Source organism: Podarcis cretensis, assembly GCF_951804945.1.
Source record: "Podarcis cretensis genome assembly, chromosome: 16".
NCBI classification, from domain to species: Eukaryota; Metazoa; Chordata; class Lepidosauria; order Squamata; family Lacertidae; genus Podarcis; species Podarcis cretensis.
Genome location: NC_137186.1, coordinates 5,721,729 through 5,790,344, shown reverse-complemented (window position 1 = coordinate 5,790,344; position 68,616 = coordinate 5,721,729). Strand labels below are relative to the sequence as shown.

General features: G+C 44.9%; 6 protein-coding genes and 2 long non-coding RNA genes across 11 annotated transcripts in view; 5 read left to right on the top strand and 3 right to left on the bottom strand.

The window, feature by feature from the left end:
* LOC307205688 (uncharacterized protein) overlaps positions 1 to 9,348 on the top strand; it is a 10,226-nt gene extending 878 nt beyond the window's left edge. Inside the window, exons 2-6 of one of the 2 annotated variants that reach the window (XM_079958418.1) lie at positions 1,760 to 2,080; positions 5,744 to 6,061; positions 8,203 to 8,301; positions 8,399 to 8,448; positions 9,157 to 9,348. In XM_079958418.1, the coding sequence (XP_079814544.1) occupies positions 1,760 to 2,080; positions 5,744 to 6,061; positions 8,203 to 8,301; positions 8,399 to 8,448; positions 9,157 to 9,189 (821 nt within the window). In that variant the 3' untranslated portion in view covers positions 9,190 to 9,348. The remainder of the gene's footprint in view (positions 1 to 1,759; positions 2,081 to 5,743; positions 6,062 to 8,202; positions 8,302 to 8,398; positions 8,449 to 9,156) is intronic. The other variant, XM_079958419.1, reaches the window with a different exon arrangement.
* A 9,993-nt stretch (positions 9,349 to 19,341) lies between these two features.
* LOC307205705 (uncharacterized protein) lies at positions 19,342 to 47,451 on the bottom strand. The gene is made up of 7 exons (XM_079958449.1): positions 47,356 to 47,451; positions 45,693 to 46,054; positions 25,887 to 26,225; positions 24,091 to 24,402; positions 21,351 to 21,476; positions 19,919 to 19,965; positions 19,342 to 19,494 (listed from the first exon to the last, which is right to left on the bottom strand). The coding sequence occupies exons 3-7, from the start codon at positions 26,074 to 26,076 to the stop codon at positions 19,387 to 19,389; spliced, it is 783 nt and encodes a 260-aa protein (XP_079814575.1). The 5' UTR covers positions 26,077 to 26,225; positions 45,693 to 46,054; positions 47,356 to 47,451; the 3' UTR covers positions 19,342 to 19,386.
* LOC307205906 lies at positions 27,418 to 33,067 on the top strand. Its single transcript, XR_013834179.1, has 3 exons — positions 27,418 to 27,461; positions 29,453 to 29,598; positions 32,494 to 33,067. It is a non-coding gene; the product is annotated as an uncharacterized lncRNA (long non-coding RNA).
* LOC307205756 (uncharacterized protein) lies at positions 33,761 to 36,641 on the top strand. Its single transcript, XM_079958535.1, has 4 exons — positions 33,761 to 34,108; positions 35,271 to 35,372; positions 35,526 to 35,575; positions 36,447 to 36,641. Exons 1-4 carry the CDS (start codon positions 33,865 to 33,867, stop codon positions 36,477 to 36,479), a joined length of 429 nt encoding a protein of 142 aa, XP_079814661.1. The 5' UTR covers positions 33,761 to 33,864; the 3' UTR covers positions 36,480 to 36,641.
* LOC307205393 lies at positions 41,617 to 41,893 on the bottom strand. Its single transcript, XR_013833996.1, has 2 exons — positions 41,766 to 41,893; positions 41,617 to 41,735 (listed from the first exon to the last, which is right to left on the bottom strand). It is a non-coding gene; the product is annotated as an uncharacterized lncRNA (long non-coding RNA).
* Positions 42,389 to 47,096, bottom strand: LOC307205698 (uncharacterized protein). Its single transcript, XM_079958439.1, has 4 exons — positions 46,055 to 47,096; positions 45,133 to 45,477; positions 44,122 to 44,430; positions 42,389 to 42,837 (listed from the first exon to the last, which is right to left on the bottom strand). Exons 1-4 carry the CDS (start codon positions 46,089 to 46,091, stop codon positions 42,725 to 42,727), a joined length of 804 nt encoding a protein of 267 aa, XP_079814565.1. The 5' UTR covers positions 46,092 to 47,096; the 3' UTR covers positions 42,389 to 42,724.
* LOC307205702 (uncharacterized protein) lies at positions 47,317 to 58,786 on the top strand. 3 transcript variants are annotated; one of them, XM_079958446.1, is made up of 5 exons: positions 47,317 to 47,451; positions 51,096 to 51,416; positions 53,153 to 53,464; positions 56,746 to 56,844; positions 58,553 to 58,753. In XM_079958446.1, exons 1-5 carry the CDS (start codon positions 47,409 to 47,411, stop codon positions 58,558 to 58,560), a joined length of 783 nt encoding a protein of 260 aa, XP_079814572.1. In that variant the 5' UTR covers positions 47,317 to 47,408; the 3' UTR covers positions 58,561 to 58,753. The 3 variants fall into 3 exon arrangements, with proteins under 3 accessions (XP_079814572.1, XP_079814570.1, XP_079814571.1); XM_079958444.1 differs by having other exon boundaries at positions 56,743 to 56,844; positions 58,553 to 58,752; XM_079958445.1 differs by lacking the exon at positions 51,096 to 51,416 and adding an exon at positions 49,804 to 50,124 and having other exon boundaries at positions 47,399 to 47,451; positions 56,743 to 56,844; positions 58,553 to 58,786.
* Positions 58,787 to 61,879: 3,093 nt separating this feature from the next.
* LOC307204616 (uncharacterized protein) lies at positions 61,880 to 65,605 on the top strand. The gene is made up of 6 exons (XM_079956224.1): positions 61,880 to 62,406; positions 62,665 to 63,000; positions 63,630 to 63,941; positions 64,039 to 64,155; positions 64,571 to 64,617; positions 65,258 to 65,605. The coding sequence occupies exons 1-6, from the start codon at positions 62,328 to 62,330 to the stop codon at positions 65,351 to 65,353; spliced, it is 987 nt and encodes a 328-aa protein (XP_079812350.1). The 5' UTR covers positions 61,880 to 62,327; the 3' UTR covers positions 65,354 to 65,605.
* Positions 65,606 to 68,616: the final 3,011 nt, after the last annotated feature.

The window sequence follows — 68,616 nt, the reverse complement described above, 5'->3', positions numbered from 1 at the left end:
GAATGTTATTTTATTTGCATATTGTATATTGTATTATGCATATTGTCTTATTTATATGATGTTAGCCACTTTGAGCCTGGCTTTGGCTGGGGAGAGCGGGATACAAATAATTATTATTATTATTATTATTATTATTATTATTATTATTATCACTTCTTAGGGAGTAAGCAGCGTTGAACACAGTGAGACTTATTTCTGAGCAGATATTTATAGAATTGTAGCGTGCATGGATTGTGCATTTTGCGCAGATTTTTTTTAAAAATAAAATTATTACCTGTCTTCACCAGCAATGGACAAACCATTCGGTTTTGCCTTCTTTCAGTTTGTCATCCCTTCCCAAAAAACCTGCTTTCCGCCACACCTCTGAATCAATTTGCAAATGTTTGTTAAAAGGCTGTATTGAAATATTTATCCATTTTCACAAGCATTTCCCATAATATATACCTCTTTGTATAACACATGCATATTTGTGAACAATTTTGCAAAATATGTGCCTTTTTGCAAGCAATTTCCCATAACATAATGTAGCTTTGTTTTCACTAATAGCTGCACACTTTTGGGTTGGAGAACTACCCTGAAATATTCAGAGTAATGTGAATTTTGTAGGAATGCTGTGTTTCAATCTGTTTATGTTTTCAGGAAGCACAAATTAGGTTGGTTCCCATTAAAATGAAAGCTGAACAAACTTCTCTCCCACCTCAAATCTTCAGCAGAGTCTTGACAAATAGCAAGATGCGCTTCAATTATAAGATGAGCGTATCTTATATTTCGTGATGTCATGTCTTCTAAATTGGCAAAAAGAAACACTTTAATTCTATATAGTACAATCTACTGATTCAGTTTCAGTAATCAGTAAAGTATATTTATTTTTGCGCACACTGAATAAATATTTGAAGTTTCTTATTTGGAACCTGGTTTAGGAACTTGACTGACATGTCTCCTTCCCTAAGGAGAAAAAAGGAGGTTGGTTTTCTTTTTGCAGCTCTCAGTATATAAAGTTGCTTAAGCACACTTGATTGGCAGGGTAATTGCTCCCCACAAGAAATCTGCTTGGAATTATAGTAGTTGCTAATTATGTAATTTAAAATTTGTGATGCTATGTGACACCCGCAGTGCATCTCATTCTAGGGGGTAAAACTTAATTTTTGCAAATTTCTTCAGTGAGGGGTTTTAAAGCTATGTTTTTGTTTGTGTGGAATTCAAATCTGCCATTCTTTTTGTGACCAGACAACATTTATCTTGGTAAAGCTATGTTTGACGAAGCAGCACATAAACTGCTTTCAGAAAACCAAATACTTTAAATTTTTCCTTCTGAAAATGTCAGGTGATGTTGAATTAACAGCAGCAGCAAATGATTAATAATAATAAATATAACTTCAAGTGCTTGGCAATTATTTTACTTACCAAGCAAAGCTAAATTATATTAATTTAACCTAAATATCTTTTGCATTCTCAAGTTACGTTACAACTTTTCAGCACCCCTCATTTTCGGAAGTTGAAAAATTCAACATGTCGGAGAGAAATCAATTTCTGAGTGTGCATCCTTTTATTGAGGTTTAATAATCCTTCTGTATCTTACCCTCCATCAAGTGACAATCCAGACAGGGGCAGGGAAAAGGGGAAGCAGCAAACAGGTCTGTCATATGTGCCCTATTTTAAAAGAAATGTTTTATAGTCATGGGGTGGCCATCTTGGTTTTCAGTTTAGTGGGACCAACTAAATAGGACCAACCACACACCCCTTTGCTTCCCTGCTGCAGCTGCTGGATCACAGGGGATCACCGAAATCCCGCAGACGCTGGCAAGGATCTCAGCACCTCCTGGCGCCACTGTCAACATCAGCTGCAACATTCCAGAAGGAACTTTTGTGTCGATAGTGAGCTGGTACAAAGAGGAACAGGAAGGGGGACTGCGTAAGATTACAGACATTTATACCACTCAAACACCAGGAACAAAAACCCCAAGCCAAGTGAATCTGACCCGACACAATGTCCAGGGAAGGGATTCTGGGGTGTATTACTGTACTGGTGCTATGGCTCCGAAATTCACCTTCCTGAGTGGGATGAGGCTGATCGTCTTAGGTGAGTGGCTCAGCAGATGTCAAATGCTCTTGTTGTTTATTTAATATACACCCAGTCCACTTGCAAAACCTGCCATAGGCCCCTAAAGGTAAAGGGACCCCTGACCGCTAGGTCCAGTCATGACCGACTCTGGGGTTGCAGCGCTCATCTCGCTTTACTCGCTGAGGGAGCCGGCATACAGCTTCCGGGTCATGTGGCCAGCAGGACTAACCCGCTTCTGGCAAACCAGAGCAGCGCACGGAAACGCTGTTTACCTTCCCGCCGGAGCGGTACCTATTTGCATGTGTAGGTCCCCAGGCCACCCCTCAAATAACTTCACACATAACACGTAATTTTAGTTTTGGTTTTTGGGCACTCTTTTGGCCACAACTTTATTAAAATACAAAATCAGTGAGTGGTTGTTTAGACATTGGTTATGACTATCTGTCCCCCCGCCTGGGACAGAACTGACATCCCGAGGTCCGATTGGTAGCCAGTAGAAGGGAAAGTCAAACTTGGGGGTCATTTGAGCTAAGCATCGGACCCACGCCGCTCACCCCAGCAGCTCCCCGAAAGCTTGCCGGCCCTGATCCCATGACAGGGATTCCCATGACGGGGATTGGGCGGCCCTTGTCCCATGACAGGGATTGGACGAAATCGTGGCAAGCCCCAGGATTCCTTTAACGGAATTCCCTTCAGCGCAATAGGAGGGGCAGGCCCAGCCTATCCTGACCCCTCCACCACCAGCATATTATAACCAATGCCTAACCGCAACCTTACAAGTTGTGATGAATTGCTGAGTAGTAGGCAAAAACCAAATGGCACAGCCAATCACCAAATGGCAAAATTCCTACTAGGCCCCTGCTCCAAAGCAGATGACACCATGACGGGCAAAGCAAGGTCAACCGGAAAGAGGGCGGGCGGGCGGGTGATCCGATGCACTCTGCAAAGAGAAAGAGAAACCAGAGTGCACCAATATTTAAAGACTATGGTCCCACCCACCCAATTTGCAACATACAATTTGCCCCAGCAACCCGGTTACCCAATCATAATGCCAGGCAACAACTATTAACCTGCCTGGCAACAAGAGGCCTGGCCTGGCGGCCCACACCGCAACACGTGCTCTCATTTATTGGAGAACACTCTTTATCTACCTGCACTTTGACGTGCTTTCAAACTGCTAGGTTGGCAGGAGCACGGACCGAGGTTGGCAGGAGCACGGAGCTCACCCCATCGCGGGGATTTGAACCACCAACCTTCTGATCGGCAAGTCCTAGGCTCTGTGGTTTAACCCACAGTGCCACCCACGTCCCTGCCATAGGCCCCTAGCAAGTTTCAAACAACAGCACACAAATAACTGCCCAATATCTCCTCAAGTAAAGACCCACAAAATAATTGAGTTTCTCCCCAACACTTTTTAGTTAATCCTTTCACAGCCTTGTTATCCGCCACACCTGCCTGCCTGCCTGGTTTCCTGCCGCAGATATATTTAAAGACATTTCGTGACGCTGCTGTTCAACCACGCTAGCATCTTCTCTGGCGGGGATGGGAAATGTCAGGCCTGGGGTGTATGAATGTGGCCTCTAGGGTCCTCACTCTCAGGGCCTGGGCAGACCCCCACAGGCCATGTTCCCACATTGGCCATGCCCTGCCCCCTTCAGGTCAACACCCCTCACTGTGTCTGCTCCACCCCCCAGTTTAAATGCTTTTGCCTGGCTGAAATGTGCCATTGAACTGCGATAACGCCCCTTGCTGGGTGGAGGATGAAGACAGGGTTGCCATATTTCAGGAAGTGAAAATCCAGAGCCAAGAGTTGCTGACCTTTCCTTTCGCAAAGTTGCTGAGCTTTAAAACCACTTTCTGAGCCATCTTTTTACAAACTTCGGCAAAAAGCCCCACAACCAACCCACTTCCAAAATGGTTTTCCATACGCCTGGGTTTTCCCAAACATTTGAAACAGCTGCAGAAAATTGATGCTTTCTTGATCTGCGGAGTGCTTGTTTGATTTTATTTTGTGATCGTGGTGAGCAGCCAGAAGCGATCGTATCTTAAGTGACTCGGCCTTTCAACTTCCTTTCAAAAGACCCTCTCCATTGTGACCGGTTTCCTCTCTCTCGAAAGTAAAAGTGGCTGCGCTTGACTTTGCGAGGGGTTTTTTCCCACTGACCTCTGTCTCCGCAGAAGCACACAAACGTGTGGCACTTGTAGTCGACGCATTGTGCAATAAAACAAAAGGAAATAACTCCTTATAAACACAGCATCCGGTTTGAAAGTCCCGTTTAGCCCCCACACAGCCCAGTAGAAAACCAGATAAGCCTTTTGGGCCTGCTTAAAATTTGCAAGAGAGGGGGGCATGTGCCTGGTCTCAGTTGGCTTCCACAGTTGTGGGAGCCACCCACAATTGATGTTGCAGGTGGACATCTCAATGGAGCCTCTGAAATAGGTCTGAAACCGCTTGGAACCAGTGTGAAGCTCCCATTCTCATTTCTCCTGCTTTCACGGCCACCTGGGGCAAGAAAACAAGATGGCACCTTCTCCTTCCACATACAGAATCCAACTGGGTTGACACTGGAATTTCATTTAAGCCCCGGACCCAGAACTGGCTGTCCCCGTGTGCAAGGCAGTCTGCCTTAGGAGACGGGGTGAGGAGATGGCAGGGAGGGGGTTGCCCCCCCATATCTGCCATCTGAGGGTAGCTGTGCCTCACTCTGGCAAATTGTTAGCTCCATTCTGGGACCTGCTGGTGCAGGGCAAGAAATAAATGTATTAATATTACTATTACAGTCATACCTCATGTTACGTTTGCTTCAGGCTGAGCATTTTTAGGTTGCGTCCTGTGGCGACCCGGAAGTACCAGAAAGGGTTACTTCCGGGTTTCGCAGCTCGCGCATGCGCAGATGCTCGGAATGACGTCACGCGCATGCGCAGAACCAGCAAATTGCGACCTGTTCACGCGCAGACGTGGGTTGCGTTCTGCTCATGTTGCGAACGGGGCTCCGGAATGGATCCCGTTCGCAGCCAGAGGTACTACTGTAAGACCAATGCAGTCATACCTTGGAAGTCAAACAGGATCCATTCCAGAAATTCATTCGACTTCCACAACATTCGGAAACCAAAGCGCAGCTTCTGATTGGCTGCAGGAAGCTCCTGCAGCCAATTGGAAGCCGCGGAAGACCCATCAGACGTTTGGGTTCCAAAGAGCGTTTGAAAACCGGAACAGTCACTTCTGGGTTTGTGGCGTTCAGGAGCTGTTCGAAAACCAAGTTTCAACTGTACTACTAATAGATATTGGTAGGGCTAGGCTTAAGCAACTATGGCTTAGATTTAGATTAGGGTCTGTAGCATTTGCTTTATTTATTTATTTATTATTGCATTTACACCTCCACTTTTTTCTCTAAGGAGCTCCAGGTATTGCACTTGGTTCAGCTGCTCCTCACTGATCCCCACAACAACCTGTGAGGGAGGCTAGGCTGAGACCAGCCCAAAGCGAGCTTCCTGAGTGGAGATTTGAACCCAGGTCTCTTCCAGGCCCTAGTCCAACACTCTAACTCCTGCAACGGTCACTGGGATGGCTGTTTATTGGGTCTAGTTTGTTGAGGAGCCATGTCACCCCCATGAAACCTACGAGAGGGATTAATTAAAGATCTGAGGAGCCATTCTCATGCGATTCTCCTTCTCTCCTAGGGACTTCTGGGCCAAGACTTGCTCTCCTTGCTCCTTCCGCTGCAGAAGACACGGAGCTCCCCCACCACCTTCCCCTCCTCTGCCTCCTGATTGACGCAAACCCTGATGAGGATACCTTCTCCTGGGATATTGGTGGGGAAACCTTTCAGGACCGGAAGGATGGTGACGTGATCGATGGGGAAGGAGCCTTCATCATTTGGAGTCTGAAGCTGATTCCTCAAGAGAGATGGAGCCAAGGGATGGCTTATTCCTGTTCAGACCAGGAGAAAAGAAACATCAGTGCAGAGGTCCCTTTGAACACAGTGTCTACAACCCAAGGTACCTTGTAACCAAATAGCTAGTTCAGCTTGTAGTTTTTCCATGGACCCCATTTCCCTAAGTGGTGAGAATTTGCAAGGGCACAGACCTTTTCTGTGGGGCCATCAGGACATGACTTTATTGGGGTGTTGCAGAAGCCTGGGCCCCCACCAGGCAGGCTTTCTAGAAGGGTCTCCAAACCCAAGGTGGCTGTCTTGCCCCGTTTTGAAGGAAGTAACTGCTCATCAAAAGATGGCGGTCTTGCACAACCCTTAATTCCAGAGTCTAAAATTACCCAGCTAACCTACTGAGTTTATCAAGATTCTGTCAGGAGCTCATCCTACACTTGAGTAGGACCCTTGCAGAGACACATGCCCGACTGGCATGCTCCCTCCCTCCTGGCCAATTGTTCAGGAGCTTCAAAAGCTTTCTTCTGCCCGAACATCACAGCAACCGACGCTAACAGACATCGGCACACTTAGGGATCCGCAGAGTCTTCGCAGCTTGCGTGACAGACCTCAGCATCTCAGCATTTTGGCTAATCTACTTTATTTACATATAAACACACACGTAAGAAGTGTCGGCTGCCTCAAGCCAAAGGGGGCCCATCTAGCCTAGCATTCGTCATCACAGTGGCCAAACAGATGCCCTAAGGGGAAACCAGTACAGTGGTACCTCGGGTTAAGTACTTAATTTGTTCCGGAGGTCCGTTCTTAACCTGAAACTGTTCTTAACCTGAAGCACCACTTTAGCTAATGGGGCCTCCTGCTGCCGCCGCGCCGCTGCTGCACGATTTCTGTTCTCATCCTGAAGCAAAGTTCTTAACCCGAGGTACTATTTCTGGGTTAGCGGAGTCTGTAACCTGAAGCGTCTGTAACCCGGGGTACCACTGTAGTTAGGAGCCGAACGTGAGAGCAACTCTCCCATCCTGTGGTTTCCAGCATCGCTGCTCCAATTGGGACGACAGAGCATAGCCACTGTGGCTAGTAGCCATCAATAGCCTTCTCCTCTGTGCATCTGCCTAGTCTTCTTCTTTCATCATCATCATCATCATCATCAGTTATTATTCATACCCTGGCTGGGTTTCCCCAGCTACTCTACGTGGCTCCCAACAGAATTTTAAAAACACGATAAAACATAAAACATTGAAAACTTCCCTAAATGGGGCTGCCTTCAGATGTCTTCTAAAAGTCAGATAGTTGTTTATTTCCTTGACGTCTGATGGGAGGGCGTTCCACAGGGCAGGTGCCACCACCGAGAAGGCCCTCTGCCTGGTTCCTTGTAATCTCACTTCTCACAGGGAGGGAATAATAATAATAATTTATTATTTATACACTGTCCATCTGGCTGGGTTTCTCCAGCTACTCTAGGTGGCTCCCAACAGAATAGTAAAAAAAACGATAAAACACCAAACATTAAAAGCTTCCCTAAACAGGGCTGCCTTCAGACGTCTTCTAAATGTCTGGTAGTTGTTCTTCTCTTTGACATCTGGTGGGAGGGCGTTCCACAGGGCGGGCGCCACTACCGAGAAGGCCCTCTGCCTGGCTCCCTGGAACTTGGCTTCTCGTAGTGAGGGAACCGCCAGAAGGCCCTCGGAGCTGGACCTCAGAATGATGGGGGTACAGACGAGGTATACTGGACCGAGGCCATTTAGGGCTTTAAAGGTCAGCACCAACACTTTGAATTGTGCTCGGAAATGTACTGGGAGCCAATGTAGGTCTTTCAGGACCAGTGTTATGTGGTCTCAGCAGCCGCTCCCAGTCACCAGTCCAGCTGCCACATTCTGGATTAGTTCTAGTTTCCGGGTCACCTTCAAAGGTAGCCCCACGTAGAGGGCAGTGCAGTAGTCCATGCGGGAGATAACCAGAGCATGCACCATTCTGGCGAGACAGTTGGCGGGGAGGGAGGGTCTCAGCCTGCGTATCAGGTGGAGCTGGTAGACAGCTGCCCTGGACACAGAATTGACCTGCGCCTCCATGGACAGCTGTGAGTCCAGAATGACTCCCCTTTTAAAGTGCTCCAAGTTGGTGGCCTTCCCTGCCTCTTGTGGAAGAGAGTTCCATAGATTAACTTGCTCTCCCCTTTGCCCTAGACTGGTCCTCCAGCCTCTGCAGTCGCTGACCACCTTTTTCTCCCTCTCTCTTCCACCTCACCTCTTGCAGAGGACTGCAGGAACATATTGCTGATTGGGATACCCTGTTTAGGCATCGTCCTGCTGATTCCTCCTTTGGTCCTGCTCTGCAGAAAACTTCAATCTGGAGGTAATGCCTTTGGGGAATGAACAGCATCACGGGGATCTGTTCCTCAGGTTTTCCTTCTGGTTAACGTTTCTTCTTCTTGTCCCTTTTCTCTTCCCAGGTAATGCAGAAGCACCAGCAAATCGACTGCCCATGAGGGAGATCCCACAGGTAATTCACCATCCCTGCATAGTGAAGTTTTTATTGATTGATTTATAAAAAATATCTGTACACCGCTGTGTCATAAAGAATATATAAAAGCGATAAAAGTATAGAACTGTACAATAAAAACCATAAACAGAAGTTGAAAACAGACATTGTGAAATGATGTGCTCTTAATTGCTGGTACAGACCTGTTTTGTTTTGTTTTGTTTTGTTTTGTTTTGTTTTGTTTTGTTTTGTTTTGTTTTGTTTTGTTTTGTTTTGTTTTGTTTTGTTTTATTATTTATTTTATTTTATTTTATTTTATTTTATTTTATTTTATTTTATTTTATTTTATTTTATTTTGGACCTTTAAATGTCATAAACTACTATTGGGCAGCTGAGAAAAAAAAATATTCTAGGGGAAACAACCTGAATTTAAAAACTCCTTTTTTGATCTAGTGAAAATGCTCCTTTTTTTAAAAAAATGCATTACTTTTCAATAGTCATAACTTTGTAATGTTGCTTTTGCAACGGAAAGTGCATAAGGCTCATGAGGTGAAACTGACTAATAACCACAGGAAAACAAGATCGCTTAAAAAAAAAAAAATCAAAATGTTAGATTGGTCCAAGAGAAGCGGGGGGGGGGGGGGGGAGGGAGGCGGTGCTTTGTTTTTGCAAATGTAGAAAATTAAAAAAACACTGAGTGGCCTCTGGCTTTTCCATTTCCCGTTCTAGACCGAATATGCAGAAGTCCGTTGCAAGAAATGAAAAGTCCTGTTCAAACCAATCGATACAGTCAAGTGGTTAAAAAAAGCATGGTTTATTAGAAGGAGAGACAGAAGGAAGACAATCAAATGCCAGAAGTTTAATATATTTTCCTCCCCACTTGCTGAATGTTGATGCTTGTATTAAACTTGATGTTTCCTCCATGAATGTCCTCATTCTCAAGAATAGCCTCATGCATTGTGGCTCAGATGTCAGGGAACTGCCATCGGCTCAGGGGCGAGAGGGGAAAAGCCGGATGGATTACAGAGAGCCCCCAAAGATCGTGGGAAGCAGCACCTCCTCAGCGGAGGAGAGTAACCACCCCTCCAGTGGAGAGGAGCTTCAGGGCTTGGAGGAGGCAGCAGTGGCGTAGCGTGGGGGGTGCAGGGGGGCTGGCCGCACCGGGCACAACATCGGGGGGGGGGGGGCGCTCGCACTCGCAGCTCTCTGCCCCTACCTGGCTCACTCACTCTCTCTCACTGCTGTGCGAATCCGATCCGAGCCGCCGGGTCGCCGCCCACTATGGAGGGGGGGGTGCCAGGCGTGCGGGTTAGGGGGCGCAAATTACTTGCCTTGCCCCGGGTGCTGACAACCCACGCAACGCCACTGGGAGGCAGTGCCAGGACTCCTTGCCTGGGCAAAGCGGGGAGGGGAGAGGTCCTCCGTTACCCACACCCTCCTTGCGCAGTAGGCTTCCACGCCAAGAGGGGAGGCGCAGATTGGGCGTCAAGAAACTTCTCTGCTGGGGAAGGTTTAAGGACCGCCCTCTCACAGATTCTGCCAGTGAATGAGCGAGCCATGGAACAGTTGTGCTCTGCACAGAGAAAGTTTATTTTGCATCAAAAGCAAGGCTTCACAGCCGAGCAGGGAGCCATTTGCCTACTTGCTCTTGAGCAACCCCTTGGTACCTTAACATCAGAGCATCGGAAGCAAAAGGCCCCAGGTTCATTCCCCAATGGCATTTCCAGGGAGAGACCCTCCAGAGCTGCTGCCAGCCCGTGTGGGCAATATGGAGCTATATGGACCAATGGCCTGACACAGCTTCCGAGAATCATAGAGGTGTAGAGTTGGAAGGCTCATCTGGTTCAACCCTTTGCAACCCTGTGCCATTTCCCTCTCTCTGAAGGACCTTGATATCTCCCCTACAACTGTTCAGTTTTTCTCAGACTTGCTGTTGGACTACAGCTCCCATCATCCCTAGCTAGCAGGACCAGCAGTCATGGATGATGGGAGTTGTAGTGCAACAGCAAGTTTGAGAAACACTGCTTTTCCTGCTCCATGTGTATTAGGGATGAAGAACGTCTGTTGCCTTCCAGACGCGGGTGAACTCCTGTTACAGAAATATCTGGGTGTGAGGCTGCTCAGTCACCCAACTGGTTGGGCAGAGCCCGTGGTCCCTGCGAAATAAAGGAAGGAGTCCAACCACCAACCAGAGCAAATAGCTGTAGACCAAAGTTTATTTTGAACCCCGAGGATGGGGTAACAAAGACTTTTAAAACTTTCCCACCATATCCCAGAATACAGCTCGTACAGCATCATTGCTTCATCACTGACATGTCACAAAAGGGGAGGGGTAGACAGGGGTTACACTAGTTTAACCTTGGCAAACATGTCCAGACAAGTCCTTGGTACAAGATTAGCATAAGCAGAGATGTCAGGGCAAGACTCAGGTATAAGATTGTTGTTGTTGTTCAGTCATTTAGTCGTGTCCGCCTCTTCGTGACCCCCTGGACCAGAGCACACCAGGCACTCCTGTCTTCCACTGCCTCCCGCAGTTTGGTCAGACTCATGTTGGTAGCTTCAAGAACACTGTCCAACCATCTCGTCCTCTGTCATCCCCTTCTCCTTGTGCCCTCCATCTTTCCCAACATCAGGGTCTTTTCCAGGGAGTCTTCGCTTCTCATGAGGTGGCCAAAGTATTGGAGCCTTAAGGTATAAGATTAGCATAGGCAAACACCTCTAAAGTCCCACCACCCAAAGTACAATAAAACTTCCTTTGCATGTCTGGACCCTTTGGCAAGTCTGGTGATGGGATTAGGCTTTCCTTGGCCAACAATCAGCTCAGCAATTGTCACCTCTGGCAACTTCCTGGAGTCCTTTTTCAAGGGGAAAATAGCTTTGGAATGGAGGAAACTGGCAAAGGAGTTGATTTTATATTATCTTTTATATTATTTTATATTATTTTTAAAGCTAGGTAACTTCCGTCAGCTATCAAGTTGAAAGGATACATTCAGGCATAATATTTGCAACATTTAACAACTTTAAAGATGTACCTCCCCCTGTAATTTCCGTAACAATTCCCAATTCCCAACGCCCATCATCGCCCCAGCTATCTCTCCCCTGGTGGTGCTGCTGCTTCTTCCTGCTCCTCTCCCAATATTTCCCAGCTTCTCCTCTCTGCAGCCTCTGAACTGTGACCTTCCTCAAACCACTGTTCTAAATCTATTCTGTTTCCCTCTTCTCAGAAAGTGCAGGAGAAGGAGGGGGTGTGGTCTCCATCATTCCTCCTCAGTCCAGCCCCTGATGTCCAGGAGGCTGAAGTTCCCAGCTGCTTTGCCGTAAGCCATCTCCCTTCGGCCATCCCTCGTAGCTGAGTAAGATTGTCTTCCATAAAGACGGTTTTAACAATGAGTCCATAAGTGACTGTGGAGGCCAATTATGGATCCACACGTCCTTCCACAGTGGGGACATTAGTTACTGGGCAGTAGTTGATCACAATAAGGGTTTGCCAAGCGTGCCTTCCTCTTAGCACGTTTCTCCCTTGCGTCCTGAGTTTGAGTGTCTTCAAAGCCTGTGACACCTTTGGTAAAGGCTGTTCTCCAATTTGAGCACTCGCGGGCAAGTGTTTCCCAATTGTTGGTGTTTATGCTACATTTTTTTAGTTTTGCCTTGAGACAGTCTTTAAACCTCTTTTGTTGACCACCAGCATTACGCTTTCCATTTTTAAGTTCAGAATAGAGTACAGTGGTACCTCGGGTTATGGTACATACGATTCAGGTTACAGACGCTTCAGGTTACAGACTCCACTAACCCAGAAATAGTACCTCAGGTTAAGAACTTTGCTTCAGGATGAGAACAGAAATCGTGCTCCGGCGGCGCGGCGACAACAGGAGGCCCTGTTAGCTAAAGTGGTGCTTCAGGTTAAGAACAGTTTCAGGCTAAGAACGGACCTCCGGAACAAATTAAGTACTTAACCCAAGGTACCACTGTAGTTGCTTTGGAAGACGATCATCAGGCTTCCGCAGAAGTCTGACCAGTCCAACGAAGTTGATGTTGAAGTAATCATTGCTTCAACACTGGTTATCTTTGCTTCTTCCAGTACACTGGTATTAGTTCCCCTGTCTTCCCAAGTGATGTGTAAATTTTTCCGGAGACACCATTGATGGAATCTTTCAAGGAGTTGAAGCTATTGCAATGTGCTGGAAAGAACATTACCAACATCTCCTTAACCGCAACTCCCCCGTGGCTGCTGAGGTCCTCTCCCAAATTCCGCAAAAACAAGTTAGAGATGAGCTTGCAGTATCTCCAAATCTGGGAGAGTTGTGTAAAGCCCTAAGCCGTAAAGAGATACTGGGACAGGATGCCCTGAATGTGTCCCTGAGGATGCTGTTACCTGGCCTGGAAAAGCCACAGGAGGAGGAGGAGAAGCAGCGCTATCACACCTGAGACAACCAGGTCTGCTTTGTAGTTTTGGCAGTCTGTGCTGGAAGCTGAACGAGGGAGAGAGACGGGAGAATCAGGGATTTTTCCCATAGGCAAGGAATCCAGGACTTCCATTGCTCTGTTGGTTTATTGCAGTTGTTTTTTATATATTGCAGACCACCACCTAGATATTTTATACAAGTGGGTGGTGTTTTCAATACAGTGGTACCTCAGGTTACATACGCTTCAGGTTACAGATTCCGCTAACCCAGAAATAGTAACTCGGGTTAAGAACTTTGCTTCAGGATGAGAACAGAAATCAGGCAGCGGTGGCGCAGTGGCAGCAGGAGGCCTCATTCGCTAAAGTGGTGCTTCAGGTTAAGAACAGTTTCAGGTTAAGAACGGACCTCCAGAACGAATTAAGTACTTAACCCGAGGTACCACTGTACGCTAGTTAACAAAATGAATGCAGTTAAGATCTCGCTCGCCATTTCTTTTTCAAGCAACATCAGAGAGTGGCAGGTTTAGGAGCAGGGCATCAGAAGAATGTAGGAAGATATTAGTTGCTGGAACATGCCAAAATAGCCTCCAACATTTCTCCGATGAAAATAGAAATGTTGTTGTTTTTCTTTGTTGGACTACAACTCTCATCATCCCTCGCTAGCAGGACAAGTGGTCCTGGATGATGGAAGTTGTAGTGCAAGTTGGACCAAGTTGGAAAGTCCATGGAACAAACAATCGAAGGTGGATCTTTCTTCGCCGTTTGCAAAAGCATCACCCATGAACTGTAGGACTGTGAAAAGAGGGAACTAAATAAGACATTTTGCGCAACAGGCTGAGGTAACTCCTTGAGAGTTATGACGGCTGATGCAACAAAAGCCAAAAAAAGATAGGGAAATGCCCAAAGCATTCATGTGGTTAAAAGAGTTAAAGGAAGATACAGTGCAGAAGAACTTTATTACAGAAAAAAGCAATACCCAAAACCTGGACAGATGCTTGTTTTTAAAAGACATGACCGCAAAAAATTCTGAGGCTGTGCTTGCTTTTCAATGTTTTGAGCAAAGATCATTTCATGAATTTTCATGAGGAAAATTATTATTATTATTACTACTACTACATATTGATGTGGAAATGTGGAAAACTAAACTTATGACTGGGAAAACAAGACACAGAGAACTCAGCCACATTGCTAATGTTCTCTGTATTGTTCCAATTTTAGTATATGTGCAGCCGAAGTGAGCACATGACTCAGCTACCTTGGCAAAGAAAAGGTAAAGGTAAAGGTACCCCTGCCCGTACGGGCCAGTCTTGACAGACTCTGGGGTTGTGCGCCCATCTCACTTAAGAGGCCAGGGGCCAGCGCTGTTCGGAGACACTTCCGGGTCACGTGGCCAGCGTGACATCGCTGCTCTGGCGAGCCAGAGTCGCACACGGAAACGCCGTTTACCTTCCCGCTGGTAAGCGGTCCCTATTTATCTACTTGCACCCGGAGGTGCTTTCGAACTGCTAGGTTGGGAGGCGCTGGGACCGAGCAGCGGGAGCGCACCCCGCCGCAAGGATTCGAACCGCCGACCTTTCGATCGGCAAGCCCTAGGCGCTGAGGCTTTAACCCACAGCGCCACCTGCGTCCCTCCACCTTGGCAAAGAAAGGGCGCTTTATATTGTTGTAAACAAAATCTGCCCTTATTTCCTTACGTGGTACACAAGAGCCCTTATAGAGTCCTTTTGTATGTTCTCCATCGGTAGGAGAAAATAACAGAGGCCAGCCAGAGAATATTGAGAAGCAAAGCAGCTAGTAAGCCTGATCTTTATTAAATGTTGCAACAGGGTGCTCCCCGCCCCCCATACAGGAGAGAGGAGGAGGAGGACCCAGAACAAAGGTGTGCCCGCCCTTATATGTTGCTGTTGTTTAGTCGTTTAGTTGTGTCCGACTCTTCGTGACCCCCTGGACCAGAGCACACCAGGCACTCCTGTCTTCTACTTCCTCCCGCAGTTTGGTCAAACTCATCTTCGTAGCTTTGAGAACACTGTCCCACCATCTTGTCCTCTGCCGTCCCCTTCTCCTTGGGCCCTCCATCTTTCCCAACATCAGGGTCTTTTCCAGGGAGTCTTCTCTTCTCATGAGGTGGCCAAAGTCTTGGAGCCTCAGCTTCAGGATCTGTCCTTCCAGTGAGCACTCAGGGCTGATTTCCTGAAGAATGGAGAGGTTTGATCTTCTTGCAGTCCATGGGACTCTCAAGAGTCTCCTTCAACACCAGAATTCAAAAGCATCAATTCTTCGGCGATCAACCTTCTTTATGGTCCAGCTCTCACTTCCATACATCAGTACTGGGAAAACCATAGCTTTAACTATACGGACCTTTGTTGGCAAGGTGATGTCTCTGCTTTTTAAGATGCTGTGGAATTGCCCACCCTCAAACTCCAGTCCATCCCCAGAAACATCATACATACATCACAGGGGGTTGTCTAAAACAGAATCCTGAGTGTGTTGTTTATCTCCTGTCTGGCAAGTTACCTGATTGCATAATCTGGGCTTTGGCCACTCTTTTGTTATTATAACTACTTAATTCCTGAATATAGGTCACAGGCCCACCCTATTCACACCTTAAATGTGCTCTTAAGGCAGGATTTGTGAGCACAGAGACAGTGGGGAGTTTTTTCCCCCCAGTTCTTCCCTCCTTGCAGAGAAACATTTGGTCAGTTTGGGAGAGTCAAAATGGTTTCAGGACTGTCTTCCTGTACTGTTTCAGACATGTGGTTTATGTATTTATGTACGTGTTTGCATTGTACATTTAATTTATATATTTGAGACCTTAAATTCTTATAACAATACAGTGGTACCTCGGGTTAAATACTTAATTCGTTCCGGAGGTCCATTCTTAACCTGAAACTGTTCTTAACCTGAAGCACCACTTTAGCTAATGGGGCCTCCCGCTGCTGCCGCGCTGCCGGAGCACAATTTCTGTTCCCATCCTGAAGCAAAGTTCTTAACCCAAGGTACTATTTCTGGGTTAGTGGAGTCTGTAACCTGAAGCGTATGTAACCTGAAGCGTTTGTAACCCGAGGTACCACTGTATGCATTGTATATTATGCATTATAACACTGTGACACCAGGTGGCGCTGTGGAGTCCCGTTTTCCCCAACCTGATTTCTCATACAAAGTCTGCAACACATTTAACTGAATCGCCTCTTTGATGCATCTAGATCCAGCCGGAGTGAAGCCAAAAGGGCAGTTTCCTCTTATCCATAAGCCCGAGGGGTCTTTCCCTCCCTGCCCTGCCTTTCAGCTTTTATTTCAGGACGCCCAGCTGAATTTATTTGCTCATTGTGCTTACAATGCCGGGCCATCAGGAGCCTTGTCAGGCCTGGCTGCCGGAGGCGCGAGAGAGGTGATTCTCCTCACACCTGAAGTGTTGCAGCTATGAAGCGGGGCCCGGCCAAAGCCACACAAACTTTTGCTTCCTGTTTTTATTGTTCTTGCAAGTGAAGAACACGGGCTCGGGGGTGTCAAAACCAAGAAAGAAGGGCAGAAAACCAAAAGAGCAGAAAGACTGACTCAGGCGGCGCTTGGCTTTCTAAAAACCGAAGGCACCTCTAACCGAGGTTCGTAAGCAGGGACCCATGACGTCCCTGCGGTCAGCGTCACCCAGAGCTGGACCGCAAAGAGCCAGCTAGAACTCTGCGTTTCCGCTTTCTTTTCTCTGTGCTTCCATGAACAGGGCCAGCTAAAGGCTCTAGCATGCAGTGGCGTAGCGTGGGTTGTCAGCACCCGGGGCAAGGCAAGTAATTTGTGCCTGCTAACCCGTGGATTTGCGCCCCCTAACCCTAACCCCCAGATGTGCCCGGTGCGGCCGACCCCCCTTCACCCCCCACGCTACGCCACTGCTAGCATGATGGTGACTTTATGTTGATGCCAGAAGGACATCTAGTTCATCTAAACTTCTATCTTCTGGGTGGAATAGATGCTGGAATAGATGGGCCATTGGCTTGATCTAGCAGGCTCTTCTTGTGTTACTCTGCTTCCTAGCCTGGGAGAGACCAGGGTTCAAATCTTCCCACAGGGCCATGAAGCTCACTGGTTGTGATCTTGAGAGCCAGACACTCGCTCTCAAGCTAGCCTACCTCACAGGGTTGTTGTGAGGGATATGAAAGGGGAGGGAGGAGAAGAACGGTGTACACCACCTTGGAGCTCTTGAAGGAAAGAGGGGGTGTAAATGTAATCACCATCATTATCATCAGTGCTATTTTTCTAGAAAAAGAGGTGTCGGAGCTCACCACAAACTTCTCCCTTTTTCTCTTAGAACGGCAATGGTTCCCACTTGAGAGGCGGCAAAGCTGAGCTCCAGTGAGCTCTGGCTGAAGATGAAAAAAGCCCTGATGATTAACAACAACAATAATAATTCCCGAACACCTTCCATAAAGGGAGCGGCCACCGAGACCACATAACACCAGTCTTGAAAGACCTACATCGGCTCGCAGTATGTTTCCAAGCACAATTCAAAGTGTTGGTGCTGACCTTGAAAGCCCTAAGCAGCCTCGGTCCTGTATACCTGAAGGAGCGACTCCACCCCCATCATTCTGCTCTGACACTGAGGACCAGCTCTGAGGGCCTTCTGGCGGTTCCCTCACTGTGGGAAGCCAAGTTACAGGGAACCAGGCAGAGGGCCTTCTTGGTAGTGGCCCCCGCCCTGTGGAACGTCCTCCCATCAGATGTCAAGGAAATAAGCAGCTATCTTATCTTTAAAAGACATCTGGAGGCAGCCCTGTTTAGGGAAGATTTTAATATTTAATGCTGTATTGTTTTTCACACTTGACTGGGAGCCGCCCAGAGTGGCTGAGGAAACTCAGCCAGATGGGTGGGGTATAAATAATTTATTATTATTATTATTATTATTATTATTATTATTATTATTATTAACAGAAACACACAATAAATTATCATCTGAAGGCAATCCAGACGAATACCAAAAGCATCAAATAACCTCCAATCTATAAAATTGCATTCAATGTTGAATGCAGAGGGGATACCACCACCCTTGTCTTGTTTCCTGGGGGTGGCCCGATCGGTCATTTTTGAATTCTGTCCATTTCTCATTTTTCCAATCCGTTTTAAGCAATTTTATTTCTTGATAGGAGCTGCCCTGTGATAGGTCAGCCTATAAACACTGCGAAACTGGTAAAGAAACAGACTGCTGGCCAATTTGCAAGGTTTATTGTTTTCCATCCTGTTTGGTTACAGGGCTTGCCGTTGAGAGTGGCAGATATCTTTCCACCAACCCTCAAAAAATGTCTTTGCATGGGTCAGGCTGATGCCAGAATGAGCATCTGTTACAGGTACAGCTGTACCTGCCAAAATCCCCTATTTTGCCAGTCTGTTACATGCTCACCGGGGATGGAGGTGGCGCTGTGGGTTAACCCACAGAGCCTAGAACTTGCTGATCAGAAGATCGGCGGTTCAAATCCCTGCGACGGGGTGAGCTTCCATTGCTCGGTCCCTGCTCCTGCCAACCTAACACTTCAAAAGCACGTCAAAGTGCAAGTAGATAAATAGGTACCACTCTGGCGGGAAGCTAAACGGCGTTTCCGTGCGCTGCTCTGGTTTGCCAGAAGCGGCTTAGTCATGCTGGCCACATGACCCGGAAGCTGTACGCCGGCTCCCTCGGCCAATAAAGCGAGATGAGCGCCACAACCCCAGAGTCTGTCACGACTGGACCTAATGGTCAGGGGTCCCTTTATCTTTACTTTACATGCTCCCCAGTCCTGCTCTGTTTTACCCCAGGCCAGCTAAAGACTACATTTTCTCCTGCAGCCAGGGACGCCAACTATTTCCCTTGCAAGGCTCCAGGACAAGGAGAAGGCAGACACTCAGCCATCAGGAATGCGCCCCAGTGGGATTTCTGCTTCTGGCTATGCTGCTTAAGGCAGAGGAGCCTTGTAGGGCGGGGAATTGGCAGTGGCGTAGCGTGGGTTGTCAGCACCCGGGGCAAGGCAAGTAATTTGCACCCCTAACCCGTGGATTTGCGCCCCCTAACCCGTGGATTTGCGCCCCCTAACCCGTGGATTTGCGCCCCCTAACCCTAACCCCCAGATGTTGTGCCCGGTGCGGCCGGGCCCCCCTGCACCCCCCACGCTACGCCACTGGGAGTTGGCAACCCTAAAATGTGTTCCACCTCGATCGGGAGTGAGCAGTCAGATTCTGAAAGCTGGCGATTCCCCCATCTAAGCAAACCCGACTCTTCTCATCCTTCTCTTGTGTTATTTGTTCGATGCAAGACTTGTCTTACCTCCCTCTGACTCAGAACGGTTGAAAGACCTTGACCAGCCTTCCTGCCGCCACATGTACAATTCCCCTATCTGGTGTGAATAAGCCACAAACGCACAGCAGAGTTTTTGTCGCAAGCAATGTAGCCTTTCACGATTAAGGTGGAAAGTAAACACCGACTTCTCAAATCGGAGTCTAGCAACTAACGTTTAGCACATCGGAGGCAACAAATCCATTAAATAATGTTGTATTTTTTTTTTAATCCTCCCAAATCAGAGTCTAGCAACTGGTGCTTCTCAAAGGTCCTTCAAAGTTTTGGATTTCTTCCCTTGAACTCCTAGTCTTCTCTTCCTCTCATCTTGAGTCTTTGCTTGGAAGTCCAGTTGGGCGTAGCAAATCCCATCCTGTTATGAAATTTGGAGGAGAGGGCTGTTAGTTGATTGACGGCTTAAATTCAACACCTTTATATCCCATGTGAGAAGCAGCCAGAGCTCATGGGGACAAAACTCGTGCACATGTTTTTTGCAAGTATACAGTGTATTTCTGTGCATTATGTTCACAGATTCATTCATTTTCAGGCACACCTCCCGCTAATATATTCATTTTTGTGACTGTTGCATGGATGGAGGAGTGCAATGCAAAATTCAGATGAGTGCAAAATTTCAAAGGATTCAAAATGGGTGGATTTGACAGCATGCAAACTGAGCTGATTTTATCCCTCATTCTTATCAGTTGTGTGCCCAGATTGCACACCTGAGACTGTGTACGCCTCAAAACCCAGAGCATCTCAAAACCTATACATGTATATATATTTAAAAGAGTTCCTACCTCTATTATCCCTGAAGATGGGGGCTCGGAGATCTTCGTGTGGGAACCTTGAGGAGCAAAAAATGAATAATAAGACACATAGGAAATGCACCAATCCACAAATAAGAGGGCTGTCCACATCCTTCTGCATTCCATATTTGAGCCTGATGGGCAAATCTGTAAATTTCCGCTCTCTAAGTCCCTCATTTTCCCAACATTAAAGTCATTTCTCCACACTTCTGCAGCAATTTGCATTTTTTAAAATTATATTTTAAAAAAACATGAAGACTCATCAGCATTTTAGTGCAAATTTTTCCTAATAAACACTTTTGGGGATGCACTTTTTACTAATATACACTTCTTTGAAAACAATCTCCCCTCTCATAATGCATCTCTGTACGTTTTCTTTCACCGATATATGCATTTTTTAAATCAGGTTTGTTGATTTCAATGGGACTACTCTGAGTAGGACTTGGCCCAATGTTTTCTGATGAGGAAAATGGCTGATTTTGTCTAAATTTCTTTTGTTCAGTTTGTATGTCTGCTTGTTTTTAACGTTTGTGTAAAACCCTTTTTTGCTCATTAAGCAACATGCAAAAATCTTGCTAACTAAAATATAAAATAAATCGGGGGAGCAGAGGCTGCCTTGTCCACTTCAAGCGGAGAAATTCATTTTTGCCCTCTGCATAAGGAGAAACTGACATAGGGGATATGTTTTCAGAGTATCTGAAGAAGTGTGCATGCACACGAAGTGCTGGTGCTGACCTTGAAAGCCCTAAATGGCCTCGGCCCAGTATACCTGAAGGAGCGTCTCCACCCCCATCGTTCTGCCTGGACACTGAGGTCCAGCGCCGAGGGCCTTCTGGCGGTTCCCTCATTGCGAGAAGCAAAGCAAGAGGGAACCAGGCAGAGGGCCTTCTCGGTAGTGGCGCCCGCCCTGTGGAACGCCCCTCCATCAGATGTCAAAGAGATAAACAACTACCTGACATTCAGAAGACATCTGAAGGCAGCCCTGTTCAGGGAAGTTTTTAACGTGTGATATTTTAGTGTATTTTTGGTTTCTATGGAAGCCGCCCAGAGTGGCTGGGGAAACCCAGCCAGATGGGCGGGGTACAAATAAATTATTATTATTATTATTATTATTATTATTATTATTATTATTATTATTATTATTTTGAAAACAACTCAGTTGGTCTTTAGGGTGCGACTGTATAATTTTTAAATTCTTTTAGAAGGATTATTTTAAAGACTTTCTTAGATCCTATAACTTTTTTGAAGACTTGATTCTTTTAAGGGAGTTTTTCGGTTTTGAAGAAGAGTCTTTTCAACTATCTTTTTAAAGAATTGTTTTAATTTATTTTGACTATGACAGACCAACACGGCTACCTACTTGAATAGGGGATATTGTTCATGTTATTCCCCCTCTGGCCCGGGGTGCGTTCCCTCATATTACCTAGCTTGGAAAGGCCAAATCGGACCCAAAGGAAACTCAGGAAGATGAGCAGTGATGCCAATCCTGCTACGACAGCCAAGGACACTTTGTGGGTTAGGCACTTTGTGTCACCTTCCGTCAACGAAGCTTTAGAAAGAAGAGAGAGAGAGAGAGAGAGAGAGAAAAGATTTGCTTACTCAGGAACTGCTGTTTTTGGCAAAAGACTAGAGAAGGACATAAAGAGAGCATAGCCTGGTCTAGCAGGCCAGTGGCTCGGCGTAGTCCATCATTCTGTTCCCACAGTGGCCAAATGGCCCTAAGAACCTTGAAATCCAGATAGACTGCCCCTGGACCCGGAGGCTCCATAAGAACCTAAGGATAGTCTCGAAGTTGAATCAGGCCCACCTAGTCCAGCCTCCTCTTCTCAAAGGGGCTAACCAGATCCCCGATGGATGTCCAAAGGCAGAACCCGAGAACAACAGCACTTGCCCTACTTGTGATTCCTGGCATCTGGTGTTATTCAGAGATATTCTGCCTCCGACAGGGGGAGGAGATGCTATAAGAACACAAAACTGCTCCTTTCCCCTTATGGGGTATTCCAGAGTCCGTATAGCGTCCTTCTAAGGTTCCCTATCAGTAGGAGAAAAAAACAGAGGCCAACCAGAGTACAGTGGTACCTCGGGTTAAGTACCTAATTTGTTCTGGAGGTCCATTCTTAACCTGAAACTGTTCTTAACCTGAAGCGCCACTTTAGCTAATGGGGCCTCCTGCTGCCGCAGCGCGATTTCTGTTCTCATCCTGAAGCAAAGTTCTTAACCTGAGGTAATATTTCCGGGTTAGTGGAGTCTGTAACCTAAAGCATCTGTAACCTGAAGCGTATGTAACCCGAGGTACCACTGAATACAGTGGTGCCTCGCAAGACGAAAAGAATCCGTTCCGCGAGTCTCTTCGTCTTGCGGTTTTTTCGTCTTGCGAAGCAAGCCCTTTGACAGCTTAGCGGCTTAGCGGATCAGCTGATAAGCGGCTTAGCGGCTTAGCGGATCAGCTGATAAGCGGCTTAGCGGCTTAGCAGATCAGCTGATAAGCGGCTTAGCGGCTTAGCGGATCAGCTTCTAAGCCGCTTAACGGCTTAGAAAAAGGGGGGAAGGGGGAAAAACCCGCAGGAACTCGCAAGACATTTTCGTCTTGCGAAGCAAGCCCATAGGAAATTCATTTTGCGAAGCATCTCCAAAACGGAAAACCCTTTCGTCTAGCGGGTTTTCCGTCTTGCGAGGCGTTCGTCTTGTGGGGCGCCACTGTATTGAGAAGCAAAGCGGCTAGTAAGCCTGATCTTTGTTCAAGGAACTGTTGCAACAGGGTCCCCACTAACCACACACAGGAGGGAGGAGAACCCTGAACAACGGTGTGCAAGCCCTTATATAGACTCTTGAAATTGCCCACCCTGGAGCTCAAGACCACCCCCCTAAAACATCATACATACATCACAGAAGGAGGCGGTCTACAGCAGAAATCCTGTCTGCCAGGATACCTGATAATGGTCACTGGTTGCATTACCCGGGCAGCCTGGCCATTCTTATGTGATGGTTAATACTTTCGTTCCTGAATCCAGGTCACAGGCTCACCCTATCCATACACAAATGCGCCCTTAAGACAGGATTTGCAAGCAAAAAGACCATGGGAAGGCTTTCCCCATTTGCCTCCCTTACAGCAGAGGAATATTTGAGGTCACTGGGAGAGTCAAAATGGCTTCAGGGTTGCTCTCCCTTACTATTTAAGACACATGGTTCATCTATTTAGATATGTGTGCATTTATGAATGTTTATTCTGTATTTGAGACCTTAAAATTCTTCTGACAAAGAGCACAGGCATTGTCACCACTGACAACATGGCAATTTCAGTCTTTTAAATTCAGTTCACATTTCCACATCAGATTGCAATTATTTCCCCCCCTTAAAGCCCACATGTATATCCAGCACCGTTTTAGAACAAATCTCTCCTAACGTAACTCAGTCTGTATGTTACTTTTCACTAATACAGGAGCAACCAAACTATTGTCCACGGACCATCCTTCAGGTGGTTTTTCGCATTTACAGTTTGACATGTGCAATTTGAATCTTTTGGAATTCAGATTGTCATGCAATAAAATGCAACATATGCGAAATAAAAAAGCAACAAAAATACAAGCACAAATCACACAGACTCTAGCCCTGTGTGGGCTAGCCCAGTCAGGAAAAAGCAAGCGTTTTGGGGCATGAATATTCAAGAGCCTTTGAGTAATTAATAATAATAATTTTTTATTTATAACCAGCCCTCCCCAGCCGAAGCTGGGCTCAGGGCAGCTAACAACAATAAAATAAGACAACATTTTAAAATCATTTCATTAAAAAATTACTTCAAATCAAATTGATGGCAACCATTGGGTAGAGTTCTGTGAAGATTGCCGAAGGAGGGAGTCAGGCTGTGCCATGGCCAAAGGCTTGGCGGAACAGCTCTGTCTTGCAGGCCCTGCGGAAATATGTCAAGTCTAATCTTTGGTGGCAGAACGTTCCACCAGATCGGAGCCACAGCTGAAAAAGCCCTGGCTCTGGTTGAGCAATTTTTGTAAAACTCTGGGCATCGCAGAAAAAGGCTGTCAGCGGTATTATCAATGTAGGGGGGTTTTTTTGGTTAAAATTCAGGATGGAAACAAGACCTTCCATAAGCGACGTTGGTGAAAAAGGCCAGCTGATATTCTTATGGCAGGATAAAAAGATTCACTCACCTGCGTTGAATACAGCAGTTTTCTTCACGCTGGCGCTGGAAGAATTAAACCTGACTGCACAGGTGATGTTTCCCCCAGTGTTTTGTAATTCCACAGGGAGGTAAAGGACACTGACGAAGGTTAACGACCCACTGCTGTTTTTCACCAAAAGGGTCTGGCCCTCTTGCTGGAGACCTCCCGGGCCGTCCCAGGACACCTGGACGAAGTTGGACATGCCATGGACCACACAGACAAGTTGGTTCTTGAACCGGGAAGCTGGGTCTTGGTTAGAGGGCTGCAAAAGCATCACTCGGGTGCTCAGAGTATAACTGTCTGAAGAGGAAAACAAAGCAAGGGGCACAGTAAGAACAATCTCCAAAGAGAGGTCAGCAAGGAGGACCACCTATGGATAACAAAGGCTTCAGAATTTCACCCTGTGTTGGGCTTTTATGCCAGGAAATGATGGAGGTTTCAAGGGTATTGTGTGCAAGACTTCTCAGAAAAGATGCTTAGTAACTCCAGTTCATGGGACGTGGGTGGCGCTGTGGGTTAAACCACAGAGCCTAGGACTTGCCGATCAGAAGGTCGGCGGTTCGAATCCCCACGATGGAGTGAGCTCCCGTTGTTCGGTCCCTGCTCCTGCCCACCTAGCAGTTCGAAAGCACCTCAAAGTGCAAGTACAGTGGTACCTCGGGTTAAGTACTTAATTCGTTCTGGAGGTCCGTACTTAACCTGAAACTGTTCTTAACCTGAAGCACCACTTTAGCTAATGGGGCCTCCTGCTGCTGCTGCACCGCCAGAGCACGATTTCTGTTCTCATCCTGAAGCAAAGTTCTTAACCTGAAGCATTATTTCTGGGTTATTGGAGTCTGTAACCTGGCCACATGACCCGGAAGCTGTACGCCGGCTCCCTCATCCAATAAAGCGCGATGAGCGCAGCAACCCCAGAGTCGGCCACAACTGGACCTAATGGTCTGGGATGGAGAATGAAATTGACAGACTATGCGGAACTGGATAAATTGACTGGGAAAATAAGATATGCTCGAAACCAAAAGTTCATCGAAGATTGGGGAAAATTTGTAGATTATCTGAAAAATGAATGTGATGTGCAAACAACGCTGGTGGGGTTTCAAGAAGCACTGTAAAAGCTTAAGAGGTATTGTCAAAAGAAATATAAAAGGGAGGGAAGATAAATGGCAATGCAATTAAAGGAATGTGTATTGAAGAGTAATTACGGGTGATTACCAGAGAAGCTGAAGGAAGCCTAAAAAGAGTAATTTGTTAAAATTTGTTAAGATTTGGAAAATAATTGTATGATTGGAAAATTAATAAAAATTTATTACGCGTGGACCTAATGGTCAGGGGTCCCTTTACCTTTAACTCCAGATCAATGTGCTTAAAAGACAGATCGCTGTCACCAAAAACACACTTCCCATGCAGCGCTCATTTGGAGACAAGACTCAGGTGTTGGTTCATAAGGAATGCGCTCCGGAAACCCTGCAGCCTGGAATGTTTTACAATGCACAGGGGCGCATGCCTAGGAATCTCTCAGCCCACAAGGCAACATTTCAAAACTTGCTCTGGAGGGCAACATCAACTTACTGAACTCAATAAGCTATTGATCCACCCAAATGTGCAGCCTGGCAGGGGTGCCATGCCACCTCCTTACATGAAAGCAGGGGCTAAAATTCAGCAAGGGTCTTGCCTGCAGTGAATGGGATGATCCTGAGAACTGGCCCTTATTTGACTCTGCTTGAATTCAGACCCTGGTGCCTTTAACACACAGCAGCAAAGCTCACTCAGCCCTGATCTCTTACCTCCAACAATCAGTGCAGATGTTGCATTGCTGAAATGCAAGCCACTAGAACTTGCTTGGGCACAGAAATATTGGCCAGAATCAGACCTCTGCACATGAAGGATCTCCAGCACAGCGTTTCGACGGTTAGCTTTGCAAGCAAATCTGTCTCCTTTTTTTCTAACATTGCAGCTCTTGATTAAAATTGGCATTCCGTGTTCTCTTCTTTCGTACCAGCTGAATGATAATGCGTTGTCGTCAATATTTTCTGTAGAAGTGCACAAGATCTGTGCCGTCTCCCCAATATCCACGAACAGGAACCGCCGGGTCGGGTGCAGGATCTGTAAGTGGGATGGGAACACTGTGGAGGAGAAAGACCACAAGGACCGTTTACGGTTGCCGTTTCTCGCTCTGAATTTTCTTGCAAGAAGACGTTGAAGGAGACATCACGCTGTTTGAGAATCCCTACACTGTCCTGCTGGAGGAGACCCTTGAGAGTCCCATGGACTGCAAGAAGATCAAACCTCTCCATTCTTAAGGAAATCAGCCCTGAGTACTCACTGGAAGGACAGATCCTGAAGCTGAGGCTCCAATACTTGGGCCACCTCATGAGAAGAGAAGACTCCCTGGAAAAGACCCTGATGTTGGGAAAGATGGAGGGCACAAGGAGAAGGGGACGGCAGAGGACGAGATGGTTGGACAGTGTTCTCGAAGCTACCAGCATGAGTCTGACCAAACTGCAGGAGGCAGTGGAAGACAGGAGTGACTGGCGTGCTCTGGTCCAGGGGGTCATGAAGAGTCAAACACAACTAAACGACTAAACAACAACAACACTGTCTTGCAAATGAAGCCCTAGAAATAAGACACATGCTGAAGGAGAAAGTATTTGCCTGAACTGATTGTGGAGGAACTCTCAGAGCACATAAATATACAACCCACTGACTTTCTCATGCTTTAAGTGTTAAGAGTCTGGTAGAAGGAGCAGAAGAAAGGTTACCTGTGGAGGCCAGAACGATGTACGCAGCCCACAGCATTGTTGAAAGACGCAGCTGCCAGAAGCTCAAAACCCACATCGGATGTGCAGCAGCTACAGTGAGAAGGTCTAACTTGATGCCAGCTTCTTGCAGAGGACCCACCTCCTTGTGGGCGTGCCATCGAGGAAGCGGACTGGGGCAGAATCAGTCCTGGGCAGACCCAAATGTCCCTCTCAGTATTTGAGACCTCTAAGCACTAGCAAGGCTATGAAAGTTTTAAAATTATTATTTTATGATTTAGATGCACAACTCATAGAACCCCTTTTTAAAGGACAAATACAAATAAGGAATGGGAAAAGAAATGTGGAATAGTTCTTGGGAGTATTATAACATGACATTAACCTCATTAGCTTCTCTGTGATACCTGCATTGCAGGGGTTCGACTAGAGGATCACCGGGATCCCAACTCTAGAAATCTACGATTCTGCTATTCATGGGCATTTTTTTCTGTTTCTGTTTTATCCCCCAGTTATCGTATGGAGATAGCCAAAGGGAAATCAAAAGACTCTTGCAAGCATTGTTGACGCAGAAATTAAATCTCGTCACTGAGTATTTATCATGAGGTCTGTAACTTTGAAGTGCGCTGCTTTGATTTGTATGTGAAATAAAATGAGGCCAAATTGCAGGTAAAAGGTAAAGGTAAAGGTACCCCTGCCCGTACGGGCCAGTCTTGACAGACTCTGGGGTTGTGCGCCCATCTCACTTAAGAGGCCAGGGGCCAGCGCTGTCCGGAGACACTTCCGGGTCACGTGGCCAGCGTGACATTGCTGCTCTGGCGAGCCAGAGCCGCACACGGAAACGCCGTTTACCTTCCCGCCGGTAAGTGGTCCCTATTTATCTACTTGCACCCGGAGGTGCTTTCGAACTGCTAGGTTGGCAGGCGCTGGGACCGAGCAGCGGGAGCGCACCCCGCCGCAGGGATTCGAACCGCTGACCTTTCGTTCGGCAAGCCCTAGGCGCTGAGGCTTTAACCCACAGCGCCACCTGCGTCCCTTAAATTGCAGGTAGGCCTTTGCTTATTTCTGCTTCTGTCTTGGGAATTCTTATAGAATAGAATAGAATAGAATAGAATAGAATAGAATAGAATTTATTATTTATACCCTGCCCATCTGGTTGGGTTTCCCCAGCCACTCTGGGCGGCTTCCAACAAAATATTAAAATACAGTGGTCTGTACCTTATCGTACTACAAGTTTCAACTTGGATGATAATGAAGATGAAGATGATATTTTCCTTCTGAAGGAGCCTGGTGAGGTGACAATAGGCAGGTGTCTGAAGGAGCAGGTCTTCTGTGCCATCTAAGCCCAGCCCTGACATTAGACGTGATGAGGAATTGACCGTCAAGAGCAGCTTCTGGCTGCCTTGAAGCACAGTTAGGCATTCCTGGGTACCAATTTGTTCATTCATTATTGGCGTGTTGAGGATGAATCAGATGACTTTTGATGGATGTTATGAACTGCCACATGCAATGGTTTAAATCTGTTTTGTATTTCATCACATGGGACTTTCAAGAGTCTCCTCCAGCACCATAATTCAAAAGCATCAATTCTTTGGCTATCAGTCTTCTTTATGGTCCAGCTCTCACTTCCATACATCACTACTGGGAAAACCATAGCTTTTACTATACGTACCTTTGTTGGCAAGGTGATGTCTCTGCTTTTTAAGATACTGTCTAGGTTTGTCATTGCTTTTCTCCCAAGAAGCAGGCATCTTTTAATTTCGTGACTGCTGTCACCATCTGCAGTGATCATGGAGCCCAAGAAAGTAAAATCTCTCACTGCCTTCATTTCCTCCCCTTCTATTTGACTAAACAACTAAACAACAACAACAAAAATGTATTTTTCCTCTCAGAAAATTTGGCTTGTTTACCCCTTCATTTATCACATGTTGGTGTATGTTTGTGTAGGTAAACCACGTTGGGAGATTTATGCTTTAAATATGCCTGTGCAGATCAAAATCATTACCGTATTTTTCGCCCTATAAGACGCACCAGACCATAAGATGCACCTAGTTTTTGGAGGAGGAAAACAAGAAAAAAAATACTCAGAATCTCAGAAGCCAGAACAGCAAGAGGGATCACTGTGCAGTGAAAGCAGCAATCCCTCTTGCTGTTCTGGCTTCTGGGATAGCTGTGCAGCCTGCATTCGCTCCATAAGACGCACACACATTTCCCCTTACTTTTTAGGAGGGAAAAAGTGGGTCTTATAGAGCAAAAAATGCAGTAAATGGTATTCCTATGCTTTGTGGAAAATGGTGACCTCCCTCCCAATTTCCTTCCCTAAAATTTATGCATCACTTGAACCATTATGTGGTACTCTGTCCTGAGCTCATCTTCCTGCATGCTGAAAGCATATTTGCTGCATTTCTCTCAATCCCCCAGAAGTTGCAGGTGAAATAAGCTCTCCTCTTTTTTTCCCCAAAACCTCCCTGCCTCTGTGGCTTCAAAGCGAAGGTGCTGGAGTCTGCCCCTGTGAGTCTTGTGTGGGGGACCCCGTGCAAGTCAGAGGCGGCTTTCGTTTCCCAACCTTTGACTTTCTAACCCACGGAAATTGGCAGGAAATTGAGAGACGTATGTCACACACGCACTAGGCTGGAGGAGAGAGCCATTGAACCAGCAGGCCTGCTTTCAAGTTGCGCACCTGAAGAGGACCAGAAGATGTCTCTCTCACACTTCCTTGGGCTCCTTCTATTTTATCTGTTGAGTACGTATCTTCCTTATCTATAATATCATTCTTATTAAGAATAACATGAAACACTGGCCGAGATGACTGGTAGAATTCGAGACCTGGGAGAAGAGAGGGTTGAAGAAGACTGGAAGAAATTCAAGATTTATTTACAAAAGTATTGTAACTTGGCAGAAGACTAAGAAGGATGCTAGATCATAAATAACTGCCTACCATTGAATTAGATTTGAATTTGACGATAAGTGAGATTGAGGAAAATATAAAATTTTTGGAGAATTATTAGATTAAATTAATTGAACGAGATTTAAGAATGTAAACAAGATGATAAATTGCTGGAAAAAGGTTATAATGATGTAAGTGGGAGTGGGAGACGTGAGGGAGTCCAAAGAAGTTTTGAAAAAAAATGTGTTATGATCCATGTTATACTATTTATCATTTTTGCATTTTGTATTTAAAAAATTTCAATAAATATTTATATATATAAAAAAAGAATAACATGAAACAATGCAAACAACAAATAGTGGAGAAATTAAAAAATTGTACAATAGAACCTTAGAGACAAGTTTTTAATTTCTTCGTTTATTTCGACAGCGTCAGACCAACACGGCTACCTAGCTGAGCAAATAATGGGTATTGCTCATCAGCTACAAAGCAATGTCTGCAAGGATGTCTGCAAGGGAGAAAACAATTGCCTCATGTTAAGTCAAATAATTACGCCTAAATGATATCTGAGTTGAGGGTTTCTTTGTCTAGGTTCCTCCAGGTGACAGTTCATGAAACAACTAAATGTAAACCAATCAGCATTGAATGCATCTTTTTTGTTCCTCCATTCGTCACTCTGCAGTAAGCATCTTTGAAAGCTAAAAGACTTGATCTCAGCAGATTGTATCCTTATACTGGTTTTGGTTTTTGGGCTGAGAACTAAACACACTTGCTTGGCAGAATGCCCCACTGAACACAGTGAGCTTTATTTCTGGGTATCCACCATCAGTCTTACTCAGAGTAGGCCTGTTCAGAACACTGGATGCAGCCAATTTAGGTCCATCAAATTCAGTGAACATGGAAATTACAACCCTTAGATATTATTGTAAATATCTCGCCTGGTTGCCGTTGCCGACGTTGGATCCTTTTGGTCTGAGATTTTGCAGTTGAAGCAAGAAAAGCTGACTGATGAATAGTGTCTAAAATGCCGTGTTCGAAGGCACTCATTTTTAGAACTCTGTTCTGAGGAAATTCAGCTAGACTTTAGGCAACTAATATACATGTACGTGTACTTGTGAGGGGAATATGAATTACTGCTTTTGTTTGGTAAAGCTATACGGTGAAAACGTTTTGTAAGCTTCGGTGGCAAAACCTTAAACCTCCCCCCTCCCACCTCAGAGCAGCCCCACAGAGGTGGGTCTTTCATCATTCTATCACGCATGTAAAAGGTAAAGGTACCCCTGCCCGTACGGGCCAGTCTTGACAGACTCTGGGGTTGTGCGCCCATCTCACTTAAGAGGCCAGGGGCCAGCGCTGTCCGGAGACACTTCCGGGTCACGTGGCCAGCGTGACGAAGCTGCTCTGGCGAGCCAGCACCAGTGCAGCACAAGGAAACGCCGTTTACCTTCCCGCTATAAAGTGGTACCTATTTATCTACTTGCACTTAGGGGTGCTTTCGAACTGCTAGGTGGGCAGGAGCTGGGACCGAAAGACGGGAGCTCACCCCGCCGTGGGGATTCGAACCGCTGACCATGCGATCGGCAAGCCCTAGGCACTGAGGTTTTACCCACAGCGCCACCCACGTCCCACTATCACGCATGAGGTTGGAGCAAAAAGGTCTCCAGTAAAAATTAAGTTAAAACGAATGAAAGTAAAACAAAACAGCACTGGCTGCTCTCTTTCTCGTTTTCTTCATTTACACAGGTGCAAGAAAATGCACCCAATGCAATGGGACGAAAACGTAGGAGGTCTTTTAAAAAATAAAGAGTATAAGTCTGTCTTGTAAAATGCCACTGCATTTGTAGCTTAATTTTTTATAGCTTATTCAAATCAGAATATTTGTGTTCTTACATTCCCATTTTTGAAGCAAAAAAAGAAAAGTGTGCTACAAATATTCCACCTTAGCTAGGGCATTAAGTAAAGCTTTGTTTAGATGCCTCAAGTAATGGTTATAGAATAAGCACGCCTGCCATTAAAATGCATGAAACTGACCGTCGCCAAAGACCCACGGTCCAAAATTTGTGGTGTAAATTAATAATATCTTTTTTAAAAATATATAATTTTTTATTAGTTTTTTAAAACATATCCTTTTCAACAGTAATTAAACATACTTTTACATCTTATTCAAATTTTTGACTTACATCAATCCTGTCTGAAAATTTTCCAATCTAATCTCTCAGTATGCATTTAACTTCCCTATTACATTTCAAACTCATAATCAATATCTCTATCTTTTTCTACTTTGTAACACTTTGTATATTTCTCCTTACAAAACATCTTGTAGTCCTACTAGTGTAATTTGTTGATTACCATTGCTCTTCAAATAATACATATACCTGTTCCAATTTTCTGTAAATCTCTGGTCCCGCAGGTTTCGAATCCTTCCTGTCATTTTGTCCAATTCTGCACACTCCATTAATTTCGTCTGCCATTCTTCTTTCGTCCGAATTTCTTCTTGTTTCCATTTCTGGGCTAACAATACTCTTGCCGCAGTTGTTGCATATAAAAACAATTTAACATCTTGCCTATTAATGTCCTGACCTATAATACGAAGTAAAAATGCTTCTTTTTTTTTAAGAATGTATATTTCAATTAATAATATCAATGCCGGTTCCAAGAAAGGCTGTGGATAAATTCACAGTGACATGTCTGAATCTTTCCCCTTCTCTCATTTTACTACCAGCTCACCACACGTTTGCTTCCATTTTATAGCTGCTCAGTCACTGAGAAATTCTGAAATGCCGCAGGATCTGGCCCTGATCTGGGCATCTCCTGGACACATGGCTGACATCCACTGCCCCGTTGTAAATGAAACTTTCTTGTTGATGGTGTCCTGGTACAAGGAGGAAGAAGGAAAAAATCTGCGCAGGATTTACGAGAGTTCTCGATACACAAAACAGGTACAGGGCAGGTACTCAAGCCAAGGGCACAGTCTGAGGATCAGCGATGACTCTGGGGTTTATAACTGCGCCACAAGCAGGCTCATGAGAGGGGCTAGGCTGGTCATCTCAGGTGAGTGCCTTTGAAGATTTTGGGGGGAAATATCAGCATTTATTGAAAGTATGTTCTGCCTAGGGATCACCTGCAAGCGGAAGGCCTCAGGTTCCATCCCTGAAGGCACCTCCAGCAAACTTTGGAAAATCGGATCCTCCCTTAAAGAGGGCACGCATTGCAGTGAGACCTGGAAAACCGATACCCTGTGTTGTGGGTGGGTACAATTGGTCAGCCACAACACCCGATTGGTAGGTCCCTCAAAGCTGGGTGCAATCTGGCCAGTGGGACGCAGTCCAAACGATTCAAGGGACCTATTAATGCCCATGCACGTGACCCAGAGCTTCCTCGTTCGGCGCATGCATTCGGAATACCTGCCCACCTCTCCCTACTTTTAGGGCTTTGCGCTTGACCTTGCTATGCCGTCGTGTGTCATCTGTCGTTGGGACAGGGGCACGGCGGGAATTTCCCCCACTTGGCTGATTGGCTGTTTCCATTTGGGTTTCGCCTGCCGCGTAGCAAATCGTCACACCGTGGGGTGGAGCAAATAGTATTTCCTGTTCCTCTCGCCCTAACTTCCTGTCTCTCTTTTCATCCAGCCAAGTGCCTGTGTTATGTACTGAGTTGAATAGGAACCAAAATGCAGCAGTCTGATTGGTCCTAGAACAATAGGATTCAGAATGCAGCAGTCTGATTGGTCCTAAAACAATAGGGTCCAGAATGCAGCAGTCTGATTGGTCCTAGAACAATAGGGTCCAGAATGCAGCAGTTTGATTGGTCCACAGGAGCCACCCAATCCAGCTCCAGGTGGAAGTGAATCCGCAACCAGATTGGCCTACAGGTGAATCCCGGAATTAGCCAATCACGTGGGGCCCATTGTGTAAATAATATATATAAAGCAGACATTCTGGGGGAACTTCCATTCCTCCTCACCACTATGAGCTGAATAAAGAGCATGAAATCCACTCTCGACTCCGAGTATATTTCAGCCTGGAATGCCAGAAATCTCTGGCCACTCAGATTGGAGCAGCGTGTAACACTATTTTCCTCAACATTCTTTCCGGTGCTTTGAGGCAGAGTCTTTTTGTCGCCATGCCATCCTCCTCAGAGCAGGCTCAGTTGAACAACGCCGCCCCCCTTCCCTGTGTCTTCTCTGATGCTGACCCCAAGGGGCATTTCAACGCCTGGAATACGAGTGAGGAAACATCTCAGGACCAGAATTACATTACCATGGCAAACGGAAATGGAGACTTCAGTATCTGGAGTGTGAAGCTGATTCTTCCAACACAGGTGCCTGATACCTGTTCAGAGAAGACAAATGTTGGTTCTCCATCAGGTATAAACACAGTGTCAACCAGCCCAGGTAGATTTGCACTGAATAAGCTCTTCAATGGGGCAGGAGAGAGTGTCAGGCAAAAGCAACGAGGGGGAGAAGCAGGGAACAAATATGACCCCGACTTTTGTACGGGAATCTACATCCCACCCGGCAGAGGTTTCTCTTTCATCCAGGTGTGAGAAACCTTTGCCTCTCCAGATGTTGCTGAGCTCTCATCACCCCTGGCAAGCATGTGAAGGGCCAGGGAGATTGGGGATTCTGGTTGAGAAGCATTTGGAGGGCCAAAGATTCCCCATCCTTGACACAGATGCACGCTCACCCCTCTCCATCCTCGATCCAGGCAAGCAGGAGAAGGCAATGCCACTGGTCCCATATCCATTCTAGCTGCTGTAGATGTGTCTATCCGTCAGGAGTGGGCCAGCAATAAATCACACGGCGTTCAGTGAAGTTAACTCTTTAGTAGAAGTGGGCCAGCAATAAATCACACGGCGTTAAGTGAAGTTAACTCTTTAGTGGAAGTGGGCCAGCAATAAATCACACGGCGTTAAGTGAAGTTAACTCTTTAGTAGAAGTGGGCCAGCAATAAATCACACGGCGTTCAGTGAAGTTAACTCTTTAGTAGAAGTGGGCCAGCAATAAATCACACGGCGTTCAGTGAAGTTAACTCTTTAGTAGAAGTGGGCCAGCAATAAATCACATGTCATTCAGTGAAGTTAACTCTTTAGTAGAAGAGACAAGGTCTCCTCAGGAGCGCCAGACCTTGTGAGCACAGCAACGCTTCTCTGCAGGTCTTGCCCCTATGAGGCAGTTGCTGAGACTGAAGGTCCCTGCCTTCCTACGGCTGCCTAAGCTTCCTCCTCCTCCAAGTCCTCCCCAAGCAATCTGAGACTATGCCGGTGTGCCTGCCTTTGCTCTTCCCTCTTCATACCTCTCCTAGTCCTGGGAAACCAGTGGGGAGGGGAGCTTGTTGCAGCAGGAAGGGCAGATTTCTTCACCAGCCTGCCTCATCTCTGCCTTTTGGCCTCCCACATTCTGATTCTGGACTGCTGTCTGCCACAGCTTCTGAAATTTCCTCCTCCCAGTCTTCTCCCTCTTCTCCCTTTGACCACCCAATGGCCAGTCTAGTTGCTGACCCCCATTTCCCTCTCCTTCTCATTGACAGAGAACTGCATCTCCATACTATATTTTGGGGTACCCTGCGTTGTCGCCGTCGTCCTCCTGATCCCGCTCTCAGCCCTATTCTTCAGAAAACTTCTTCACACAGGTAATCCTTTTGTAAGATAAACTGTGGTCGTTATTCAAGGGGCCATGAAGTGCGTGAGACACACTGGGAGCTAGGAGGAAATCCCATGGAAATTGAAGGAACTTGCTTCTGAGTAGACCAATGAAATGTCCCTTCTTTTTTCCTTCCTCACAGGGAATGCAGAGAAACCAGGAAATCAAATACCCATGAGGGAGATCCCACAGGTAAACTCTGGCTTTGCGTACTGAAATTTCAGAAAGACGTGTGTTCCTGTATTTTGCAGGAGGGTTTGGAAGAAACAAGTCCTAATTTTGGACAACCCAGGAACCCAGGAGGCAGATAGGCAGACACACAGAGAGACCATACTGGTAGTGGCAATTTTAGCAATTTCTGGAAAAAAATAGCTCTAAAACCTCTTTTTTATTATTTTGCAAAAAAAAAAAAAGTGAACAATTCTGTCCAGATTTCTGAAATATGGCAACCCTAGGTAGTACAGAAGTGTGGGTTGCCTTTGAATGAGGATTTTTGGATGTGAAAAGGCTTGTGGATGATCGCCTATGGTGAGGGGAAATGGTATCCAGGTGACCAGGCATTGAAGCTTTCCTGAACTGAAAGAGTTTAAATGTGGTTTGCAAGCTGACCAGGAAATGTTTATTGATGATGGGTAGTGATTAAAGGTGGTGGTGGTTCAGACTACTCGGAGTAGAATTCTCTTGGATACAAATTATTATTAATTAACATAATCATCATTATTATTAGGCCTTTGATATTCAACAAATGCCAAAGTGGGGAACGGGACAGGTGGGCTGGCAAAAATGCTTATAGTCCTCCAGTGACCATAAACACTTTTACTAGGCTCTAATACTCTGCTTTGAATATATCCTTCTACTTTCTGGTAGAAACTGCCTAAGGTAACTAAAAAGTTTTTTGTTTTGTTTTTTCAAAAATCACCATTTTTTTCCAACACCCATTCATGCAAAAGAGATAAACATTCTAGTAAAAACAACAAAAGTTCGTTTGATTTTACAGATGTGGGAAATCAACTTTTACAACGTGTGAACAGCCTATAACTGCTCTGCTTCCTTCCCCTTCCAGACAGAGTACGCAGAGCTACGTCGCAGCAAATGAAATCCGGATCAAACTGGAGCGATGAAGAAAGAAAAGCAAAACTGAGACTTTCGTAGAGTTGCAGTGTTGCAATCCCAAAGGGCCACCTAGTAGAACCCAACTTTGTTATCTTTCAACTTGCTGAACATAGATGCTTGTTAAATATTTTTCCCCTTCTTTGGCGATCGCTTGTAGCCAAATAAGATTGTCTTCCATAAACACTGTTTTAACAATGAGTCCGTAAGTGACTGTGGAGGCCAATTCTAGACCCACACGTCCTTCCACAGTGAGGACATTGGTTTCCGGGCGGGAGTTGATCACGGTGTGGATTTGCCAAGCGTGTCTTCCTCTTAGCACATTTCTCCCTTGCGTCCTGAGTTTGAGTGTCTTCAAAGCCCATGACCCCTTTGGTAAAGGCTGTTCTCCAACTGGAGCGCTCGCAGGCCAGTGTTTCCCAGTTGTCAGTGTTTATACTACTTTTTTTTTAGATTTGCCTTGAGACAGTCTTTAAACCTCTTTTGTTGACCACCAGCATTACGCTTTCCATTTTTAAGTTCAGAATAGAGTAGTTGCTTTGGAAGACGATCATCAGGCATCCGCACAACATGACCAGTCCAACGAAGTTGATGTTGAAGAATCATTGCTTCAACACTGGTGATCTTTACTTCTTCCAGTACGCTGGTATTAGTTCGCCTGTCTTCTCAAGTGATGTGGAAAATTTTTCGGAGAGACCGTTGATGGAATCTTTCGAGGAGTTGGAGATGGTGCAGTGGCGTAGCGTGGGTTGTCAGCACCCGGGGCAAGGCAAGTAATTTGCGCCCCCTAACCCGTGGATTTGCGCCCCCTAACCCTAACCCCCAGAAGTTGCGCCCGGTGCGGCCGGCCCCCCCTGCACCCCCCACGCTACGCCACTGAGATGGTGTTTATAAGCGGTCCATGTTCCACAAGCCTACAGTAAGGTGGGCAGTACAATATTAGCTATACTGCTTATGTCCAGACCCTCATTTTTAAGCATCTCAAAATAATAATAATAATAATAATAATAATAATAATAATAATAATAATAATATATTATTTATACCCCGCCCATCTGGCTGGGTTTCCCCAGCCACTCCGGGCGGCTTCCAACAAAACACTAAAATACAATAACCTATTAAACATTAAAAGCTTCCCTAAATAGGGCCTTTAGATGTCTTCTAAAAGTTTGGTTGTTATTTTTCTCTTTGACATCTAGAGGGAGGGTATTCCACAGGGCGGGTGCCACTACCAAGAAGGCCCTCTGCCTGGTTCCCTGTAACTTGGCTTCTCGCAGCGAGGGAACCGCCAGAAGGCCCTCGGAGCTGGACCTCAGTGTCCGGGCAGAACGATGGAGGTGGAGACGCTCCTTCAGGTATACTGGACCGAGGCCGTTTAGGGCTTTAAAGGTCAGCACCAACACTTCGCCCAAGTTCCTTCTCTGTGTGTGTAGAGCTGCCTTTTCCTTAGAGCAAGACGGAAATCCTGGCTCTGTCAGGGAGGCTGTGACTCTGGAAGAGCAACTGCCTTTGCATGAGGATAGTCCAGATTTATCGCAAGAAACCTCCATTTAGGACTGAGAAAGACGCCTGTCTGAAGCATGGAAGAGCTGCTGGCATGCAGGAACTGCTTTCCAAAGCTCCTACTGGAACCAAGCTTAGCAGGAGCCGGTAGAAGCCGCGGATTCAGAGAGGACCCTTAACGGCTGCTGTTGGTCACAATAGCTGTGGAGCCTCTTTGGGCAGGGCCAGTATACCCCTGAATCTCATCTGCTGGGGTCAGACATTGGAGGGCTCTTCCCTTTGTGCCTAAGGAGCATCCTAGGAACACCTGTCCTGCCCGAAAAGTGGAGACAGGGACAAATTCCTGCATGGCAAAGGGTTAGACTAGATGGCCCTTGGGGTCCCTTCCAACTTTGAAATTCTCTGAAGACAGTACTGAGCTAGATGGACCTCAATGGACTGACTCAGTAGAAAGCATCCTTCTCTGCTCCTATCTAAATCAGCCATTTATTCAGACCAATGAGGGCTGGAATCTTAGTTTGTTACTATGGAAAAGCTGTAGATCAGGGATCAGCAAACTTTTCCAGCAGGGGGCCGGTACACTGTCCCTCAGACCTTGTGGGGACAGGACTATACTTTGGGGGGGGGGGGGATGAATGAATTCCTATGCCCCACAAATAACCCAGAGATGCATTTTAAATAAAAGGACACAATTTACTCATGCAAAAACACGCTGATTTCCGGACTGTCTGCGGGCTGGATTTAGAAGGCGATTGGGCCAGATCCAGCCCCTGGGCTTTAGTTTGCCTACCCATGCCGTAGATGATTGACAGGACACCTGCCTTACACACAGAAGGTCCCTGGGTGCCTGAAACTTTGGGAAGCTGGATGGACTATGCCGAAATGTCAAAGATGACTGCGAAGATCAGAGATCAGGCTGAGAAGTTTCAGCAGGACTGGAAGAAATGTACAGTGGTGCCTCGCAAGACGAAATTAATCCGTTCCGTGAGGCTCTTCGTATAGCGGTTTTTTCGTCTTGCGAAGCAAGCCCATTGAGAGCTTAGCGGATTAGCGCTATTAGCGGCTTTTAGCGGCTTATCAGCTTAGCAGATCAGCTGATAAGCGGATTAGCGGCTTAGGAAAAGGGGGGGAAAGGGGGGGAACCCGCAGGAACTCGCAAGACATTTTCGTCTTGCGAAGCAAGCTCATAGGGAAATTCGTTTTGCGAAGCGCCTCCAAAACGGAAAACCCTTTCGCCTAGCGGGTTTTCTGTCTTGCGAGGCGTTCGTCTTGCGGGGCACCACTGTATAGGCTATTCTTGGAACTGGCTGAGATGACTGGCAGAATCCGGGACCAAGGAGAAGAGTCGGTGGAAGAAGATTGGAAAAAATTCAAAGTTTATCTTCAAAAATATTGCAAAATTAAGGATTGCTAGAAAGATGTTGGGAAACGAAAATTATGTGGTTTTGGCAGAAATGACATAAAGGATTAAGTAAAAATGAATTGATGAAAGAGAGAACGTAAAATTATAGTATATTAAGACAAATTATTAAGATAAAAACAAGGTTGGAAGGATTTGCTGAAATAACAATTTGAATTAGAATACAAAAATGGGAGGTGTGAGGAGGTCAAGGAAATAAGTAAAGGAAAGAAAGCTATGTAAAGGTTCGATTTGTTCTTTTTTAATTGATTGTATTTTTTCTGTCTTTTTTATTTTTCTTTTTTCTCTTTTTTCTTTTTGTAACCTTTAAAACTTGAATAAATATTATTTTTTTTAAAAAAAGAAATGTATAGGCTATTCAAAAGACCACTATAAATACATTAAAACGTTAGCAGGTTTGATATAACATCTATATACAGTAGTTATATAATTGGAAATTAAGGCAAACAAGATGGAGAACAATGCGTTTTGAGATAAGATGAGATGCAATGAATTATGGGGGGGGGGAGATTGGAATCCAGGGCGGGGCAAGGGGGAGTCTATTTGGTGTTTTTTGGAAAGGTATTGAATTTATGAATGATTGCAATTATAAAATTTTAAAAATGAAATACTTTTTAAAAAAGAAACCCTGGGGAGCTGCTGCCAGTCAGTGTTGTTGACAACACTGAGCTTAATAATAATAATAATAATAATAATAATTATTATTATTATTATTATTATTATTATTATTTATTATTTATACCCTGCCCATCTGGCTGGGTTTCCCCAGCCACTCTGGGCGGCTTCCAACTGAATATTAAAAACAATACAGCATCAGACATTAAAAACTTCCCTAAACAGGGCCGCCTTCAGTCATCTTTTAAAAGTAAAATAGTTGTCTAAGGTAGAGTTACCAGACGTCCCCGGTTCCCGGGGACAGTCCTAAGATTTGCAAATCTGTCCCGGGAAACGTGGCAGCGGCAGTCTCAGCAGCCCGGAGCCAGGCTGGTATGATGTGTTGCACACAAACTAAATCATATGGGGACTTCCGGCGAGGAAAAATGGCGGGCGCCACAGCAGAGAGCAGCTCCTGAAGCCAGCCAGAGCCAACTGAGCTACCAGCCTGGCTCCGGGCTGCTGACTGACGCTGACGCTGACGCTGCCATTGCCGAAAGGGAACCAGGGACGTCCGGTGGTACTGATCAAAGGGGGAAGGGTGCTTGGGAGTTGCAGGCAGGCGGCCGTTGCTCGGTTTTTTAAAAACTCTGCGCATTTATGTTTCACAGGGTGCGAAAGAAGGGCTTTGCACCTTTATACAATATGCATGTGTGCCTGGGCCCAGGGTCTTTTGCCTAACCATCCCCACTACTGACTCCCTGTTGCTACTCAGCTTAAAAAGAAAAGAAAAGCGTTCCTGGATTCATTGGAAAAAAATCTGGTAATCATAGTTTAAGGCCGCTTCTTGTGAGCCTGAGCCAGGGAAGACTTTAGCAGCACAGAAAGCAACTCCACACCCTTTCCTGTGAGCAGAAAAGCCCCAAGTGCAGCAAGACTGGCTCAGACCCAAAGACCACAACGGTGTTTGGTCCCTGACCGTAACAAATGTGGTCAAACAGCCTCAGGCCCCTTCACCCTCTGACGTGCGTTAAGGCAATTATTGTGGCTTCTTCTGATACTGCTGTGCAAGTGATAGCATCTTTTGTTTGCTCATCTTGTTCACAGGCTGTTGAGAGGTAGAAAACGGTTGTCAGTTTGCTTTTGCCTCCTTCTGGTCCTCTCTGCCTGGGAACTGCTCTGCCCTGACGATTCGTATGGCCAAATCTGGGAGTAGTTCCAGCGCCAAGGGTGACCAGGGTTGGGCATTTGCTGAGAGCCCACAACCCAGCAGGGCCCCTGGGTTGAGGAGGCAGGCCCCAAGAAGGAGGCTGCCTCGGCCTAAACTTCCGGAGGAAGGATTCGAACTCGGGTCTCCGTTTCCGCCAGACTTTTGAATGCCGAAATCTGAGTGATAAATGAGCGGGGCAAGGTTTAAAGGCGCAGAAGGTGAATTGCACAGCGAAGCACAAATTGGGATGTTGATAGAATCACAGAGCCATAGAGTTTGAAAAGGACCCCTCCAAAGTAGGAAACACAGCAAAATCATCCCTGACAGGCACACCACCTTGGGCTCATTGGAAGAAAAAGTGAGATAAAAAAGATAATAAAGTAAAAACAATGAATGATAAAATTCTTTATTTTATTGTGAAAACGCAGTTTTCCTGAGAAACTTAAATGCAAAGAGGAAATACTCAGTTCCTGAATCCAGGTCACAGGCTCACCCTATTCATACACCAATGCACCCTTTAAGACAGGATTTGTGAGTAAAGAGACATGGGGAGGTTTTCCCATTTCCTTCATCAACTGCAGAGAAGAGTCAAAATGGCTTCAGGGTTGCTCTCCTGTACTATTTCAGACATGTGGTTTATATATTTACGTATGTGTTTGCCTTGTACATTTATGAATGTGATATATATATATATATATATATATATATATATATATGTCAGGGAACTGCCATCGGAGCCAGAGGGAGAGGGAGGGCTCCAGAGGGATTCCGGAGAGCGTCCCAGGAGGGAGAGAAGCAGCCCATCTTCTGGGGAAGGAAATCAGCGTAGCACCAGTGGAGAAGGGGGGCAGATGCGGGAATCGGCGAGGTGGCTCCATGACTCCTCGCCAGGGACCAGCGAAGAGAGCACGGGTCCTCCGCTGCCCACGCCCTCCCTGCGCAGGAGGCTTCCACGCAGGGAGAGTAGGCGGAGATTAGGCGTCAAAGAGCTTCTTTGCTGGAAGAAGTTCAAGAAACGCCCACTGACGGATTCTGCCAGCGATTGAGACAGCCACGGGTGAGTGGCTGTCCGGACAGAAAGGGTTCACTCAGGCAACCCAGCCAGGTGTGGAGCCGATTTACGCACGAGCAACCCCTAGAACCATCACAATATATATATGACCTTAGAATTCCTATAACACCACCTGAGGAACCCTTGTTATGCTAAGCCTCTCTTGCTGCAACCCTGGACACGCACGGATAAAATTCCTGACAGGGGGAACGATTCCATACCCGTCCTGCAGCATGTGAAAATGACGTTTATTTGTTTGCTTCAACTTCCAGCAGCCTGGGCAATCAAGATACAGACAACGTGTAAATATATTCAGTTATACAGCGGTCTAACTTCTGCCCACCTCCTAGGATATTATAAAAACCCTCCTAATAATCCTGTGGATTTCCTTCCGCATGAAGCGACATGTTGTCCTCCTTTAGGTTTTTCCTCGGATGTGGTTCCTGATGCCGTTTAGGAGTCGGAAGGGTAGAATCGAATCCAAAGGAAGTTTAGGGGAAGCAGCAGCAACGTCAGTGTATCTAGGACCAATGTATGTCTGAAGTGGCACTGAGGAATCTCTGCATCTACAGGGGAAAGTTTACAAAAATAAGAAACATCAGATCAGTTGTGTACTGAGGTCCCCCAAAACACCCCTACCCCAATAACTCACACATCACTGACTCCCGAATTCCAGCAAAAGCCAGTGTGGAGGAACAAGATCAGGGATAACTGGAGCTGCGGCACAGACCCTCAGCTTCTCCCCGCATGCTCCCAGGGGCTTACGCGGCCCAAACCCGATTCCAGGGGTTTGGACGAAAGGATGGTAAGCCCCTGAATTCCTTTAACGGAATTCCTGTGCAGCAGCAGCATTGGAGGGGCAGGCACAGCCGAATCCATACCCCTCCACCAACCAATTTAAACCAATGCCTAACCGCCAACCTTACAAGTTGTGATGATTTGCTACGCAGTAGGCAAAAACCAAATGGCACACACTAATCAGCCAAATGGAAAAATTCCTACCAGGCCCCCACACTAAGCATAGCATAGCAGGCATAGCAAGGTCAAAGCACAAGCCCAAAACAAGGGAGGGCGGGCGGCTGATTCGGTGCCCCCAGCAAAAGAGAAAGCAGATTGCTGTGAGCATTGCTTAAATAACCTCTGTTCCCACCTCCAAATTGGCAACATCAGTTTCACCAGAGCAACACCCATCCACCAATCCGAGCCGGGCCTCTTCAACCTATCCTGCCTGGCAACTACGGGGTGTCTTGCCTGGCCCTATCCACAACACGCACTCTCCTTTAATTGAGAACACGCTTGCTCTAAGGACTTCCTTCCCAGGACAGAGAAGTCTTAACAGTTTCTCTAGCTCCTTGTTTATACCACCAGCCTCGGAGACAGTGATGGATACTCAAACGTTTTTCTGCAGCCCTGGCACCGGTGGTGTTTGACACAGCTGTGGCATGATGCTGTTCTGTATATTTATTTATATTGTACTAATGGGGGCTGCACCCTTGTCCGCCCTGCTTGCCAGTCCCCCACCATTCCAACTCCCTACAGCTTCCCCTTCTCGCCCCATTCTGCCACTAAACTGGTAGCTCAGCTGGCTAGAGCACGGTGCTGATAATGCCAAGGTTTCGGGTTCAATCCCTGTATGAGACAGCAGAATATTCCTGCATTGCAGAGGGTTGGGATAGATGATCGACAGGGTCCCTTCCGACTCTACAAGTCTATGAAATCACATTTCCCCCTTCAGATGTCTCCTTCTCCCACCTGAGCTAGGTGGACCAAGGGTCTGATTCAGAACAAGGCAAGATCCTCTGCTCCTGTGTCTTATTGTAGCAAAGTCAATGGCTTGCAGAATTACTCACATGCATTGAATACAGAACTCTTCACGCTGGTTCTGGAAGAGTTGAATCTGACTTCACATGTAACATTTCCTCCACGGCTGTGTAATTCCACAGGGAAGCGAAGGAGACTGACAAAGGTTAAGGACCCACTGTTGGTTTTGGCTAAAAGGGTCTGGGCTTCAGGCAGGTGATATCCCGGGACGTCCCAGGACACCTGGACTAAGTTGGACACACCATGGACCACACAGACAAGTTGGTTCTTGAACTGGGAATCTGGGTCTTGGTTAGAGGGCTGCAAAAGCATCACCTGGGTCCTCAGAGTATAACTGTCTGATGAAGAAAACAAAGCAAGGGGCACGGTAAGAACAATCTCGGAGGAAGAGGCGCGTTTCAGATTTCTGCCCTGGCACTGCACTTTTGAAAATTACGAAGATCAACGGAAAGGTCTAGTTCAGCATCAATGGCTATGATCTGCCTCCATGGTCTGGATGTCATGGACTGGTTTGAGGCAGTGGAATGGGGGGGGGCAGCTGGGGAACCCCCAAGGGGGAAAATAGCTCAGAGCTCAGGGACTGGTGGTGGGACAGCGATGGGTGGCCAGAGGGAGAAATCTGGGAAGAGGAGCTGATTTACAGGCTGCCAGGGGGTAGTATACAGTCATACCTTGGAAGCTGAATGGAATCTGTTCCAGAAGTCCATTCGACTTCCAACACGTTTGGAAACCAAGGTGTAGCTTCCGATTGGCTGCAGGAAGCTCCTGCAGCTAATCAGAAGACACGGAAGCCCCGTCAGACGTTCAGGTTCCAAAGAACGTTTGAAAACCGGAACACTCACTTCCGGGTTTGCGGCATAATAAAATGCAATTGCACCTTTTTTCGTTCTTCCTGACTCCCTCTCTTGGTCGGAAATTGGGCTCTGCCTATCCGGGGAACGAACGAAGGGCTTAGTTATTGCCCCAGTGGCTTTAAAATTAACAAACTGAAATCTGCCATTGACATGAGTAGCAAAGCTCAGTCAGCCCTGATTTCTTACCTCCAACAATCAGTGAAGATGTTGCATTGCTGAAATGCAAGCCACTAGAACTTGCTTGGGCACAGAAATATTGGCCAGAATCAGACCTCTGCACATGAAGGATCTCCAGTACGGCATTTCGACGGTTAGGATTAACTTTGCAAGCAAATCTGTCTCCTTTTTTTCTAACATCGCAGCTCTTGATTAAAATTGGCATTCCGTGTTCTCTTCTTTCATACCAGCTGAATGATAATGCGTTGTCTTCAATATTTTCTGTAGAAGTGCACGAGATCTGTGCCGTCTCCCCAATATCCACGAACAGGAACCGCCGGGTCGGGTGCAGGATCTGCAAGTGTGCTGGAAACACTGTGGAGGAGAAAGACCACAAGGACCGTTTACGGTTGCCGTTTCTCGCTCTGGCTTTTCTTGCAAGAAGACGCTGAAGGAGACATCACGCTGTTTGAGAATCCCTACACTCTCCTGCAACTGAAGTCTGGAACAAGACACTTGCTAAAGGAGAAGGTGGAAAATATTTTACCTAAACTGCAGAAAGTTTCGGAGATCATAAATATTCAACCCACCAAGTTTCTCAGGTGCTCAGACCGCTTCCAGAATCTCCTTGATTTGTGGGTGGGATTCAGTCCCATCCTGGTAAAATCTAGGCTACAATTAGAGCAGATTTTGCATTACTGCACAACGACACCGCCAGCCCCCCTCAAAGACCCATAAAACATATTACAGTAAGGAAAGTGATGAGAAGCATAGGGAAACTATTGCTTGGAGTGGTATTGGAGACAAATCAGAACTGAAACACAAAAAGTAGCCAACGTAGTCTAACCTCCCTTTTGTGCAAACAAATCGGGATGAATGCTCAACAAACAGGGTTCGTCTGGAAGCAACCCAAGACTTAAGAGTCAGATAGAAGCATCAGAAGAAATTTTACCTGCGGAGAATAAAAAGAGGTACGCGGTCAGTGGCATTGCAGCAGCTGGAAGCCCAAAGCCCACATCGAATGTGCAGCAGCTTTAGTGGGAAAAAATCTAATGTGGCGCTGGCTTCTTGCAAAGAAACCACTTCCATGTGGGCGTTGAAATATCTTGATGGGCAGCACAGAGAAAAGTCAATGGTGGGGGCTGTCTCACTAATTCACCTTTGAATCCTTTGCTGGTCAACAGATCACTGGCCTTATTCCAGAACAGTTTTAGGTTTTCCAAATCTCTTGCTTCTCTGCTCCTTTCCAGATATTTGTGTAAGCATGTGTGTTCTGCTTCAGGTTTATTCAGCAGTCAAGTCAAATCACCCTGCTGGTTTCAGAATTTGGGTGCCTAGTCTGGAGGCAAGATTGCCTGTCAGCTGTTTGGGGACACCAGTTTGTTAGCGACTGATTGCCATATTTTCACAATGAGTTGGCAAGGGATCTGGTTTCCCACCTATTGATTCCTGGGCAAATTCACATCCTGTATGGCATTCACTGTGTCTCTGAGTCCCAGAACTTGCAAAGTTCCTGGTGGAGTATAGGGTCAGGTTCAAGGTGCTGGTCTTGACCTTTAAAGCCCTTTGTGGCCCCCGTATTTTCAGGACCTCCTCTCCTGGTCTGCCCCGCAGAGGACCTTAAGGTCCATGAATAACCATAGCTTAGAGGTCCCGGGCCCTAAGGAAGTCAGACTATCCTCCACCAGGGCCAGGGCCTTCTCAGTGATGGCTCCGACTTGGTGGAATGCTCTGTCCCAGGAGACCAGGGCCCTGCAGGATTTAACCTCCTTCCGTCGGGCCTGTAAGACAGAGCTATTCCGCCTGGCCTTTAATTTTAATTCAGCCTGATCTTTTATTTCCCTTCTCTTCCCTCCCCCTCCCCTTTTATGAAGATCACCCGCTCTGAGACCCACAGCTAATTCTCCCCTGGCCTCCTCACTGGCCCAAGTAGGACCAATTCAGCCAGCTAGCCCTGGGGATTATCTAATTGAATTTTGAATTTTATTGTTATGTTTTTATATCGTATTTTATACTGCTTTTATAATTGTTTTAAATTTGTTGTTAGCTGCCTTGAGCCCAGTTTTTGAACTGGGAAGGGTGAGGTATAAATAAAAAAATATTATTATTGTTACAGGAAAGCAGCCGGTGGGAGTTGCTCGTGCCTTTATAAGCAACCTCTGCTTGTTTGTGTTTTTGAAAAGGAGCTTCTGTAGAGCCTCTGTCAGCAGGAAATGAAAAAGGCATCAGAAGCACCAGGAACCAGGAACCCACCCCGATAATGACCAGATCTGCTTCACTGTTCAGAAGCTGAAGGAGCCTCTGAGATGCTCTTGCATTTTGCAGCGATGATTCTGTCCCTTCTGCATAGTATGTACAATTTTTGCTTTTTAAATAGGATCTCTTTAAAAGTTTATTCTCACATCAGTTGCTTATGTTCAGGGAAACCTCAAGAAACAGCTGGCATTTTATGTGATTTACATAAAAACAAGTAGGATTAGTTTTTAAAACAGTACACACAATAAAATTAGGTTTAAAAACAAGACAGAATAACCCCTAAGGCAGGGAGAGGCTTTTACCCAGGCAGGAAAACATGTAAAAACAAAAATGTCTTCAATAGTTTTCAGAAAAATCATTTAAATATTCATAGTATCTTATATCTAATACAGCTTGAGTAAATGTATATTTTTTGAAGATGTTATATCTATCTATCTAATCTATCTATCTATCTATCTATCTATCATCTATCTATCATGATATGTTATTAACAAAAAAAGTGCAAAGATAACAAAAAAAAGAGAAAACAAAGAATAAAAAATGTAAACCACAAAGCCTGGGAGGACAAAAGTACAATGCAAAGATTCCCTTTGCAAATAATAAAGATATATAAAAATAAAAGTATTATCCACCTGTGCATTCTTTCATTTTTAAGAATAAATGTACTGCAAAGGCTTACATGAGCCAGACATTTACATATACAGTACCGAGTGACCATGTGCCTCAGTATTTATGTAAGAATTAAAGTAATGCCCAACAGATAGATAGATGATAGACAGATAGATCATTGGAACTCTGCTGTTTAGATATTTTCACTTTATGAAAAGTTTTTCAAGAAGGACAGTTTGCAAAACCCTTGAATACCTGCAGTCCAAATCATTATAGCTTAATTTTTTATAGCTTATTAAAATCAGAATATTTGTGTTCTTACATTCCCATTTTTAAAGCAAAAAAAGAAAAGTGTGCTACAAACATTCCACCTTACCTAGGGCATTAAGTAAAGCTTTGCTTGGATGCCTCAAGTAATGGTTAAAGAATAGGCATGCCTGTCGTTAAAATGCATGAAATTGACAGTCGCCAAAGACCCATAGACCAAAATTTGTGATGTGAATTAATAATACCAATGCCGGTTGTATAACACATGTGTATTTGTGAACAATTTCACAAAACGTGCATTTTTGCAAGCAATTTCTCATAACATAACGTAGCTTTGTTTTCATTGTTTTCACTTATACTTGCACACTTTTTGGTTGGACAGCTAGCCTGAAATATTCAGAGTAATGTGAATTTTGTAGGAATGCTGTGTTTCAATCTGTTTATGTTTTCAGGAAGCACAAATTAGGTTGGTTCCCATTAAAATGAAAGCTGAACAAAGTCTCTCCCATCCCAAATCTTCAGCAGAGTCTTGACAAATAGCAAGATGCACTTCAATTAAACGATGAGTGTTTCTTATTTTCATGATGCCATTTCTTTTAACTTGGCAAAAAGAAACACATATTTAATTCTATATAGTAAAATCTACTGATTCAGTTTCAGTAATCAGTAAAGCATATTTATCTCTGCACACATTGAATAAACATTTGAAGTTTCTTATTTGGAACCTGGTTTAGAAATTTGACTGACATGTCTCCTTCCCTAAGGAGCAAAAAGGAGGTTGGTTTTCTTTTTGCAGCTCTCAGTTTATAAAGTTTCTTAAGCACATTTCTTTGGCAGGGCAATTGCTCCCCACAAGAAATCTGCTTGGAATTAGTTGCTACGGTAATTGCTTAACACAAAATTTGTGATGCTTGAGAACACTTGCAGCACATCTCATTTTAGGGGGTAAAACTTAAATTTTGCAAACTATGTTTTGGTGTGTGGGGAATTCAAATCTGCCATTATTTTTGTGACTGGACAACATTTAGCTTCGTAAGGCTATGTTTGACGAAGAAGCACATAAACTGCTTTCAGAAAACCAGATAATATTAATTTTTCCTTCTGAAAATCTCAAGTAATGCTGAATTAGCTGCTGAAGCAGCAGGAAATAATTAATAATAATAAATATAACTGCAAGTGCTTGGCAATTATTTTACTTATCAAGCAAAGCTAAATTATATTAATTTCGCCTAAATATCTTTTGAATTCTCAAGTTATGTTACAACTTTTCAGCACCCCTTTCGAAGTTGAAAGTTGAAAAATTCAACATGTCGTTTGTGACTGTGTGTGTGTGTGTGTGTGTGTGTGTGCATCCTTTTATTGAGGTTTAATAATCCTTCTGTATCTTACCCTCCATCAAGTGACAATCCAGACAGGGGCAGGGAAAAGGGGAAGCAGCAAACAGGTCTGTCATATGTGCCCTATTTTAAAAGAAATGTTTTATAGTCATGGGGTGGCCATCTTGGTTTTCTGTTTAGTGGGACCAACCAAATGGGACCAACCACACACCCCTTTGCTTCCCTGCTGCAGCTGCTGGATCACAGAGGATCACCGAAATGCCGCAGACGCTGGCAAGGATCTCAGCACCTCCTGGCGCCACTGTCAACATCAGCTGCAACATTCCAGAAGGAACTTTTGTGTCGATAGTGAGCTGGTACAGAGAGGAACAGGAAGGGGGACTGCGTAAGATTACAGACATTTATACCACTCAAACACCAGGAACAAAAACCCCAAGCCAAGTGAATCTGACCCGACACAATGTCCAGGGAAGGGATTCTGGGGTGTATTACTGTACTGGTGCTATGGCTCCGAAATTCACCTTCCTGAGTGGGATGAGGCTGATCGTCTTAGGTGAGTGGCTCAGCAGATGTCAAATGCTCTTGTTGTTTATTTAATATACACCCAGTCCACTTGCAAAACCTGCCATAGGCCCCTAAAGGTAAAGGGACCCCTGACCGCTAGGTCCAGTCATGACCGACTCTGGGGTTGCAGCGCTCATCTCGCTTTACTCGCTGAGGGAGCCGGCATACAGCTTCCGGGTCATGTGGCCAGCAGGACTAACCCGCTTCTGGCAAACCAGAGCAGCGCACGGAAACGCTGTTTACCTTCCCGCCGGAGCGGTACCTATTTGCATGTGTAGGTCCCCAGGCCACCCCTCAAATAACTTCACACATAACACGTAATTTTAGTTTTGGTTTTTGGGCACTCTTTTGGCCACAACTTTATTAAAATACAAAATCACTGAGTGGTTGTTTAGACATTGGTTATGACTATCTGTCCCCCCGCCTGGGACAGAACTGACATCCCAAGGTCCGATCGGTAGCCAGTAGAAGGGAAAGTCAATCTTGGGGGTCATTTGAGCTAAGCATCGGACCCACGCCGCTCACCCCAGCAGCTCCCCGAAAGCTTGCCGGCCCTGATCCCATGACAGGGATTCCCATGACGGGGATTGGGCGGCCCTTGTCCCATGACAGGGATTGGACGAAATCGTGGCAAGCCCCAGGATTCCTTTAACGGAATTCCCTTCAGCGCAATAGGAGGGGCAGGCCCAGCCTATCCTGACCCCTCCACCACCAGCATATTATAACCAATGCCTAACCGCAACCTTACAAGTTGTGATGAATTGCTGAGTAGTAGGCAAAAACCAAATGGCACAGCCAATCACCAAATGGCAAAATTCCTACTAGGCCCCTGCTCCAAAGCAGACGACACCATGACGGGCAAAGCAAGGTCAACCGGAAAGAGGGCGGGCGGGCGGGTGATCCGATGCACTCTGCAAAGAGAAAGAGAAACCAGAGTGCACCAATATTTAAAGACTGCAGCTGCTGGATCACAGGGGATCACCGAAATCCCGCAGACGCTGGCAAGGATCTCAGCACCTCCTGGCGCCACTGTCAACATCAGCTGCAACATTCCAGAAGGAACTTTTGTGTTGGTAGTGAGCTGGTACAAAGAGGAACAGGAAGGGGGACTGCGTAAGATTACAGACATTTATACCACTCAAACACCAGGAACAAAAACCCCAAGCCAAATGAATCTGACCCGACACAATGTCCAGGGAAGAGATTCTGGGGTGTATTACTGTGCTGCAGCTATGGCTCAGAAATTCACCTTCCTGAGTGGGGTGAGGCTGAACGTCTTAGGTGAGTGGCTCAGCAGATGTCAAATGCGCTTCTTGCTTATTTAATATACAGCCAGTCCACTTTCAAACCTGCCATAGGCCCCTAAAGGTAAAGGGACCCCTGACCGCTAGGTCCAGTCATGACCGACTCTGGGGTTGCAGCGCTCATCTCGCTTTACTCGCTGAGGGAGCCGGCATACAGCTTCCAGGTCATGTGGCCAGCAGGACTAAGCCGCTTCTGGCGAACCAGAGCAGCGCACGGAAACGCCGTTTACCTTTCCACCGGAGCGGGACCTATTTATCTACTTGCACTTTGACGTGCTTTTGAACTGCTAGGTTGGCAGGAGCAGGGACTGAGCAACAGGAGCTCACCCCATTGCGGGGATTCGAACCACCGACCTTCTGATCGGCAAGTCCTAGGCCACCCGCATCCCTGCCATAGGCCCCTAGCAAATTTCAAACAACAGCACACAAAAACCTGCCCAATATCTCCTCAAGTGAAGAAAGACCCACGAAATAATTGAGTTTCTTTGCAATCTCCCCAACACCTTTTAGTTAATCCTTTCACAGCTTTGTTATTTGCCGCACCTGCCTGCCTGCCTGGTTTCCTGCCACAGATATATTGAAAAAACATTTATTTATTTATTTATTATTTATAAACATTTATTTATTTTTAAACATATATTTAAAGACATTTTATTTGTTTGTCCTAATCTGTTAAGCATTCTGCTCCCCAAACCTTATACTGTGGTACCTCGGGTTAAGAACTTAATTTGTTCTGGAGGTCCGTACTTAACCTGAAACTGTTCTTAACCTGAAGCACCACTTTAGCTAATGGGGCCTCCCGCTGATGCCACACGATTTTTGTTCTCATCCATAAGCAAAGTTCTTAACCCGAGGTACTATTTCTGGATAAGCGGAGTCTGTAACCTGAAGCGTATGTAACCTGAAGCGTACGTAACCTGAGGTGCCACTGTGTTCTGTTAATTTTGCTTTGTGGGTCTCTCTCCACTCTGCTCTAATCCATGTCTGGACACAGCTTCCACTTCTTTAAACAAGCTCTCTTGCCTTTTTTGCTTTTTGCTTTTGTTAATACTAATACAGTCATACCTTGGAAGTTGTACAGAATCCGTTCTGGAAGTCCGTTCGTCTTCCAAAATGTTCAGAAACCAAAGTGCAGCTTCTGATTGGCTGCAGGAAGCTCCTGCAGCCAATCGGAAGCCGTGGAACATCGGTTGGACATTCAGGTTCCGAAGAATGTTTGAAAACCGGAACAGTCACTTCCGGGTTTGCGGCATTCTGGAGCCAAAACATTTGAGAACTAAGCAGTTTGAAAACCAAGGTACAACTATACTACTAGTAGATACTGGTAGGGCAAGTGTTAAGCAACTATGGCTTAGATTTAAATTAGGGTCTGTAGCATTTGCTTTATTTATTTATTATTGCATTTACACCTCCACATTTTTCTTCAAGGAGCTCCAGGTATTTCACTTGGTTCAACTGCTCCTCACTGATCCCCACAACATCCCTGTAAGGTAGTCTAGGCTGAGCCCGGCCCAAGCGAGCTTCCTGAGTGGAGATTTGAACCCAGGTCTCTTCCAGGCCCTAGTCCAACACTCTAACTCCTGAAACGGTCGTTGGGATGGCTGTTTATTGGGTCTAGTTTGTTGAGGAGCCATGTCACCCCCATGAAACCTACGAGAGGGATTAATTAAAGATCTGAGGAGCCATTCTCATGCGATTCTCCTTCTCTCCTAGGGACTTCTGGGCCAAGACTTGCTCTCCTTGCTCCTTCCGCTGCAGAAGACACGGAGCTCTCCCACCACCTTCCCCTCCTCTGCCTCCTGATTGACGCAAACCCTGATGAGGATACCTTCTCCTGGGATATTGGTGGGGAAACCTCTCAGGACCGGAAGGATGGTGACGTGATCGATGGGGAAGGAGCCTTCACTGTTTGGAGTCTGAAGCTGATTCCTCAAGAGAGATGGAGCCAAGGGATGGCTTATTCCTGTTCAGACCAGGAGAAAAGAAACATCAGTGCAGAGGTCCCTTTGAACACAGTGTCAGCAGGTAGAGTGATGTTGTGAGTTTGTGGGGTCAGACTGTATGATGATGGTGATGATAGTTGTTGTTGTTGTTGTTGTTGGTTATTAATGCCCCGTCCATCTGGCTGGGTTTCCCCAGCCACTCTGGGCAGCTCCCAACTGAACATTAAAAACACAATACAGCATTAAATTTTAAAAACTTCCCTAAACAGGGCTGCCTTCAGATGCCTTTTAAATGTAAGATACAGTAGTGCCTCGCAAGACAAAAAGAATCCGTTCCGCGAGTCTCTTTGTCTTGCGGTTTTTTCGTCTTGCGAAGCAAGCCCATTAGCAGCTTAGCGGATTAGCGCTATTAGCGGCTTAGTGGCTTAGCGGATCAGCTGATAAGTGGCTTAGCGGATCAGCTGATAAGCGGCTTAGCGGATCAGCTGTTAAGCGGCTTAGCGGATCAGCTGATAAGCGGCTTAGCGGATCAGCTGATAAGCGGCTTAGTGGCTTTGAAAAAGGGGGGGAGGGGAAAAACCCCGCAGTAACTCGCAAGACATTTTCGTCTTGCGAAGCAAGCCCATAGGAAATTCGTTTTGCGAAGCACCTCCAAAACGGAAAACCCTTTCGTCTAGTGGGTATTCCGTCTTGCGAGGCATTTGTCTTGCAGGGCACCACTGTAGTTGCTTATTGCCTTGATATCTGTTTGGAGGGTGTTCCACAGGGCTGGAGCCACTACCGAGAAGGCTCTCTGCCTGGTTCCCTGCAACCTCACTTCTCACAGTGAGGGAACCACCAGAAGGCCCTCAGAGCTGGACCTCAGTGTCCGGGCTGAAAGATGGGGGTGGAGACACTCCTTCAGTTATACAGGACTGGGGCCGTATGATGCCCTGAGTCCCTTCCAGTTCTTGGGTTCCTGCACTTTGGGGCATAGTAGTGATGAGAGCAAGTTTGTCAAACCAGTCCCTTTGCCTGGGCAGTGGTTGTGGCTCACACCACAATTAGCGTAGCCAAATAATTTGCTCTGTGCCATAGAATGAGTGAATGTGCCTTCCCATCCCCTCACCTGGCTGCTAGGTAGGTGAACCATTGCAAGAAATTTTGGTATCTGAAGAAGTGTACATGCACATGAAAGCTCATACCAATAACAAACTTAGTTGGTCTCTAAGGTGCTACTGGAAGGAAATTTTTTTGTTTGTTTCCATTGCAAGAAAGAGAGTGGTTTGTAAGGCTGAGCAGAAATCAGGCTGGAAGCTGGAGATACAGAGACCTGCCTGCTCTGCGCTGGTTCCAAAGTGGTGAATAACGGAGCAGCAATATATTTTGGGGTGTTAATGTTGCCATGCTCAGTTTGCATATATGTGCAAATGTTCCTACTGGAAGACCGGACAAATGCTAGAACATTAGCAGTGGCAAAGTTTTTATCGGTGGTTGCAAGAACAAATGATTCCTATATTCTGTTTTGTTTTTTAATAATATTTATTAAAAGTTTAAAGATTACAGAAAAAAGAAAAAAGATTTACAATACATAAAAAAACAAAAACAAAAACAAGAAAAAAATACTTCCAGAACAAAAATAAAAGCAAAAACAGTTGAAAACACATCCAATTTTTCCATTTATTTGTCTTTCATTTACTTGTTTCATCGACCTCTTCACACCTCCCTTTTTTGTATTCTAGTTATTAATTATTTCAGCAAATCCATTCCATCTTTCTGTTTTCTGTCATAAAATTATCTTAATTTATTTTAACCTTATCTTACCATTAATACCATAAAACTTATTAGTACTTAACTCCTCAAATGATTCCTATATTCTGAACAAAATGCTTGTTTAACCTGGAGGTAGGCTGTATGAATTGTGTATTGCTTTATAATGATTTGTTGGGTCTCTGGACCGTAATAAAGATTGTATTGTATTGTATTGTATTGTATTGTATTGTATTGTATTGTATTGTATTGTATTGTATTGTATTGTATATATGTGCAAATATAACCAGATATCCTGACGACACCACAGTCTCCACTGACCTTCATTCCGAACTCTGGTTAAGTGCCCTTTCACCTCTCAGAGATTGGGGTGGCATGCAACAGTATGATATAATGGGTAATTCAATCTATCTGTCATACAGAGCAGAAAAATACTATTCAAACAGAAATAAATATTACTGCAAGAGTAGGAAAGTGCAAGCGTTGCAGTAGCTGGAAGCACATCATCATCTATGGATGCAGGTGTGTTAAGATGTAATATCGCTCTTCCAGACCAATTTTCCAGGGCATGTTGTGCTACGCAAGCACACCCTTTTATGGTTAGAATTTGAAGATAGAGTAGAGCTTCTAGCAGTGCCGCCAGGGCAAGAATCTGGGGCACAAGTCTATGTCCCTCAGCGGTCTGTGAGGGGGTCCCCAAATACAGGACAGATGGCTTACCCCCCACCCCCCGCCGCCGCATTTTAAAGGAGATTAAGTACAGTGGTACCTTAGGTTACAGACGCTTCAGGTTACAGACTCCGCTAACCCAGAAATAGTACCTCCGGTTAAGAACTTTGCTTCAGGATGAGAACAGAAATAGTGCAGTGGCGGCGCAGTGGCAGCGGGAGACCCCATAAGTTAAAGTGGTACCTCAGGTTAAGAACAATTTCAGGTTAAGAACGGAACCTCCAGAACGAATTAAGTTCTTAACCCGAGGTACCACTGTAATCCACAATCCCCGTAAGGCCCCAGCGCTGCCATCCATCTCAAGCTGCGAAGAGACACCAACCTATATCTTTATTTTATTTATGTTACTTACAAATCACCCTTCCTCCAAAATAGCTGGGGGGGGGCATTGTCACAACAATATACTAAAATCAAAATACTGAAAATAAAATAAAAAGCATATTCAGACTAATCGTTAAAAAAAGAAGACCACTGATTCACATTGCTACCGATGGCTAAACATTTCATAATCTCAAACTGTGCAAGTTTGGATGTGTTAAAAATGTCGTTCACGCTGACATCTGAAGACCAGCAAGGTGCGAGAAAGGCAGAATTCTATGGGGGAGACTGTTCCAGAGTCAGGGGCACATAGAGAGCCCTTTTAGGTGTTCCCTTGCCGCAAATTGTGGCAGGGACTATAAGTGGACTCGGGGTTGCCATTATGGAACTCAGTAGGGAAGAGGAAGGTGGAGGCAATGCTGGGATTAGTTGGCTCTGATTGTCACTGGCTCTGGCGCCACCTGCTGGTGGCCTCCCTGCCTTCTGCCCTACCAGTCTCAGTGAGAACCTGGGTCCATGGATTAGTCAGCTTAGCACTGCTGTTTCTCTGTGTTCTTCTTTTAGCAGGAAGCTGCTTCCTTACATTGTATTATAGAGTCCCCTGCTTGGCCATCATCCTGTGGATCCCGCCGTTGGTCCTCTGCTTCAGAAAGCGTTTGGGCAGAGGTAATTATGTGTTTGCAAGCGGGATAGCGAGTAATTGGAAAAATGCAGAAGAGCTGGGGTGAACCAATGGAGGAAAAAACCGAAAAATATTATAATTTTAGAATATCGAACTGTGAAGATTCACAAAATGAAAGGGTATAAGGTCAGTGAGAAGGAGGAGGGTTGGTCTGAGAAGATATTGGATTATTTGGGCAGGTTTGAACAATTTGGGGCAATTAAAATGTTAAAAGTTAAATAAACGTTGTGGAGGGAGGAGTGTCAATGTATATAGAATTGAACATATGGTTGATTTGAATATGTATTATTGATTATGTATACCCAATGTGTCAGCTGCCTGGGGGGGTTCACTGTTTGTGTTTTGGTTGTTGGTAAAAAAAATAATAATAATAATTTTAAAAAGGGAAAGGCAAAGGGGGAAAAAGTGGGACTGCATTGAACCCAGCCCACTGAAGCCTTTCTATGCCTCCTTGGGAACCCAGAACCACCAGCAAACCAAGGATCAAAGAGGTAGACCCTATGGGAAACTGCTGGTGGGAAGAAGGGCAGATGAACCCCATAGAATTCAATGGGTTTTTTTCTCTTCACTGGCTGACGTGGGAAAGAGGGGGGGAGAGAGAGCTAAAGTTGCAATACTCTGGTCCCAAATGTGCAGCATTAGCAAAGAGGGTCCCAGATCTGACCCCCCCCCCTTCCTACTGTTGCAGGAACTTCCAGCTCTCTGTCCCGGTCAGAGATTTGACATCAGTCGGGCTAAAACGGAGTATGGGGTTTTTTTTGCAGAAGCGGGCAGTTGCAAACAAAGAAACAACTTGGATCTGAAGTACAGCGGTACCTTGGTTCCTGAACGGCTTACCATATTTTTTGCTCTATAAGACACACTTTTTCCCTCCTAAAAAGTAAGGGGAAATGTGTGTGCGTCTTATGGAGCGCATGCAGGCTGCGCAGCTATCCCAGAAGCCAGAACAACAAGAGGGATCGCTGCGCTCCCTCTCGCTGTTCTAGCACCTGGCTTAGCCGTGCTCTGTCCCTTCTCCCACCTCCCGCAAAAGCCCATAAGAGCCGCGCAGAGCGTGTGTGCAGCTCTTGGGGGCTTTTCCCTGAGGAGGGAGCGTGGCTCTTGGGGGCTTTTGCGGGAGGTGAGGGAAGGGACAGAGCGCGGCTAAGCCAGAAGCTAGAACAAGTGTGTGCAAGCGCCGCACACACGCTCCACACGGCTCGTGAAAGGGAGTGCTGAGCAGAGCCTGGGATGCATACAGGCTCTGCTCAGCGCTATATTTAAAGAATATTTTTTTCTTGCATTCCCCCTCTAAAAACTAGGTGCGTCTTGTGGTCAGGTGCGTCTTATAGAGCGAAAGATACGGTAGTTGTCAAACAAATTGGTTCCCGAACGCCACAAACCCGGAAGTGAGTGTTCTGGTTTGCGAACATTTTTTGGAATGTCCGACGTAGCTTCCGGTTGAGTGCAGGAAGCTCCTGCAGCCAATTGGAAGCCGCACCTTGGTTTTCGAACGGTTTCGGGAGTCGAACGGACTCCCAGAATGGATTAAGTTCGACACTCAATGTACCGCTGTACGTCCAAAGCGGTCCAGGTCCCCCAACATGGGATCTCAAGAACCACTCTAAACCTCTCCAGGTGATTTCTCATCCTTCGTTCCTAACAAAGCATCTCTGGAATCTGGCTTTTGACCTTTCTGTTTTCTGTTCCAAGCTGAATAGGTCACAGCAGCTAAGAAGAAACATGGAGTCTACAGGAGGAATGTGGAGAAGTAGAAAAGGAGACTCCTGAATTTAACACCCTTTGCTAACCTGTTCTCTATTATTTCTTTCTAGATTTGTTTGCTTCTTATTGTATAACATGTTGGAAAACCTTTAATAAAATTGTAAAACATATAAAATGTGTTGTACTAGGATCATTACTATTATGGTGGTTTTTACTATTTTATTTTATTATTTTTCTCCTTTTCCTTCTTTCCTTTTTTATGCATTGTTCTCTATTATTTCTTTTTTGATCAGTTTGTTTTTAATGGTAGAATATGTTGGAAAACCTTTAATAAAATTGATTGTAAAAACAAGAAATCATTCTGAATGATGGACATGCAGGGGAATTTTTGTAAGGGTTGCATTCTGCAGCATATTCCAATGGCCTAGCTTTATCTGCCATTGCGGAAGGGAAACTCGTTTAATTTGTCTTTCTCTCAGTTTATCCCTTTCAGTTCCCACTTCTCTAAATTTCCACATCAGATTGCGAGTCTTGAAAATAAATCAGCATTTTGGTGCAAATTTCTCCTAATATACATAGGTTAGAATGCAATTTTGCTGAATATGCACATTATTATTTTTTACAAAGCAATATACTGGAATATGTTTGCCACAAAATACTCATTCTGAATTTGTAGAATGATGATGGTGATGATTTATTATTTATACCCCACCCATCTGGCTGGGTTTCCCCAGCCACTCTGGGCAGCTCCCAACCGAATATTAAAAACCCAATACTGTGCAGCATTAAACATTAAAAACTTCCCTAAACAGGGAATGTGTGTTTCAATTGAATTTTAATCTTTTTGAATGTTTCAATTAATGTTTTTGCTGTTTTTACTCACACTTTTTTGTTTTATTTTTTTGTTTTATTCTTTTTGTAAACTGCTTTGAGGTTCTTTACAAACAGGTACAGAAGTTTTATGAAATCAATAAATAAAACAAACCTTTCAGTAATAACTTCATTTTTATGCGTATTTTTTTATCTTTTTAATTTTCAGACCAAATGAATATTATTTTATCTCCATAAGAAACTGCATTGCAAAATTAATTTTAAGTATAAATATAAATTAACTCCCCCTCTACGCTGGAACACTATTTCAGAATTATTTTCGTGCACAGGTTACCCTAATACATGTATGTTTATTTATTTATTTATTTTGCACACGTTACATGAGAGAAGAACTGCATTGCAAATTTGGGGTGCAAATGCAAATTTCAAATGATGGCTAGGTGCAGTTTGCAGATTGCTTTGGGAAGTGCAAATCAGTTCGGTTCCACTTTGAATGCAAACTGGATCAAGTTTGTCCCCCGTTTCTCTCTCCTAGGTATTGTTTATGAGAGAGGCAGGATGTTTTTCCCCCTGGCGGAGCCGGGAAAACAATTCAACAATTCAAGTTGACTTAGCAGGCCATTTTGAGCTACGAGGGATCCTTCCTGCCCAGTCAGACTACCAACATTTCATTACCGTTACAAACAGCATTGAAGCCAAAGCCACACAAACTTCTGCAAAAATTTCCTGTTTTTATCGATTTTGCAAATGAAGAAAATAGGCTCAGAGGTGTCAAAACCAACAAGAGCAGAAAGATTGAGTCAGGAGGGGTGCTAGGTGCTTTTTTCTTAACCAGAGTCACCTCTGAGATCCACACCAAGGGATTTTGTGTGTCTGTGGTCTGTTGAAGCTGCAGAGGTGGCCAGCCAGCTACTGCCTAAATATAGCTCTCAAAGAGAAAGCTTTTAGTTTGATTTCCTCCTGTCTTTCTTGATCTATGGAGAGGGGTACTGAGGATAAATGTGCCCCTGGGTATCTCCAGGGAAGCCTAGCCAAAAGATAAAGCTCTTGGCCTTTTGTAGAGCTTAGACTAGGATTTAACTGACCTGGTTAAACTTGCAGCTTCTGGCACCAAAGAAATAATAATAATAACAAAAATAATGTTACTTTTAGGGACGCGGAAGGCACTGTGGGTTAAACTACAGAGCCTAGGGCTTGCCGATCAGAAGGTCAGCGGTTCGGATCCCCGTGACGGGGTGAGCTCCCGTTCCTCGGTCTCTGCTCCTGCCCACCTAGCAGTTCGAAAGCATGTCAAAGTGCAAGTAGATAAATAGGTACTGCCCCACCGGGAAGGTAAACGGCGTTTCTGTGCGCTGCTCTGCTTCACCAGGAGCAGCTTAGTCCTGCTGGCCACATGACCCGGAAGCTCTACGCCAGCTCCCTCGGCCAGTAAAGCGAGATGAGCGCCGCAACCCCAGAGTCGGTCACGACTGGACCTAATAGTCTGGGGTCCCTTTACCTTTACTAATGTTACTTTTACGGGTACCAAGCATAAAAACTCCTGGATCTATTTGACTGTAGTTTGAAAAGTTTTGTCAACTCAGGAATGGGCTACTCTGCCTGCAGATTTCATTCATTTCTGCAAAAAGGGAAATAAATGCCATAGACATGTTTTGCAAGAGAAAAGGTGTTTCGGGTTCAATCTTTGGCATCCTCCAGACCAAAGTAATGTCCTGTGCCTGAAACCCCGGAGAGATGCTGCCAGTCAGTGTAGACAGCACTGCCATAGATAGGTCTGGCTTAGCAGAAAGCAAGCTCCTCTGCTTCCTATAAATCAGGATGGAAATCTGCTGCCAGAGTTTCAGCCTGGACCCAAAGGCAGTGTGTCCATTTTCTTAAAGGGTAAGATGTGTCATTCATTCATTTATGCAGACATTTTGCCATTGCATATACATTTAGGCAATAACAGGGCATTGAATAAAGCAGGGAGTGCTGTTAGGGGACTTTCTGGGAGTGATTCTTCCCTGTTGACCTTTCTCATTTATTTTTTTACATATAATTTTTATTAATTTCTTTTTTAACACAATATTTCCAACATTACAACAGCAAATAAAAATACTCTTTGCTCTGCTGAGCTCATGACTTCCCTCCACTCCTTCAACTTATTTTTGTTTTCAAGTCTTTATGTCGCACTTTAAAACCTCCACTTCTGACCTTTATATCCTAATAATAATAATAATAATAATAATAATAATTTATTATTTATACCCCGCCCATCAGACTGGGTCTCCCCAGCCACTCTGGGCGGCTTCCAACCAAATATAAAAAACAATAAACAGGGCCGCCTTCAGGTGTCTTTTAAAAGTAAAATAGTTGTACTAGTTATAAAATAGTTGTAAAATAGTTGTTATAGTCAACTCTGTCTCTTTGGTCTAGAAAGTTATAAAATGTTTTAGGTTTCATTGCAGGATTTATTTCAATCCAGCTAGTGTCTTCACATTTTTGCCACAATTATTCATATACCCAATAAATTTACTCCAGCCTCTTTGAAACTTTTGGTCGTTTTGGTTCCAGATTCTACCAGTCAGCTTGGCTAATTCCGCATAGTCCATCAGCTTCGTCTGCCGCTCCTCAATCGTTGGCAATTCCTGCACTTCCCACTTTTGAGCTAATAAAGTTCTTGTTGCCGTCGTGGCATACAGAAATAGTCTTAGCGATTTCCTCTCCCATCAAACCCAGCAAAAATGCTTCTGGCTTTTTGGGGAAGGTATATCTAAATATCTTTTTGAGCTCGTTATAGATCAATTCCCAGAATGCTTTTACTTTATCACAAGCCCTGCTGACCTTTCTCAATGGTCGCCATAACCCCACTGCAACGCCCACATGGAGGTGGTTCCCTAGCAAGAAGCTGGTGTCACATTAAACCTTTTCCACTGAAGCTGTTGCACATTTGATGTGGGCTCTGGACTTCTGGCTGCTGCCGCTACGTTCAGCAATGTTGTTGACCACATACCTTGTTTTGTCCTCCGCAGGTAAGATTTATTCTGCTGCTTTTGCCCAACTCTTAAAACCTGAGAAAGCAATTGAGTTGAAATTTTTATAGACTCTGAAACTTTCTGTAGTTTTGGTAAAACATTTCCCACTTTCTCCTTAAACGTGCATCTGATTTCTAATGTTTCAATCACAGGGCAATGTGGAAATCCTTAAGTGGCGTTATATCTTTTTGCGGAAAAAGCCAGGGGTGCAAAACTGCAGCCGTTAATGGTCCTTGTGGGTTTTCCTCTCCACAGTGCTTCCAGCCTACCTTTCGTTCCTGTATCCAACTCAGAGGTTCCGGTTTGTGGGTATTGGAGAGTCGGCACGGATTTCATGCACTTCTGCCGAAAAAATTGAGGACAGCGGATTATCATTCATTTGGTATAAAAGAATAGAAAGCAGATTGCTGGTTTTAATCAAACGTTGTAGCGATAGAGAAACCGGGGACAGATTTGTCTGCAGAGCTGAAGCTTACAGTCAAAACTCAGTGCTGGAGATCTTGAATGTCCAGAGGTCGGATTCTGGCATATATTTCTGTGTCACAACAAATTATAATGTCAGCGAAGGATTATTCCTACTGATTGTTGGAGGTAAGAGATTAGATCTGAGATTTGCACTAGAACCACTGAGTGGGGCAGTTAAATTAGCATCCGTTCTCAAGATCATCTCATACGTTGCAGGCAAGGTTGTTGTTGAATTCTAGTCCTGCTCTTACATATTTCGTCCTGTCACAAAATACCAGAAACCAGCCTCGTTCGGCCTCCATTGGCACCAAGAATCTCATGGAGGGTCTGCCACATCCCTCAACTGCTCGGCTGTTTCCTACGATTCTCTCTAAGAAACTGCTCTGGCCTTTGCAGGAGCAAAACATTAACCCAGCCCTTCCCCATACTATTTAAGGGGGCCTCACCCCAAGCCTGATGAAGATGCAGCTTTCCTAGAACAATTGAGAAAGGCAGATCCACCCTAGGGATCCTTAGGAATGGATCGAAATTAAAACCGCCCGCATCATAACGCCATGACACAAATATCTCATGCAAGCCACAATTGGGATACTGTGTACAGTATTGTAGAGGGATATTGTAGAGCCAGTAAAGGTTTAGAAGAGGATGGCGGAGGAGAGTTTGGTGCTTTTTAGTTTTTAGAAAGGGGAGCAGGATAGAGGTGGATGAAATTATGCAACGATGAAACTCCCCTCTCCCTATTTTTTTCTCATCAGACAGTTATACCCCGAGCACCCGGGTGATGCTTTTAAAACCCTCTAAGCAAGGGCCATCTTCCCAGCTGGAAAACCAGCTCGCTTGCGTGGTCCATGGAGCGTGCAACTTCATCCAGGTTTCCTGGGACGTCCCAGAAGGTCTCCCTCATGAGACCTGGACCTTTTTAGCAAAAAACAACAGTGGATCCTTAACCTTTGTCAGTCTCCTTCGCTTCCCCTTGGAATTACACAGCAGTGGGAGAAATATCACCTGCAAAGTCAGGTTCAACTCCTCCAGCACCAGCGTGAAAAGGACCGCCATGTTCAATGCATGTGAGTAATGCATTGTTGTCTTCTGTCGACAGCAGAAATTCCTGAATAAGCAACGCTGGGGTTTTTTATATATATTCTGTCTCTCCTTTTTTGAAAGCTTCTTCCACAGATGGTAACAGGAACTGCCAAGTCTACAGAGTGTCCTTTGCTGTCGTTGGAGTGTTGGCATCACTTCTCATCTTCCTGAGTTTTATTTGGATCCGAATTGGCCCAGGTAATATGAGGAGCTACACCCCGGGAAAGACCTATGACAATATGCCCTATGTCAGTGAGAGGGCAAAAGGAAATTTTTCTGCCTGTAGTGCACAAGGCAGCCAGGGCTTCCCACTATTTGTTTTATGTTTTAATTAGCAAGATATATATCACTTAATCAACAAAAATCAGTTGTATGAAACAGTGCAAAATGTGCATAAGAAAATACTGTAAAAATTAAATACTAAATTTGTGTGTGTGTGTATCAGGGTTGTTCCAACCACTTTCTGGCAGCCCTCGACAACATTCAAGAAAAAAACACATCTTAAAGCCTTTTTAAAAAGTGTGTCGTGTGTTGTTAATGATAGCACATACATCTCTTTGTGTGTTAAATTTGTTTGATAATCAAATATAGTAAAACTGTTTTGCTCCCAAAGGGTGTCACACCAAGATCTCTGAACCTCCTCCTTCAGAGGAAATACAGGTAAGGGCTCTTTTTAAAATATAGATGGGTGATAGGAATGGGGAATAAATTTGATTCCGTTTGCATTAAATTCAGAACTATCAAATTTGCACTTTCTGGAACACTATGAGAACTGAAACACAGCCAACCTTTGAAGTTTGCACTTCCACAAATTTTGCAGTGTCATTCTCCATCCAAACAATGTTCACAAAAATGAATATATTTATGAAAATAATGTACAAAAATGCATCCCATTAGGGATAATTACCTGAGAAAATCTGTTCATGAGTCATAAGTGCATACAAAATGAAATTTGCACTAAAATGTTGTATGGTTTTCATGAAGCTTTTTTAAATAAAAAAAATCACAAATCGCTGCAGAAATAATGATGATGATGATGATAATTTATTATTTATACCCCACCCAGCTGGCTGGGTTTCCTCAGCCGCTCTGGGCAGCTCCCAAAAGAATTAATGATAATAATATTAATAAAGTGATAAAACACCAGACATTAAAAGCTTCCCTAGATGTGGAGAACTGTATTTAAAACTGGAAAAACGGGAAATGGAGACAGAAAGGTCTGGGTGCTTCTCACATGCCCAAAAAGGTGTTGAATTTAAGCCATCAAGCAACTAACAGTCCTCTCCAAATTTTATAACAGGATGGAATTTGCTATGGCCAACTGGACTTTCAGGCAAGACCTAAGATGAGAGGAAGAGACGACCAGCAGTGCAAGGGAAGAAATCTAAAATTTTGAAGGACGTCTGAGAAGCATCAGTTGCTAGACTCTGATTTGGGAGGATATACCGTATTTTTCGCTCCATAAGATACACTTTTTTCCTCCTAAAAAGTAAGGGGAAATGTCTGGGCATCTTATGGAGCGAATGTGTGATCGATCGCTGGCTCCCTTTCTGCCCCCTTGCCCAGCCCTCCATTGCTGAATGTTCTACAGATGGAGACTGTTTTCCCCCCAGCGACATGTGACTGGCTGATTAGATTATCAGTCTGGAAACTGTAGAAACTGCTCCCTTTCCTTTCCTAAAGAAGCTGTGAGTTGAACCCCATAAAAACAGAATTTTTTCCCTTTGCAAAGTAAGCTGAACAACTTTGAGCTGATCCTCAAAAGAAGGGGCTTTTTCCCTTTGTAAAAGAAGCTGCACAACTTTGAGCTGATCCTCAAAAAAGGGTCTTTTCCCCTTTGCAAAAGAAGTTGCAAAACTGTGAGCTGATCCCCAAAAAACGGGGCTTTCCCCCTTTCCTCCTCTAAAAACTAGGTGCGTCTTATGGTCAGGTGCGTCCTATGGAGTGAAAAATACGGTGTGTGTATATGTGTGTGTGTGTGTGTATCTATATATCTATCCATATATATATGCATATGTATATGTATATGTATATGGAATAGATTTGTTGCCCCAGAGCACCTTATCTCTCTCTCAGTTGTGCAAAACTTCATTTCCATCACACAGCTGAATTCCTCTTGCAAAATGCAGACACTCTCTGCAGGTGGCCACAAATAAAAATAAAAAGTGGTGAATGTTAAGATGTAACGTCTTTTGCCTTTTGCTGCTCTCTGTGGCAAACCTGCTGTGACCAATGCAGGAGTTTTTGAGACATGGAGATTTTATCGCTCTCAAGGACCACAACGGGGCAATTTTGCCTTTCGTGGGCTGGAGGAGACTGTGGCTTTTTGCAAGAGCCAGAATTTGAGGTGTGACGATGCCATGGGGCAATTGTGTCAAAAAGCGTTTGCTGTGCCTAACTCTGAGCCACTTTTGCTGTGCTTTTGTGGCTTCTTGACATCAGATAGCGAAATTCTACACGGGGAGGAGGTGGTTCAAGAAATATCTACCATTCTGAGAAAGTTTTGCACTGAACAAATCACACAAGCAAAGAGGGAGGCTTGTTGACGTGGGATATTGAAATTTCTCGGAAATAAGCCCTTCCCCAAATCTCTGAATAAAAAGAAACTTTACTCGGCGCCCTCCATACTGAGCTCAGAGCAACCCAAGCTACACTATTATTAATAATAAAAAAGCAGAAGCTGTTAAAATAAGCAAATTAATTGTCGTCAAATCCAGCAATGCACGCAATAGACCCTCCTCCCCTTTCTTCCTTAAGGCGTTTTGTCTTGAATTTAAATTATTGGCCTGCAGACAGAATCTGCTTTAATTTTCAATTGAACTGCTTTAAGAAATTTGTAAGTGCCAACAGTGTTTCATCAACAAATCCATGAGCTGACAAGAAACAACCTTTGCCCAAAATATTGCTAAACCCAGCGATGCCTCTGAGTTTTGCGAGTGTGTCTTTTTTTTAAAAAAAGCATTATTTTTTCTTTGGTTTACATGCATATTTTCAGCTTTTGGGTATTACTTTTTTTCTGCAATAAACTTGATTTGCTTCACAGTGTGTCTTCTGTTTGAGTCTGACTCTGTTATTTGCAAAAAACCCCACCATTTTTCATTTTTTTGCTCTGTGTCGGCCATCTTAGCTCCCTCAGTTACCTCAGTCTGTTGCACAAAATATCTTATTTGGTTTTCTCTCTTTACAGGCCATAACAGACAAACAAGTACTTAAAATTCATAATAGGCCAAAACATAATAATCTTTTCAGTTTCAGTTTAATTTGGGCTATGAAGTTTTCAAAGCAACCACAGCAAAAAAAAAAAAAAGAAAGAAAGAAAGAAAAAAGGACAATCAACGGTGTCTTTTAAAATGAGACATTAGCAATATATTTAAACGTAAACCTAAGATTTAGGACTTTGGAGGTTGTTTATTTATTTCCCTCACCAACTTTTGACATTTATTTATGGTTTCATTAGGAAATGGAGAGTTGTTGGTTTTTTTATATTTACTTACCAGTAATATTTTATATATATATATACGATTTATATATATTTACTTACCAATGATATTTATAGATATACGAACTTGCTGTGACCTTGTCCAGAGAACACAGCTGGACATAACAAAATAGCTAGTCAATACATTAAAACTTGACATTAAAAAAATAAATAAATCCCTGTTTATGCACTCACTAGCTTTTATTATTATTATTATTTTAAAGTCTTTTGGTATGTGAATAATTTTGCATTTATTGCTGGGCTGTACCTAGATTTCTGCCTTTCACGACATTGTTTCTTTGTGTGTTTCTTTCCGCCTTTGTCACTGGTAAAACGTGACAATCCTGAGCTCCTTGGAGGAAGAAGAAGACGTAAATCCATTTTTAAAAGCGGTTCTGCTCTTATCGGATTTGCCCTTAGGTTATTTTCACCCTGATTTTCTTTGCCGCCAATTTCCGTTCAGAACGAACAAAGCCAAGTTATCCAGGCCTAATCGACTTAAATGGGTCTACTCTGAGTAGGACTGGCACAGGCCGCCACCCAAAGAGGTTACCTATAAACATTTATCTGCCTACAAGGGAGCAGATACTTCTCTAACCACAATAAAATTATTATTATTGCAACCAGTAAGCTTCATGGTGGCCAGGCGGGAGAATTCGAACCTTGGTCCTAGTCTGACACTACAGCATCCTGGCTCTGTCCGTCTCTATCTCTCGTATACATTGCTATCTATCAATCTCCATTTGCAAAGAATACCAGCATCTTCTTATCTATTAAAAAAGTATCAATATTGTTTCATCTTTCCATTTCTATCAACCTCTGAAGAGCAACTTTCTATCGGTATTTACCAACCTACTAAGAGTATCCTGTTAACATGTATCATCTATTCGTAGAGCCACGAGGCTCTTAATCTCAGGCGTCGTGGGTTCGAATCCCACATGGGGTGAAAGATTCCTGCATGGCAGGCGGGATTGGACTTAATCCCCCTCAGGGTCCCTTCCAACGCTATGATTCTATGATTAACAGTATCTGTCAATATTTTTTATTTATTTATAGTAGCTATCTTTCAATATCTACCTATACAGTGGTGCCCCGCAAGACGAATGCCTCGCAAGACGAAAAACCCGCTAGACGAAAGGGTTTTCCGTTTTTCGATGCACTTCGCAAGACGAATTTCCCTA

Bases quoted from the DNA above. Each gene is read 5' to 3' on its own strand.
- LOC307205705 (XM_079958449.1), bottom strand. From the start codon at position 26,076: ATGCCAATTTTAATCAAGAGCTGCAATGTTAGAAAAAAAGGAGACAGA. The intron at 24,403-25,886 runs GTAAGAGATCAG...TTTCCTCTTCAG, and splicing joins ATCTGCACTGATTGTTGGAG to ACAGTTATACTCTGAGCACC. The intron at 19,495-19,918 runs GTAGGAACTCTT...ATTTCATAACAG, and splicing joins CATCTTCAGGGATAATAGAG to GATGGGATTTGCTACGCCCA.
- LOC307205756 (XM_079958535.1), top strand. From the start codon at position 33,865: ATGCCATCCTCCTCAGAGCAGGCTCAGTTGAACAACGCCGCCCCCCTT. The intron at 35,373-35,525 runs GTAATCCTTTTG...CCTTCCTCACAG, and splicing joins CAGAAAACTTCTTCACACAG to GGAATGCAGAGAAACCAGGA. The intron at 35,576-36,446 runs GTAAACTCTGGC...TTCCCCTTCCAG, and splicing joins CCATGAGGGAGATCCCACAG to ACAGAGTACGCAGAGCTACG.
- LOC307205698 (XM_079958439.1), bottom strand. From the start codon at position 46,091: ATGCCACTGACCGCGTACCTCTTTTTATTCTCCGCAG. The intron at 44,431-45,132 runs GTAAGAAATCAG...TTTCTTCATCAG, and splicing joins ATCTTCACTGATTGTTGGAG to ACAGTTATACTCTGAGGACC. The intron at 42,838-44,121 runs GTGAGTAATTCT...TTTCCCCTGTAG, and splicing joins GAGTTCTGTATTCAATGCAT to ATGCAGAGATTCCTCAGTGC.
- LOC307205702 (XM_079958445.1), top strand. From the start codon at position 47,409: ATGCTCTTGCATTTTGCAGCGATGATTCTGTCCCTTCTGCATA. The intron at 47,452-49,803 runs GTATGTACAATT...TCCCTGCTGCAG, and splicing joins GATTCTGTCCCTTCTGCATA to CTGCTGGATCACAGAGGATC. The intron at 53,465-56,742 runs GTAGAGTGATGT...TTCTTCTTTTAG, and splicing joins TTTGAACACAGTGTCAGCAG to CAGGAAGCTGCTTCCTTACA.
- LOC307204616 (XM_079956224.1), top strand. From the start codon at position 62,328: ATGTGGGCTCTGGACTTCTGGCTGCTGCCGCTACGTTCAGCAATGTTG. The intron at 62,407-62,664 runs GTAAGATTTATT...TCCTCTCCACAG, and splicing joins CCTTGTTTTGTCCTCCGCAG to TGCTTCCAGCCTACCTTTCG. The intron at 63,942-64,038 runs GTGAGTAATGCA...CTTTTTTGAAAG, and splicing joins GACCGCCATGTTCAATGCAT to CTTCTTCCACAGATGGTAAC.